At 55.2% G+C, this 60,124-nt stretch overlaps 5 protein-coding genes across 6 annotated transcripts; 3 read left to right on the forward strand and 2 right to left on the reverse strand.

The window, feature by feature from the left end:
• Positions 1–3,491: 3,491 nt before the first annotated feature.
• On the reverse strand, positions 3,492–5,689 carry LOC149272670 (pygopus homolog 2-like). The gene is made up of 3 exons (XM_089506856.1): positions 5,629–5,689; positions 5,194–5,243; positions 3,492–4,562 (listed from the first exon to the last, which is right to left on the reverse strand). The coding sequence occupies exons 1-3, from the start codon at positions 5,687–5,689 to the stop codon at positions 3,492–3,494; spliced, it is 1,182 nt and encodes a 393-aa protein (XP_089362982.1).
• A 2,714-nt stretch (positions 5,690–8,403) lies between these two features.
• Positions 8,404–12,480, reverse strand: LOC149272671 (SHC-transforming protein 1). Of its 2 annotated transcripts, none has more exons than XM_089506834.1 (12): positions 11,932–12,480; positions 11,360–11,430; positions 11,101–11,164; positions 10,507–10,626; positions 10,370–10,423; positions 10,231–10,282; positions 9,728–9,854; positions 9,393–9,573; positions 9,269–9,318; positions 9,026–9,162; positions 8,670–8,902; positions 8,404–8,532 (listed from the first exon to the last, which is right to left on the reverse strand). In XM_089506834.1, exons 1-12 carry the CDS (start codon positions 12,478–12,480, stop codon positions 8,404–8,406), a joined length of 1,767 nt encoding a protein of 588 aa, XP_089362960.1. The 2 variants fall into 2 exon arrangements, with proteins under 2 accessions (XP_089362960.1, XP_089362959.1); XM_089506833.1 differs by having other exon boundaries at positions 9,026–9,172; positions 9,252–9,318.
• Positions 12,481–17,488: 5,008 nt separating this feature from the next.
• On the forward strand, positions 17,489–19,990 carry LOC149272672 (cyclin-dependent kinases regulatory subunit 1-like). The gene is made up of 3 exons (XM_089506870.1): positions 17,489–17,553; positions 19,680–19,807; positions 19,944–19,990. The coding sequence occupies exons 1-3, from the start codon at positions 17,489–17,491 to the stop codon at positions 19,988–19,990; spliced, it is 240 nt and encodes a 79-aa protein (XP_089362996.1).
• Positions 19,991–20,678: 688 nt separating this feature from the next.
• LOC149272673 (bifunctional FAD diphosphatase/FAD synthase-like) lies at positions 20,679–23,704 on the forward strand. Its single transcript, XM_089506871.1, has 8 exons — positions 20,679–20,735; positions 21,096–21,278; positions 21,411–22,170; positions 22,279–22,426; positions 22,510–22,608; positions 22,885–23,074; positions 23,193–23,266; positions 23,569–23,704. Exons 1-8 carry the CDS (start codon positions 20,679–20,681, stop codon positions 23,702–23,704), a joined length of 1,647 nt encoding a protein of 548 aa, XP_089362997.1.
• A 3,029-nt stretch (positions 23,705–26,733) lies between these two features.
• On the forward strand, positions 26,734–36,676 carry LOC149272674 (SMAD family member 6-like). The gene is made up of 4 exons (XM_089506872.1): positions 26,734–26,792; positions 34,731–35,191; positions 35,444–35,557; positions 36,150–36,676. Exons 1-4 carry the CDS (start codon positions 26,734–26,736, stop codon positions 36,674–36,676), a joined length of 1,161 nt encoding a protein of 386 aa, XP_089362998.1.
• Positions 36,677–60,124: the final 23,448 nt, after the last annotated feature.

Genomic DNA, 60,124 nt, shown 5'->3' on the forward strand with positions numbered 1-60,124 from the left:
GAGGATCATCGAGAAACTACACGGTGATAGCGGCCCTCGCCAGAGCCAGACGGACAGCAAGCCCAGCCCACCCATAAAAATCCACGGTCTCTCCACCACACTATCCACCTTCCTCCCTCCACCACACTATCCACCCTCCACCATCTCTCCACCCCTCATCCCTCCACGGCCTCTCCACCACACTATCCACCTCTCATCCCTCCTCACTCCACGGCCTCTCCACCACTAATCCCTCCTCACTCCACGGCCTCCCCACCACACCATCCACTCTCCTCACTCCATGGCCTCTCCACCACTAATCCCTCCTCACTCCACAGCCTCTCCACCACACTATCCACGCTCATCCCTCCTCACTCCGCCATGCAGCGGTTCAATTAAACACGGCAAACGCCACCTCTCCATTACACTTATTACAGATCAATGACTTTATAAATCAGATGGAAAAGCAGGATCACCAATTATACTGCTAGAGCGCAAGCTCTTGGGACAGAGTGGCTCGCACCAGACTGTAAGCCCTCTGGCTGATATAATGCTGGGCTCTCTTGCCCTTTAATGCCCCCGCGGGTGACGCATGTACGGGCGGGGACGCCCAGCGCAGGGCTGCAGCTGTTGAATGCGTTAGAGCAGCGCGTCCATTTATAGCCGTCAGGCGGCCTGTCCAGCTGCGGGCCGCATCTGCTAAGCGGTGCTTCGGGATCAGCTAGCTTCTCGAGGACAGAAACCGGTTTGTAATGCCGGAAACGTATACAAAGCGGAGGACACGTACCTCAGAGCTTGCAATCACCCAGTTATTCTCAGAGTCCCTGGAGTCTGGAGCCTCCGCCATCTTGTTCACTGCTCAGGAAAGATAAACGGATGATCAGCGTTTGAAAAAGAGACCTGCGAGGTCTGTCATTTGCAGAAGTTGGTTGCTGGATTTGCCTAAAGCGGATTTGGTTTGTAAATGAGCAGCCGGCGCATTTAGCAGATATGCCCTCCTCTCCTGCCCCAAGTGCCCATCCCTGCCGTGCCACACGCTCTCCCATCACACCAGACTGCCTTTACCAAGGGTCGCTGCCATGACCAGCACCTGGGGGCCCACGTTAACGCTGATTAGAGCGTGCATGAAAGACCAGCTCTGCTGGTTGTCCGTGCCAGCTACCGGAAACGGGCCGTAACAATAAGAGGAACCCAGCTCTTTCACTCGGCGCCAGGACCTCCAGCGCTGGAAAATAAACAGAGCCAAAGATCCGACGGAGCGCAGGCCAACGGGGGCATGGAAGCCAAAATCAGGTAACCATGGGCAACGGCTCAACAGTCAACAAGAGAATGACAAACCCCGGGGGCGATAAACGGGCACTCTGTGTCCAAAAGACTCCAGGGTATTCTAAGCCGCAGAGGGGAGGGCCCCCCGGGGCAAGCCGCAGAGGGGAGCGCAGGACAGATGGGGACGGAGCAGCACGTTACCCGTCACGCTCCATACAAGGCTCCGCTCACAACACCCTTAAAAGGAGCTCCTCGGCAGCCAAATTCCTCCAGTCTGAGCCCAAATTCAGCCCCAGCTGGGAACGCGTTTAACCCTCTGGGTGCCAGCAATGCCAGCTGCTCTTCCAGTCCCAGCAGCTGGCTGAGAGTGATACATTAACCCTTCGCGGCACATTTGGCTATGGATTCGGGGGGTCAGGGGGCACCCGCTGGGGGGGTATTTGCCACTCGAGAAATGCCCACACTGGGCACGGAACAAGGTCACGGCGCCCCCTATCAGGCTCCTTGGCTTTTTCCGAGTAACTACCAGTAGCTGCCCCCTCAGTAGGTGTCCTTCCTCTTCACGGAACGGGTGCCCCCCTCGGCGAGTGCCCCTCCCAAGGCTCGGTGAGTGCGCACCGGCTCCCCGCTCACCTGCCCGGCTGCCCCCGGCTCTCGACTTCGCGTCCGCTCGCTTTCCACAAACTTCTCGGGTCTCGGACACGTGACGCACTCGGCCAATCAGCAAGCAGGATGGTTATAAAGCGCACCACCCCTCACGAAACGGGGGGGGGGGGGTGAGAGGAGCTGAGTGACAGCTGTCCACTTAACTCTGTGAGCGCTGGAGAATGACAGGAACAGGTGGCCACACAATACGCCACCCGGTGCCACCCAGACTCATCCCAACCGTCACAGTGCCAGACAGGACCCCGCTGCAGCCACCACCCAGGGAAACCCAACTGGCACCACACGGTCCTGGGACAGCCACCACCCAGACCTGTCCCAACCATCACCGAGGGCCACTCAGACCGATACCGGCCCAACCACCCAGCGCTACCTGGCCCGGTACCAGGCGCAGCCGGCCCCCAGGCCTGTCCCAATACAACATGCGCACAGTGTACTCACATCTGTGTACCTGCTCTACCCACACCGGTCTGGCAGTGGCCAGTATGTGAGAATTGGCCCCCAGGACAGGCAGGAGCCGGCTTGGCTGCATTCCTGGTGACATCTCTGTACTCCATGAGAAGAGGCCAGGTCAGAGTGACCCTGCCTACTAAACAGAGCCGAGCGCCTGCGGCCCCCCAACGCATCTGACAGCTTCTGATGGCTCAGAAAAAGCACAGACCAAAAGATGCCCCCCAGGGATAGAAAACTGCCAGTTCACCACTTCGCGGCTTCAGTAACAACCACTCCATCAGGATAAAACATTAAAAATCCGCTTTAACTTATAATGGAGGCTTTCGTTACAGCCGATACCTTTATGGAAAAAAAAAAACAAAGATATAAAGGTGCATGAACGTACCTCATCTGAAGAAGAGACTTCTGAGCTCCTACGATCTTATGTTACTTCACATCCTAATCAATGCTGGCCCCATAGGGCAGAGGACACACACAGTGGGTTTTAATGAACCCGTCCATGTAGTTATACAGGGTTCCTTAGCAACCTACCGATTAACGCGCATGCGATGGTTGGAGCGACCCATGAAATGGCATGAGTTTCACGCAGCGCCATTGAATGGTCACCGAGATAATCGGCCCACTTTGATGCATCAATGTGAAGAATAACCCACAGAGGACAACGTCTCGCATAAGCCTGTCGCTAGCAAAATAGGGGCCGGTCTGCTTAACACACACACACACAATTGGCAGATACACCGGGGAGGAAGACCCTCAAAGTAAAGTGAAGCAGCCACGTCGGCCCCGCAGGAACAGACATTTAATATGAATTATAGACAAAGACATACACGTTATCAAAAATACAGACAGGCAAAAAGGAAGTACGTCTTATCGGTACAAAATAAAACGGAACGTCACATTAAAATGTTTACAGCGTACAACGTGTCCGTGTAACACACCGATATCTCGAGGTGTTTATTCACTGGCAGCCGGTTTCATGCCACACGGCTTCTCCGCAGCCAGATTCCTACACTGCTAGCCCAATATCTGTAGGTAATAGTTACTCGGGTCCGTGCCGGCAGGTCCTGCTCGATGCCCCTTCCACCAGCCAGTCATGTTTAAGGAAAGCCGTTAAGCTGGAGTCATGGTGTTCATCCATCGTTGGCGGCCACGAGTTGTCCCATGGCCTCCCGGATGTACACAGACTGAATGTCCTTCGTCTTCAGGCAGTAATCGCAAGCCCACACGGCTGAGGACTCCCTCGTGAGCAGGCTGTAGGCACTTTCTGTCATCCCTGTGCATTCCCTGTGGAACCATTTCTGGCAGGAGGCCTCACACAGGATGGCGTCCTGGTCATCATTCACCTCGTTCCTGCATGCTCCACAGGGGTAAACAAGTCCTGGGGGTGGCTGGTGGCCCGAGTTCCCTGCTGGTTTGCTGGGAGGAGGGATACTGCTATTGACATCAGGAGTGCTGCTGTTGCCCCTCGTGGCACTATTGGGAGTAAAATTTGGCTGATTCCCATTGACAGCTGCCGGAGATCCCACATGCTGGTCTTGGCTGAAGGAGTTGCTGGGAGGGTTGAGATTCTTGTTATGCTCTTCCACCCCTGGAGGGAAATTCTGATCTGCCCCTGCAAACGGGCTAGTGTTGGGAGGAAGGCTAGGTCTCTGCAGTGTGGGCTGTCCAAAAGGGTGGCCAGGAGAACCAAACCTTTGAGAAAAAGGAGGGCCACCAGGAGAGTTCATCACAGGCCCAGGCCCTGGCCCCATGTCCCCTCGTGGAGGCTGCCCCATGGTCGGAGACATCATTGGCCCAAATCCACCCACCGGTCCCTGCATCATTTGCCCGGCTGGAGGACTAAAGCTCTGCCCCATGGCTTGATTGAAAGGCTGGTTAGAAAAGTTCATGTTTCCTGGCTGCACATAGTTTGGGTTCTGAGGCATGCCAAAGCCGGGGCCCATCTGATTCGGAGGGAATGGGGGAGGCTGCCTCCTTATAGGCTGAGGACCACCAGGGTAGCCAGGAGGCACCTGATGAGGCATGCCTCCCTGCATCCGGAAATTACCAAATGGCACCGAGTTATTCATGAAGGGAGAGGCTGCTGCTGCGTTAACCTTAGGAGCCCCAAAGTCATCTTCAAAAGGATTTGAAGCCACCAAGTGGTCAACCATCGGAGTGGGTGGTGGGGCAAATTCAGACAGGTGAGAATAAGCGGGACCCTAAAAACCAAGACAAAAAAAAAAAAAAAAAAAAAAGTCAGATGTGTTACCCAGCACACATTCATCACGGGACACGCAAGACATTTAAACGCCTAACAAACCGCACCGGCCTGTACAGGGTTTATGGTGCCGCTTCTAGGCGACCACTGGATCTGAAGAACACATATCCTACGCAGACAACGCACAACAAGCTACAGCTCCGGAGGGCCGGGCTCTTCCTCCAACCTACATTTCTCTTCATTTAAGGAACAAAGCAGTCAAAAGCACCCCTTGGACAAGCTCAGCCCTGACGAGAGATGGATAAAACGTAAACGAAACGGCACTTCCCTGCAGACTGAGATGCCGTTACACGGAAAGCGACGTGGAAAGAAGCGGCAAGACCCAGGTCCGATCGGGAAGACACCGTACGCTGCCCTCCGACATTCCCATCTCATTCTATTTCAATGTAAGACAACCCAGCGAGCACAGACTAAACAGCGGGGCTGCGGGGCCGATCGAGCTGTCAAAAGAACGTCTAACGGCCGAGACAGCCAAAGAGTACATAGAGGAGGATCCCAACCTGATGAAACTGGTCATTCACCGGTCCCTTTACTCTGCGCTGTGATCCTTCCCAACCCCCTGTTCTCCATACCTGAGTGTTCGACTTGCGACGTTTCTTCTCAGGGCTCTTCATTTGCATGCCTGAAAACATGTATTAAAAATAACAATCAGAATAAATATAGCAATAAGGCATAACAATAATAACAAAGCACCACTTAGTCGGCCGTAGCAACAGCGGTGCTCCTCAGCGCATCACACGCGCCCCCCTCCCAGGGCAGCTAAAAGAAACTTTATTGGCATCAAGGCGCACAGCAGACAAGCACTTATTTGTCCGCTTCCCCGAAAATACCCTCTCTCGGTGATTGATATACCCCACCCGGCTCCCTACAGCCCCACTCACATCATTACAGCACACGAGTTTAATGCCCCTCAGTATCTGCCCACCTCCTACATACAAATTGCCCCATACCAACCATCTACCCCACTCCTCCTCTCCATACCCCCTATACAAAACAGGAAACCTCACCTGCTTTGGCTCTGCGGCCCGGCAGGGTTAATCCGTCCAGCTTGTCCTGATCAGCGGCCATCAGACGACAAACGATAAAGAAAGGCGCTCACAGGCCTCGCATATCACGGGCCCGGCTCCCGTTGGCACTCAGTTGCCTCGCGACAGCGCCAGGCCTCTCATCCGCACAAAAACCGGAAACCCGGACGGCGCACCGGAAGCCGGCCAGGCACCTACCACTTGTGGGCGGAGGGACGGATGTACTCACAGCGCGCACAGGCATATGGCGTCCGCCCTGCTGTACACAAACTAACCGGGAAGAGGGTTCTTGCCTCGGTACCTACAAGGACGCTGGCGGAATAAATCACTTTCATGCACGATAATGGTTCCGCTCATAAAATGAGCTGCGCTAACGCAGAGGTGGACGGGTTCTCTGTGCCGACTGACATAAAGACACGGACGTTTATGTAATTCAAACCACGTGACATCATATTAACGTGAAATACACCAGATTAGATACTTCCGCTCTTACACCCCTCACACGCGAATAGTACACTCCAGTACTCAGTACCGGCCTTGCGGGGCATTATGGGAGGTGGAAGTGGGTAGCTTGCGGGTTTGCGCCGTTTTAGCCATATTTGTTTTGGGCAAAGGGGGGTAAGGGCTCCATATCCCCTAAACGGCATGTGGCCCTACAAAGATTGTGGCCCTACCACTTGGAGCACCCGCTCACTTTCTTCCCATTGGAGGGCGGGAAGCATGGTTTATGTCCTGGCCACAGCCAACCACATCCAGGGACCAGTGACATACCTCCCAAGTGTCCCGGGCTAGTCCCTCTGGACAAAATGCCTGTGGCCCTCGTTTCTAATAATGCTACATAACCCATGGAAGCCTCAGAGGTCTCTCTTATTCTTTTTCTCCATCTTTACGAGCGACAGTCTCCCCTAACTCCATGACAGTCACTAACGACACTATCTGATCCTCAGTACGATTAGAGTGTAAGCTCCCGCTTTTGGCTGCCGTTACCTAAATCTCGAGGCACAGCGACCCCATCCAAGCACCCAGCGCTGCCTGGGGGAAGGTGACCGGCGCATGACACGGTCTACAAAGCCCCCCCCTCTCCACACGCGTTGCCCCAGCCAACCCGCCGAGCGGGCAGAATCGATCCTCGTTCTAACTGTCCCATGGAGATCACAGCCTGGGGCCGTTTGCAAGAGACAGCAGAGTAGCCACTCGCCCCACAAAAGGGTCATATCTCACACTACGACGGGGTGACAGAACGCAACGGGGGGGGGGGGGCAGGAACACAGACACCCCCCCAGTATTAAAAGGGTTAAACCCACCAGCGACTCTCCACGGGCAGTCTAGATTTTGAGCATTTTTATTCTTTCCTTTGGTATAATCAAGGCATTTTTTTTAACATATTGTTTAAAAAAAGAAAAAATACAATAAAAACATATTCATGGCAAGGAGTGAAGTTACCGATATGTGCCGCCGGCAAGGCTTTGGTATCAGGATACAAAGTGAACCGTGCAGAACGCGGGCAGCGTCTATGTACATGATTATAGGGGGTAGTCTCTACCCCCACCTTGTACCAAGCCCTTGGGGGCCCCACGGGCCGGAGTCTACCTTTTTCGTGTAGTGTGAACCTGCCCGGGGCAGATGTGGCCGGCCCCGGACCCTGCATTGTACTCGTATACCGCTGTATGAAGGGGCCTGTCCAATGGGCTATGGTTAGGGCCGACCGGAACTATTAATTGTAGCGACACAGACAACGCAGAAATCATTAGAGGCGCAGGCCGAGTGGGGCAACTAACCGAAAGTAAAAAGCCCCCGACCCTTTGCTTATTGTTTGACCCATCCCTGGCACGGAAGATACCCCCCTTTTCACTGACCCCAACAGACCCTGTCGCCTAAACAGTGCTACAGCATGAGACAAAACCACGCAAAGCGCGTGGCACGAGAAGAGGCTTTAAAGCCTGCTGGCTCCACCCATTATGCAAATTACATTGGCAAAGGAGACTACAGTAAGTTGTCCTAAAGGGCCAGGGAACGGGGCACCAAGGTAGTCAACACGGGCAGCCGAGCCAGGGCTTGTCTGAGATAATTATCGTTTAGAGAACGCGCTCCAGAACACGGACACGCATGCCGCACGCCCCTCGGAGGATCTTTGTAACGGAGGAAACCGTTAATCAAAAAACGAGGAAAAGTAAAACAAACCCAACATCATCATAAAAACCCAAATACACGAGCAGGTAAAGGCACAGGTCAGGTTTGGTTAAGCAAGAGTCGTAGAAAGGGTCGTGTGCTTTACGGACCCCCTTGTGTACTTGTGCTTAGTGGGTCTCCTGCAACCGCTACAGGGGGTTTCTCTGTTGGAGACGCCCGATCTCCCAGGTGGAAGGAGGCGGAGGCTGTCCTTTTGACCCACGGCAGGGTCTTCAGCAGGGGCCGACTTCGCTCCGCCGGCCTCCAACTTTCTTCATGTTCGTCAAGAAGAAGGTTTGTTCTTCTCTGGGGCAGAGGGGTCACTCGGCCCGCACCATGCTGGGAGTGGGTATCGCCCCGATGGCGCTGAGGAACTAGAGAGAGGGTGGAACCAGCATGGCACCACCAGGGCTGGGGGGGGAGCAGAAGGCTGTGCCAAGGCCTGTATTCAGCACACCCCAACGCCCTGAGGCAGAAATCTCTACTTTTGAACAGCGGTGGGACGAGGGAACAAGGGGGGGGTGGAGGTGGTGTCAACGGAAGGCTCAGCGTGCAGAGCACGGGGCGGAGGGGACATGGAGCTGACGTTCACTGTCTCCGCTCCACCGGCTGCCGGAGACACAGCTCGCTACCGGCAGAGATTATGGGTAAGTGATTGTCCATGTGGTAACTGATCAGGTGACTCACGCTCTCGAAGCGGTGGTCCTTTGTCCGAACCTGCCACGAAATTCAAGGAAAACAAAGTTTAATATCTAATCACGTAGTGTGACAGAAGCCCCGATGCTTGTTTTTTTTGAGTGGTATTCGCTCGGTACGCCACCGACTCACTGTCCCCCACCAACCCTTTTACTCACCACTCCCTCGGGGTCCACCAGGAGCAGGTGTTTGGGTTGTCCATGCTGCAGGCCAGTCAGTACATACTGTCCCGGTGTTGTGGTGCTCTCTCGCACCAAGAAGTCTCCGTTCACTCTGAGCTGTCTCTCGGCTTCCTTTCTGGCCATCCTCCCGTGGTACCAGGGCTCTCTCTTCAGCTGCTCCTCCATGCTCATGAAGGCTTGGTTAGGGGGAAGGGTGTCATCAAACGGCTCTGTGCAAGAGAGACGGTGACTGAGAGCTTCCGCTTTACCCAAACATAAAAAACAACCCCTTCAAACATGGCTTCCACTAGAGGGTGCTCATGCTGCACGTGGCAGCAAATCCGCAAACTCACTCATGTCAAATGCATCTCTCTGTCCATTCGTCGACCTGAGAGGCTGCCGAGCCTTGTCCAGGTTCTGGACGTTAACGTAGGATGGGTCGTCAAAGAGGTCTGGCCGGTTCGGAGCTTTCCCACAAGGAGCCGGGAATCTGTCCCTCCCTGAGCAAGAGACACACGGTCAGGAACGAGAGCGATGGCCAGACGAGGGGACGAGGACAGCGGGACGCATGAGACGTACCTTGCACTGTGGGCTGCGGCTGGATCTTCCGAGAGTCTAGTTCTGCTCCTGACGTTTGCCCCACAGGCTGAGAGATAAAGCAGCAGAGTTAGCCGTCTATACTTTATCTACCGCTCTTTCCCCCTTCCCAAGATTTCTTACCAGAGTGGCCCCCATGTGGTTTGGGCTCTGCCTTGGTATCGCCGGGGCAACTCCATCTCTTAGCCTCATGTCCACCACTCCTCCGATGGGTGGCTCCTTGCCAGGAAAGTCATTGTAATAAGCATGGTCTGGAAGCTCCTCCTCTTCTTCATCCCACGCAGAGCCATCAAATCCAGCCATCCTGAGCGATAGGGAGAAGAGGAGCCCAGTGAGGACAAGAGGAGGGAGAGCGAGAGAACAAGACAGAAGAGACAGGGAGAGGGCAAGAAGTAGGAAAGAGGGAGATGGAAGCACAGACACGGCACCCCCATACGACACGGGCACCCGGACTGTACCTGTCATGAGGGGTGACCAGTTTCGGGGGATTTTTGAGATACTGTTTAAAGCGCAGTTCGAAGGCCTGTCCGATGGTGCTGATCACGTCCTGAGCAAGAGCGTCCGGGCACTCCAAGATGTGGCAGGCTGTGGGGGAAAAAAAGAAAGGGGTCACATACTCCGTATACAGACAGCAGGAGCACCGACTCCTAGGGCCACACGCATTCACGCTGCTACTCCGGGGTCCATGCTCACACCCCTACAAGCCAGTGTAATATTCTGCACAGGACACCTAAGGCCCGCTGCCCCGGCACCCAGGGGGCCAGACCTCTGCCCCGGCACCCAGGGGGCCAGACCGCTGCCCCGGCACCCAGGGGGCCAGACCGCTGCCCCGGCACCCAGGGGGCCAGACCGCTGCCCCGGCACCCAGGGGGCCAGACCGCTGCCCCGGCACCCAGGGGGCCAGACCGCTGCCCCGGCACCCAGGGGGCCAGATTAAAGCCTGCATGCAGGAGGGGATTACCTCTCTGATTTACCGGATCTTTGGCGACATACGCAACATATTCGGCAGTATCCTGCAAACCAAAGGGATACACATAGATTAGACGCGCAGCACTATCCGAGAGCCCCCGACCGCCCTCCACCACACCCCCGGCACTCACCGGATCTCCGCCAGAGGCAAATGAGATAGACTGCATGTGATGGTTTGCAATAATCTGCAGAGGAATGAACACAAGGTACATTAGTGCATACACAAGCAGGTGGCGTTATGCTGTAACCATGGTAACTGCCCTGTCACCTGTTTGCAGTCGGAAGCCATAAGGTTAAGGCTGCTGGTAGACACGGTGAGGGTGATCGGCATCCCGGCAAACTTCAGGTTACTCTTTCCCAGGATAGAATTCAGCGCTCGACCACCCGTCTGAGGGCAAAACAAGCAGGGGTGATTATTATGCCCGGGAATACACGTAAGGGGTATCAGGCCATCACCGTCCATCCCATCCCACCCTGTTTGGTGGTGCAGATCGGGGGCTGGGTAACACAGCAGCCGGCATGTGCAGACCACCGGGATAAGACGCACCATTTACTGACCCGGGCCATATGCAACACACACATACAAGCTGATCAATAAGTGCCCTGCCCCCTCCCAGGCGGCTCCATTATCTCTGATTAGCGGGAACATGTCAGTGACACTTAGCGTCAGCTCGCAGGCCTGGAGTATGCACCGGCGCGGGAGGGGGAGCGGGAAGCTGCAGCCCCTGTCCACGCCCGTCCATTAGCACAACACGATGGGCTTATTGATCTTCCTTATTAGAATGCCTCTAATCACTTAACCCAAGGGGTGCCTGTGCTGCCCTCGGGGGGTCAGCTGGGGCACATGGAGAAATTGACTTACCTTTCTCCTGCGCAGGGCCCCTTTTGCACTAGGAACGGCATCGCATACCAGGCTGATGGCTTCCCTGTACAGACAGACAGACGTTAAAGGATCAGGGCAGGCAACACGCGCATTAGAGAATGACTGCAGCGATCAAGGGGTTAAACCAACACGGGCAGGTGGGTTTAGACTCCGCATCCAGCACAGCGAGTCCTGAGGTTTACACGCGTGTGCACAGGGGTGACAGAGCCACGTGCAGGGCCGGGCACAGGGGTCTCACCTGGTGACCTGGGTCCGGGTGTTGAAATCCAGAGCCCTCATGGACTGCAGAACCTCCACGCAGCCCATATACTGAAAGAGACGGCAGAGAGCGGCTGAAACAAAGCGCCACGAGCCAACATCCCCCCAACCAGAGCCCCCCACCCGGATATGTCCCCTTACAGCAAGAGAGTCAGAAAGAGGGGCTGGAACATGCACATCCCTGAATGAAGCAGACCTGCGGCCCCCGGGGACCAGCAGAGAGATCAGGGTAGATGCCGTGCCGAATTGTGTGTGTTGGGACAGTGCAGGAATAGCAGAGAGGGCTGCGGGGCAGGACTGTGGGGCAGTTTGTGAGGTCAGTGCAGGAATAGGGCTGCGGGGCAGGACGGTGGGGCAGTGCAGGAATAGGGCTGCGGGGCAGGACGGTGGGGCAGTGCAGGAATAGGGCTGCGGGGCAGGACGGTGGGGCAGTGTGTGGGGGCAGTGCAGGAATAGGGCTGCGGGGCAGGATGGCAGGGTATGTGTAATCTGTACCCCAAAATCTGTCACAAGAACACAACCCCACACAGGACGAGCGGAAAGACATCTTACCCTGACCAGGTAGGAGACCCCAGAGCCCATGACGGTGTCGTCCGCATGAAGCCATCCCCGTGTAGGTTTGTTCACAAAGCTGCCGTGCCTGGTCCATTCGTCTCCCGCCAGCTGCCCCCCTTCCACGCGGGACTTCCTGCCGCAGCTCAGCTTGTTCATATCCTGGGAGAAAATAGTGAAAGTTCTCCCTAAGTCAGGGCTGGCTCCTCCTGGGGGGGTGTCCGCGCGCTCGCCCGGGCTGCCCGTCTCCTTCCCCGCCCCCGAGGAGAAGCTGCGCAAGTTCAGGAGGCTAGCTGGATTAGACAGCTTTAGGTTGGCCATTTTGGGGAAGAAGGAGCACAGAGTGGTGGGGCTGTCCTCCGACTCCGAGGACAGTTCGGCCAAGGGGAGAATCGGGGCTAAGGAGGAAGAGGAGGACGAGCTCGGCATAGACCGAGGGGCCATCATTTCCAGAGGCGGGGTGGGAAGCCCGCTGCCGGCGGCATCCTCCACGGAGCTCACAGACTCGTTGCGAAGGTGGTTGTATTTGGTTTTGGGGAGAAGATCCATGATGCCAGCTTGCAGCCTGCACTCTACAGCCAGGATGGGTCCGGGTCTCATAGTCTAAACACTAAACAGAAAGCACCCAAAAACTACATGCGCGGCATCGGTGCCCTCCGATCACACCCCAAACGCAGAAACAGCCAAACGGACGCTCTTCAGCAGCCCCGGGGGAGACGACCCATCCGACGGTCCATCAGGAGGAAGCCGGGTCGCCAGAAAGAAGCAAGGAGAGAGTCAGAGGAAGACAGGAGACAGTCAGGTTCTGCCCAGGACAACACATGGCACAGACTACCCTCTCCCCAAACGGGCACACGATCCCCGGGGTTCCTCGTCCATGCGCAGGGCACGTCGCAGAGGACTGCGGAGGGCCGGTGACAGATATCCTGCGGGGTAGATGCAGGAAGACGGCTCACTGCTGCCTCCTCCACCCAACGGGAGGAAACAGAGAGGAAAACAGACGGAGAGCGAAGGAAGGATGTGCAGAGAGCGGCCACAAGGACAGTGGGACAGATGCTCTGGGAGGAGAGGCTTTTTACACGCGCCTGCCAACCCTCGTGGGGATAACTCAGCTGGTCGTCGGATCCTCAGTGCAGAACGATAGGCTACGTGCATCAGGGGGAGGAAAAAAGAAGCCACGGTGGACACGCCTGCTCTTGTCTTAAGAATGAAGAGGAGGAAGAAACGTCAGGCTCGGTGCGGAGACCGCCGTGGCTTCCCAGCACCAAACCATCAGCTGCTCGGTCCACCCAGATCCACGCAGGGCCAGATCTCCATCGGTGCAGCCGGGACGGCAGCGAACTCCCCGGTTACATGCTCAGAGGCTCCCAGGAGCGATGCCCGGTTGCGCATGCTGTGCTGACTCACAAGCCATGCTGACAGGAAGAGAGCCTCGCAGATAGCGCGGCTCATTTCCTGCACTTGAAACCCGAGCCCTGCACCCACCACTCTCGCAAGCCTCTCTACAAATTAGAGAAGCTCACAATCTAATGCTTCCAATGCACTGCCTGGGGGGGTAGATATTTTAGTAGCCATTTGGGCTGGTGGAAAGGAGAACACATTATATTCAACATACAAAGGGGCCCCTAAGAGCCCAAGCTTTGCCCACCGTGGCCCCTGCAGCACGTGGAGCGCATGCACTTTACCACTCGCCCGTCTCCGCGGACAGGAATTAGAGGCTGAACGGGTCTGTAGCACCAAGGTGACTCCAAGGGGAGCTCATTATGGGGTTAACAGTGCAGCCTGGGGTGTTTTATCTGCCCTCAGACTCACTGCTTAGAGGACATGGCCCTGTATACAAACATAGCAGCATACTGCGCCCCCCTCGCCTTCCGCTCGCTATTAATTGACCGGCCAGTCAGTCCCTGGAGACCCCCAGCTTCCTGCAGCCCTCGCACCGCCCCCCCTCGCTATGTCTGCACAGAAGGCTGCACACGGGAAGCAGTGGAGATGGACGGAGGCAACGTGCCCATTAACTCCGCTCCTACCAGGCGCACGGTCCCCGCCAGGCGCACGGTCCCCGCCAGGCGCACGGTCCCCGCCAGGCACAGGCGCACGGTCCCCGCCAGGCACAGGCGCACGGTCCCCGCCAGGCACAGGCGCACGGTCCCCGCCAGGCACAGGCGCACGGTCCCCGCCAGGCACAGGCGCACGGTCCCCGCCAGGCACAGGCGCACGGTCCCCGCCAGGCGCACGGTCCCCGCCAGGCGCAGGCGCACGGTCCCCGCCAGGCACAGGCGCACGGTCCCCGCCAGGCACAGGCGCACGGTCCCCGCCAGGCGCACTGAAATGCACCAAGCCCCTGTTCTAACTTACAGACATGGACCCTCCATGTGAGACAATTCCCGGTGGGTAATCAATCTAACCTTTAATGCGGACACCGGCGTCACAAACCCCCCCCCCCGTAATTCTAATTATAAACCCCATAAGGCAAGATCTACGGGAGATGGTGAGCGACGGAGCACAAGCCAACCAGGAGGAGCTGGGCCGTGCGGCCCCCGGCTGCATCCACGCTCTAGAAACCGGGAGCACGTCGTAGCCTGCAGGCCCCCGGGGCCCCTCGCCTCATTTCTTCCTCCTCGCCCCCTAATCCAAGCATTTCATTTAGGGATTATTACGCTGGGGCGATTAGCCAGAGGCGAGCAGAGTAACGGGACAGTCTGTCCGTATCTCACACCCGGCACTAAGGAAGTCACGGAGAGCGGGGGCAGTCTCACTAAATGCCTCACACTCCCCGACTCTCTCACGCATAAAACAAAGAAACTGTCCCCGCCGGGCATAACAAAGCCTCAAACCTTAATCACTCATAGCTGTGTGCCTTCCCCCTCACTGTATTACCCTCTACCACTTCTGCTGGGAGGCTGTTTCACCTATCTACCACCCTTCCAGTAAAGTAACACTACATTACTACAGATATGTCACATTCGGCAATTCCTCTTCAAGAACGCTCTATTAGAGCCACCAGACGCAGCACCGCCGGCCACCAAACCCTCCACCAGACGCAGCACCGCCGGCCACCAAACCCTCCACCAGGCGCAGCACCGCCGGCCACCAAACCCTCCACCAGACGCAGCACCGCCGGCCACCAAACCCTCCACCAGGCGCAGCACCGCCGGCCACCAAACCCTCCACCAGACGCAGCACCGCCGGCCACCAAACCCTCCACCAGACGCAGCACCGCCGGCCACCAAACCCTCCACCAGACGCAGCACCGCCGGCCACCAAACCCTCCACCAGGCGCAGCACCGCCGGCCACCAAACCCTCCACCAGGCGCAGCACCGCCGGCCACCAAACCCTCCACCAGGCGCAGCACCGCCGGCCACCAAACCCTCCACCAGACGCAGCACCGCCGGCCACCAAACCCTCCACCAGGCGCAGCACCGCCGGCCACCAAACCCTCCACCAGGCGCAGCACCGCCGGCCAGGTCTTACCACATACTCCATCTCTGGGACTGACACAGACTGGAATCTTCTAGCACCTGCACGTCAGCAATAAAAAGGGGGTTATAGCAACGGGTGTGGGGGCCGCGGCCCCTGGACACATCAGCAAAATTCAACAGGAGACTCCCTTTGCGGAGACACGGATGACACACGCCTGATACATACACCCCCCCCCGATCGCGCAGGATTTAAGGACCTCACCTGCCTAGTTCACCTCTCCCAACTTCCTGATTCCCAGCACTTACCCCCCCACCAGACCTCAGGACGAGCCCTGACACATTGGAACATTTTTCACGGGTGGAGGCAGGAAACACCCCCTCCTAAGAGTGATAGCGGGACCCCCCTCCCCCGGCCCCCATCTGCAGAACCTGCAGTTTAATGTTAGAGGAATAGGGGAGAGCGCGGCGGCTGCAGTTTAATGTTAGAGGAATGGGGGAGAGCGCGGCGGCTGCGGTTTAATGTTAGTAGAATGGGGGAGAGCGTGGCGGCGGCTGCGGTTTAATGTTAGAGGAATGGGGGAGAGCGCGGCGGCTGCGGTTTAATGTTAGAGGAATGGGGGAGAGCGCGGCGGCTGCGGTTTAATGTTAGAGGAATGGGGGAGAGCGCGGCGGCTGCGGTTTAATGTTAGAGGAATGGGGGAGAGCACGGCGGCGGCTGCGGTTTAATGTTAGTAGAATGGGGGAGAGCGCGGCGGCTGCGGTTTAATGTTAGTAGAATGGGGGAGAGCGCGGCGGCTGCGGTTTAATGTTAGAGGAATGGGGGAGAGCGCGGCGGCGGCTGCAGTTTAATGTTAGAGGAATGGGGGAGAGCGCGGCGGCTGCGGTTTAATGTTAGAGGAATGGGGGAGAGCGTGGCGGCGGCTGCGGTTTAATGTTAGAGGAATGGGGGAGAGCGGGGCGGCTGCGGTTTAATGTTAGAGGAATGGGGGAGAGCGCGGCGGCTGCACTTTAATGTTAGAGGAATGGGGGAGAGCACGGCGGCGGCTGCGGTTTAATGTTAGTAGAATGGGGGAGAGCGCGGCGGCTGCGGTTTAATGTTAGTAGAATGGGGGAGAGCGCGGCGGCTGCGGTTTAATGTTAGAGGAATGGGGGAGAGCGCGGCGGCGGCTGCAGTTTAATGTTAGAGGAATGGGGGAGAGCGCGGCGGCTGCGGTTTAATGTTAGTAGAATGGGGGAGAGCGCGGCGGCTGCGGTTTAATGTTAGAGGAATGGGGGAGAGCGCGGCGGCTGCAGTTTAATGTTAGAGGAATGGGGGAGAGCGCGGCGGCTGCAGTTTAATGTTAGAGGAATGGGGGAGAGCGCGGCGGTGGCTGCTGCAGTTTAATGTTAGAGGAATGGGGGAGAGCGCGGCGGCTGCGGTTTAATGTTAGAGGGTGACAGCAATGGGGGGGTCCCCCAGTGACAGCAATGGGGGGGTCCCCCAGTGACAGCAATGGGGGGGTCCCCCAGTGACAGCAATGGGGGGGTCCCCCAGTGACAGCAATGGGGGGGTCCCCCAGTGACAGCAATGGGGGGGTCCCCCAGTGACAGCAATGGGGGGGTCCCCCAGTGACAGCAATGGGGTGAGGCCTAATGTCAGTAATAATGAGGGCTAGGATACTCCAAGAGATAGGATGCTGAATAACCGGGGGAGCGATGGGGGCGCAGCGACGACTTAGAGTTGTTCGGGGCGTGCTGCGGAAAGACAGGGAACAGAGTATAGATGGCCGCCCTCCACAAACTCACCGGGGCAGCATTAAGCGCGAGGGGTCCGTTTTCCTGATTCCCCTACTCGACTCTACAAACTTTCACCCCGGACTCTGCAAACTTTCCGCGTTACTTCCGGCACCGCCGGCCCCTCCGCCTTGATGCGACGTCACTAAACGGGGCGTGTCGGGATAAGGCGGGGTCTGGCACTGCCGTGTCGAGAAGATTGCGCGTCAAGCCTCATTCTCCTTCTTCGCTCCACCTTCTCGGACTGGTGTCTCTGCGGATTGGATGCTTGGCTGCTGGGTGCCGATTGGGTTTCGTTGGGCCAATCACAGGAGGCGGCGGGAGAGTTTGAAGTATCAGGGAGAGTCCGCATCGTCGCCGCGCCATGTCCGCCGCATCGCGTCAGATTTACTATTCAGATAAATATGATGACGACACGTTCGAGTACCGGTGAGAGCGGTAACTTGTGCGGTGCAGGTCGTACCGTGTGCGCGCGGGTAAATGGGGGGGTAGACTACGAAGTGAGGAGTGGTTGTCATGGAAACCGGCAGTGTGATATAAATGGTTAACGCTCCCAGGACAGCGGGGAAGCTGCAGCATTGGTGTTCACCGGAAGAAGCTGCCAATTAGTGGCCCCTGACATTATAAGTCGTTGTGTACCTGTGTAGTACAGGGGTATTGTTGCCCCTCAATGTGTTGGATGTACAGTGAACGTTAATGAACGGCAGAGAGGGCAGACTGACAGCTGTGACTGCAGGCAGCGAGGGTCTGGCTTTGGGGGGGGACACACGCTGGCAGCTAGGGTCTGGCTTTGGGGGGGACACACGCTGGCAGCTAGGGTCTTGCTTTGGGGGGGTGGCGTGCTGGCAGTGAGGGTCTTGCTTTGGGGGGGTGGTGTACTTGCAGCTAGGGTCTGGCTTTGGGGGGGTGGCGTGCTGGCAGTGAGGGTCTGGCTTTGGGGGGGTGGCGTGCTGGCAGCGAGGGTCTGGCTTTGGGGGGGTGGCGTGCTGGCAGTGAGGGTCTGGCTTTGGGGGGGTGGCGTGCTGGCAGTGAGGGTCTGGCTTTGGGGGGGTGGCGTGCTTGCAGCTAGGGTCTGGCTTTGGGGGGGTGGCGTGCTTGCAGCTAGGGTCTGGCTTTGGGGGGGTGGCGTGCTGGCAGTGAGGGTCTGGCTTTGGGGGGTGGCGTGCTGGCAGTGAGGGTCTGGCTTTGGGGGGGTGGCGTGCTTGCAGCTAGGGTCTGGCTTTGGGGGGGTGGCGTGCTTGCAGCTAGGGTCTGGCTTTGGGGGGGTGGCGTGCTGGCAGCGAGGGTCTGGCTTTGGGGGGGTGGCGTGCTGGCAGCGAGGGTCTGGCTTTGGGGGGGTGGCGTGCTGGCAGCGAGGGTCTGGCTTTGGGAGGGACACGCTGGCAGCGTGGGTCTGGCTTTGGGGGGGACACGCTGGCAGCTAGGGTCTGGCTTTGGGGGGGTGGCGTGCTGGCAGCTAGGGTCTGGCTTTGGGGGGGTGGCGTGCTGGCAGCGAGGGTCTGGCTTTGGGGGGTGGCGTGCTGGCAGTGAGGGTCTGGCTTTGGGGGGGTGGCGTGCTGGCAGCTAGGGTCTGGCTTTGGGGGGGTGGCGTGCTGGCAGCGAGGGTCTGGCTTTGGGGGGTGGCGTGCTGGCAGTGAGGGTCTGGCTTTGGGGGGGTGGCGTGCTGGCAGTGAGGGTCTGGCTTTGGGGGGTGGCGTGCTGGCAGTGAGGGTCTGGCTTTGGGGGGTGGCGTGCTGGCAGTGAGGGTCTGGCTTTGGGGGGGTGGCGTGCTTGCAGCTAGGGTCTGGCTTTGGGGGGGTGGCGTGCTGGCAGCTAGGGTCTGGCTTTGGGGGGTGGCGTGCTGGCAGCGAGGGTCTGGCTTTGGGGGGGTGGCGTGCTGGCAGCGTGGGTCTGGCTTTGGGGGGGACACGCTGGCAGCTAGGGTCTGGCTTTGGGGGGGTGGCGTGCTGGCAGCGAGGGTCTGGCTTTGGGGGGGTGGCGTGCTGGCAGCGAGGGTCTGGCTTTGGGGGGGTGGCGTGCTGGCAGCGAGGGTCTGGCTTTGGGGGGGTGGCGTGCTGGCAGCGTGGGTCTGGCTTTGGGGGGGACACGCTGGCAGCTAGGGTCTGGCTTTGGGGGGGTGGCGTGCTGGCAGCGAGGGTCTGGCTTTGGGGGGTGGCGTGCTGGCAGCGAGGGTCTGGCTTTGGGGGGGTGGCGTGCTGGCAGCGAGGGTCTGGCTTTGGGAGGGACACGCTGGCAGCTAGGGTTTGGCTTTGGGGGGGTGGTGGCGTGCTGGCAGCTAGGGTCTTGCTTTGGGGGGGTGGCGTGCTGGCAGCTAGGGTCTTGCTTTGGGGGGGTGGCGTGCTGGCAGCAAGGGTCTGGAAGTGAGTGACAGTATAGGACAGACAATGAAAGAAGTAAAAGAGAGCGGGTTGGAGTCCGGGACACAATGAAATTAGACAGAGGGCGGAATTGAACGGAGATAGACCGGGGGGCTGTAACGGCCCAGTCTGTATTAAGTGTGGTGTTCGGAAAGCTCCGCTCCCCTGCCGTGGTATTAACTCCTTCTTGTCTTGCAGCCATGTCATGCTTCCCAAAGACGTCGCCAAGCTGGTCCCTAAAACGCACCTCATGTCTGAGACGGAGTGGAGGAATCTCGGGGTTCAGCAGAGCCAGGGCTGGGTGCACTACATGATCCATGAACCCGGTGAGTTATATACCCCATGCGGAGACACGGGGAGGGGTATGTGGACTCTCTGTATTTGGTACGGGGTTCAATCCCCAAGAAGGGTTCCAATGTCTGCGCTGGCAATCTGTGTTAATGAATGTCTTTCTGTCTCCAGAGCCCCACATCTTATTGTTCCGAAGGCCATTGCCCCAGAAGTTGTAGGCCTCCCCGCTGCTCCCGTTGGCTGCAAGCACCTTCTCGTAAAGCTTGTCTTCTCCGGATCCGTGCTGGCTGTCCCTATAACCGTCACTTTTGGACTGAAGCGCGGGAAGGATACGATTGGCTGGAATGGATATTTATGGCGTGTGGATTGTGTGTGGGTGATATCGAGTGTGGATCGCTGCTGGTTATTGCCGGCCGGTGGCCCGTCTGTCTCTATCTATGTTACCACGACGATGCAAGTGTTTTATTGCAACTCACTTGAATAAAGTGGCTTGGTTTTACACGGGCTCCGCTTTATTGAGATTTTCTTGCTGCAGGGGGCGCCGTCCTCCATGGGAATTCTAATGCTGTCGGACCTCTATTGCTAGGCAGCAGCTGATTCCCCCCCCCCTTCAGTACCGGGCCTCCATTGTGAACGGTGTAATATAGCGCAGGTTCTATTACCCCTGATGTTTATTTTTCAGTTTGAGCCGTAACACATTTTTTTGGTTGTTGGTGTTCTGGGCATAAATGACGACATAAACCCCAATTCACTCAAATTATTCCACTGATTCTAACAGCGCTATATACATAAATCCAATGTTCTAAGCACTAGAGTCCCTGACACAGTGGTTTCTAATCTGCATAACGAGCGGCCATTTTTGGGAAGCCTTATAAACACGGAGATTGGTATTCGGACTCCAGCAAAATGGCGCGGACCAAGTTCCTGGAGCCCTCTTCAGTGTTTAGAACTGGCCGGCGTTACGTAAGCAACTGCTGGCCAACCCTCGCTCCTGTTTAGTTGAGCAACGGCTGCTGCAGCCAATGGGTTGCCAGAATGCTGATAGGTCGGGGCTGGAAACAGGAAAGTTCTTCAGTGTAACGCGCAGCATCCCGTAATCAGGTGAGGTGGATGTGGGGGTCACACATGGGGTGTCCTGTGATTACTGGGGGTCTCTCTAATACCCACACGTTTCTGTATGTAGTGATAACGCCCCCCTCCCCGGCAGTCCCCTCATGGCTGCCTAAAGACATGTGTGGCCAGCCAAGGCTTTCCGGGGACCGATGGAGAGATTTCCCTGATCACCCCCTTAGTGTTTATCTCACGGTGTTGCTTTCGCCCCAGGGGCCCCTCATGTCCGCATGCAGTGGCCTGTGGTTAAGCAGAGCGGTGTCCAGGCTGACGAGGCTGCATGCGCACCTGGCCATGTCCGCTAACCAGATGTGCACAGAGTCGCCCGCCAGCAAACCGTCCGAGGAGGGAGCCGTGACCGCTGGAATCATCATCATCGGGGACGAGATCCTGAAGGTGAGCTGCGCTGCGGCACCTGCCGTCCGTCCGTCCGTCCGTGTGTGGGAAGGGAGTCCTAATGGGTGTAATGAGACAAATGGCCCCCTCCCGTCGGGCGGCATCCCTGCTGATTATTCTGTCTCGGTTTAGGGGCACACGCAGGACACAAACTCCTTCTTTATGTGCAAGAAGCTTCGTTCTATCGGGGTTAAGGTCAGCCGGATCTCCGTTATCCCCGATGACGTGGACGCCATCGCAGGGGAGGTTGCATCCTTCTCCCCCCGGTACACCTACGTGCTAACCTCTGGGGGCATCGGCCCCACGCATGACGATGTCACCTTGGAAGCCGTGGCGAAGGCGTTTGGGGAGGACGTGTTCCCGCACCCGGAGCTGGTTTCCCTGGTGCAGAAGTTCTTTGGGAAGTCTGATGCGTGGTGTCCCGAGATGAAGTTGGCGCGGATCCCCGTGTCCTCCAAGCTGAATTACGGCACCGATAAGCGGACGGGCGACTGCTTCAAATACCCGCTCATCAGCGTGCGCAATGTGTACGTCTTTCCGGGTATTCCCACGCTGATGGAGCGTGCGCTGGAGGGCCTGGACCATCTGTTTCGGAACGAGAACACCCGCTTTTACTGCCGGGAGATCTTTGTGAACGCCGACGAGATGTCTATCGCCGCTGTACTGGACGAAGCGAACGCCTGCTTCCGCAGACACGTCAGTCTGGGCTCGTACCCCGACTGGGGGAACAACTACTATCGGGTCCAGCTGACTCTGGACTCGGACTCCGAAGCACGACTTGAAGATGCCTACAACTTCCTGATCCAGCGGCTGCCGCCGGGAGTCGTGGTTCCCTACGTGAAGGACCCGGTGTCTCATGCCGCTGCCGAGGTGTATCAGCTGGCGCAGTCAGGTACTGTCCCCCGAGAGCCAGGCTGTCACGGCTCTTTACTTCCCGTATGGCTGGACCTTTCATAAACCTATAGCTGATGCTTCATTCTGACTCTCCCCTACCGCGCAGGTTCTCCTCTGGGTGTCAAGGTTGCCGCTGCATTGCAGACCGTGGAAGAAGCTCTGAATAAGTACAGCCTGGATAGGATCTGCATGGCGTTTAACGGCGGTAAAGATTGCACTGCGCTCCTGCACCTGTACCACGCTGCAGTACAGAGGTAAGACTCCCTCCATCCTGTCGGTATAACGCGTGGGACGGGAGAGGTGTCTGCAGACGCTCACTGTCTCTTCCTCTCCCCAGGAAGTACCCCGATCGCAAGGAGAAGCTGCAAGCTCTCTACGTCCGCATTGTGTCTCCCTTCCCGGAGATGGAGCTGTTCATGCAGGATACCGCCAGACGGTAAGAAGGGGGGCGCGGTAAGATCACCCGCTGTGTATAACGGTATGGCACGTGCCATGCTGCCAGGTGGGCTCTGAGAGGCAATACATGGTTGGTCTTCCCTCTTGGCCCTGGAGCTAACAGTCCTGAAGCTTCTGAATATCTAGTTCTATATTGTTTTCCTCCAGGACCCGGTTCCGGTTCTCCTCACGTGTGCGTGGCTCTGACTTCATGTCTTCTGGGAGTAGCGCCATACTTTTAGACGTGTGCCCTGACTCTTCTCGCCTTTAATTCCAGGTACAATCTTCATATCTACACTATCCAAGGTGACATCAAACAGGCCCTCATGGATCTGAAGGCTGAACAGCCGCAGCTGGAAGCCATACTAATGGGGACCCGTCGCACAGACCCTTACTCCGCAACGCTTACGCCCATGTGTTTGACAGACCCCGACTGGCCAAAATACATGAGGGTCAACCCACTGCTTGTAAGTATGGCTTCTTGATGTCTTCTGCCAGGACTGACCCTTCTCACCACTGTGCAGCGCCCTCGGCCCCTGCAGGTGTGTGTGGCTTAAAGCTGAGGCTCGAACGTTTGTTTTTCAGGACTGGTCGTATCGGAATATCTGGGATTTCCTCAGAACCCTCTTCATTCCTTACTGCATCCTGTATGACAAAGGGTGAGGACCTCACTGTCCTTCTCATTGTCCGGATTCGTCGCCTCCTCACTCTTCTCTGTCTCGTGTTCCTCTGCTCCATCTTTCCACCTTCTTTCTTCTCTCGTTGCCCCTCATGTTTGGAACATGTCCCTTACCGGACGTATCTTGGTCTTCTCGCCTTGTGTTCTGATACGATGGCTACCTCCATGGTGGCGACCGTTACGGAGTTCTTTGTTGCTTTTCAGTAGACGGGTTCACTTAGTTCCCTTTTCCTCTGTGGGTTGTGACTGTTTGCCTGATCCTGGTCTCTTTGCCCCCTGCAGTTACACATCTTTGGGCAGTATGGAGAACACTACCAAGAACCCCTCTCTGAGGTTCACCACGCCGGCAGGGGTCGAGAGCTTCCATCCGGCGTACATGCTGGAGAACGAGGAGGATGAGCGCACCTCACGGAAGTAATGTATCATGGCTCCTGTGCCGGGTGCTCGCACACATGCCTCATCTGCAGCCCTTTTCAGTGCCGTGTGCTGCCGTGTGGGGTGCGTGTGCTGCCGTGTGGGGTGCGTGATGTCACATGTACTACAGTGAAATTCTCTCAATGCACATGGCGTCTGTGTGACGATAATTTCATGGTAGTGGAGGGGCAGACCTTGGAAAAACATATAAGAATGAACTCTCAGGGCCCATAGGCATCTGCCCATCACCCTCAGCCGGGCATAGCTCGATTTCATTAGTCTGCTTCCTGCATATCTTTCCACACAGATCCATTTGAACTACGTGTAGCGTGTCCTGACATCTCGCTGTACGCTTGCTGCACAGATGGCTTGTTTGTAAGCTCTTGCGTCTTTACTGCTTGCCCCTGCGGGTGTCTGCTCTGTTGTCACGTTGGCCTCCCCGTCCCGCTTGCCTGTTGGCCTCCCCGTCCCGCTTGCCTGTTGGCCTCCCGCTTGTTCCCTTTCCCCTCTTACATTTTGCCATATTTCTGCTAGTCTGCAGGTCACCTCGGGCTGCGATTCGGAGTAGAAGATGCCCCCCGAGATACGCACAAGACCTCATGGGGACCAGTGCCTTTGGGGGTCCATGGGAGGAGGGGGTCACTTTATTTACTGTGTGTTGAGTGCCTTTTCCAGCAGAAATCAGCTGGTTTTGTGTTTAACCCATTGTGTACACATCTGTCTTGTGGAAAGATTATAGTCGCACGCCGTCCAGGTACTCGGCACTGAGCCCCCCGGCAGGGACATCTCCGCTGTCAGCAGCTTCACGGCACCCGGTGTCAGCAAATCCCAAACACAGGCTGCCAGTCGGCTGACGCAGCGCACGCGCGGGGGGCACCTGCCTCTCCCGCTGCCCCCTGTTTAGCTGGAAATACCTCATTTACAGACTGCCTTGCTGATGTTAACTCTTTGAGTGACGGTGCATTTGTCTAGTAATTGCTGCTTCTTCAGGTTAAGGCAGAGATGTATCCGGAATGTTAGTCGTTCACCCAGATAATGTGCTGTGAAGACCACCAGACGTGGCATTGCCCCCTCCGGCTGCTCTGGGGAGGGGGCAGGGAAGGCACGTGTATCCCGTGTGATGGTCACACGATGACGGCAGCTTCCAGTTCTTTTCCAGGACAATGGCCCTGATGTTCTGCTCTGTTGTGCGGCCGGGCCCCGGCTCATATATTGTGTCCCTGGTGCAGCTGCACGGCATAATGATTCCACTGAAACGACGGAAGTTCCTGGTGCCCACAGTGTGCCACGCGCAGCCACAGAACCCCATGCTGCCCCTGTCACCCTTCTCCCTGGGACAGGCTCTGCGGAACATGACGTTACCTTTCCCCCGGTACAAGAACGTCGCCGGAATGAATTATGGCTATACGTTTCTGCAGAGCGCCAAGGAGTGTTTGTATTTTCTGCTCTGCTGCTGGTGTGTGAAGGAGCTCCTGGACTGATGGCGGCAGAGCCTTCCCGCGCTGCACGGCTGCTGATACTGGATTACCGCAGAGCGCCTCTCCTTGCAGTGCCGGGTTACTGCAGAGCCTTTCTACCAGCTGGCTGGAAGATGGATTATTGCAGAGCCCTTTTTCTTGCCGGGCTGGATTACTGCAGAGCCTTTCTTTTTGCTGGCTGGATGCTGAATTAATGCAGAGCCTGTGCCCCTTGCCGTGTTGGAGGGGCGCGGAGCCTGTGCCCCTTGCCGTGTTGGAGGGGCGTGGAGCCTGTGCCCCTTGCCGTGTTGGAGGGGCGCGGAGACTGTGCCCTTTGCCGTGTTGGAGGGGCGCCGAGCCTGTGCCCCTTGCCGTGTTGGAGGGGCGCCGAGCCTGTCCCCCTTGCCGTGTTGGAGGGGCGCCGAGCCTGTCCCCCTTGCCGTGTTGGAGGGGCGCGGAGCCTGTGCCCCTTGCCGTGTTGGAGGGGCGTGGAGCCTGTGCCCCTTGCCGTGTTGGAGGGGCGCGGAGACTGTGCCCTTTGCCGTGTTGGAGGGGCGCCGAGCCTGTCCCCCTTGCCGTGTTGGAGGGGCGCCGAGCCTGTCCCCCTTGCCGTGGTTGGAGCGGCGTGGAGTTTTTCGTGTTGTGCTGGTTGAGTGCAGAGCGTTGCTCCTCGCTGTGCTGCATGCAGGATTATTGCGGTGTCTTCTTCCTCGGTGTCCCGAGACTTCTGCGAGTTCACCTCCCTTCTCTGCAGCCGCCTTCATTATATGAAAGCATTTCTCTGCCCCGAGCCGGGGCGCTGGAGATCAGAGCAGACATCAGAACTACCCCCCGATACCCCACGGCGACAGCTCCCTTCTGGAATCAATCCCGTCGTAGGGGTGGGCCGTGCGTTTGCGAAAAATAAAATTGTGTTAACTTGGTTGCCTTGTGTGTGTGTTTTGTCTGTAAGAAGGAGGATTGACGTGCGGCAGAGAAGCAGGAACGCTGGCAGTGAAAGAGTTACTGCGCAGTGTAATAATCTGCTGGCGTTGGTTTTGTGTCTTTTACAGGGAGAAGTGGTTTATTTTGCTTCGGGTTAATTCTAGGGGACAGGGAGAGAGGAGAGGAAGGGGATGGAATAAAGAGATGGGAGAGAGAGAGAAGGGGTGGGAGAGAGAGAGAAGGGGTGGGAGAGAGAGAGAACGGGTGGGGGAGAGAGAGAGAACGGGTGGGAGAGAGATTTAACAAAGTAAACGATTGAAATTAATTTCAAGGAGGAGAAAAATTACAACAAGAGATGGAATGCAAGGAACTTTTACTTTACTGTGAGGGTAGTATATAAGTAGAACAGCCTCTCAGCAGAAGTGCTAGAGGGTAATACAGTGAGGGGATTAAATAGGCATGGGAGATAGGCATATGGCTCCTGAATCTAAGACGAGCCCAACGTCTGATAAACGGGCGACTAGATGGGCCGATCTGCTGGCAGGTTCTGGGTTTGTACGTTAGGCTCTGGAGTTGTGCTGCGTGTGCAGTACCGGAAGTGGTCACTAGATGGCAGAAGTGTAGTAAGGGGTGGTCACCAGCAGGAGGCGCAATGCAGACTTTGAGATTTATCAGTTGGGGTGCCAGTAATATTAATGCAGCACCCATCAGGTAAGGGTTAACAGAAGAGCCCCCCAAACCTCACCGGTCTCTTCACGACACAGAGCCCCCCAAACCTCACCGGTCTCTTCACGTGCACAGAGCCCCCCAAACCTCACCGGTCTCTTCACGTGCACAGAGCTCCCCAAACCTCGCAGGTCTCTTCTCGGCACGGAGCCCCCCAAACCTCACTTGTCTCTTCACGTGCACAGAGCCCCCCCAAACCTCACAGGTCTCTTCACGTGCACTGAACCCCCAAACCTCACAGGTCTCTTCACGTGCACTGAACCCCCAAACCTCGCAGGTCTCTTCACGTGCACAGAGCCCCCCAAACCTCAGCGGTCTCTTCACGTGCACAGAGCCCCCCGAACCTCACCTGTCTCTTCACGTGTACAGAGCCCCCCGAACCTCACCTGTCTCTTCACGTGCACAGAGCCCCCCCAGACCTCACCTGTCTCTTCACGTGCACAGAGAACTGCCTACCAGCAGAGGTGCAAGAAGCCTAATGAGCATCAAATAGGGGTTTCCCAGGAGGGGGAGCATCTGTTTTTGTGTAAAACATGCCTCCCAAATGTCCTGCTTTGCCAACCGGCTGCCTGCTTTTCAGGACAGACGTAGTATTTGGGGGGCCACAATGCTGTGGTCCTGATTTCCTTGGCCTCTGCCTGTTTAGGTGACATAGCCCAGGCCCCAATTGGCTGGGGTCGAAGTACGGCAAATAACTATTAATGGTGTATTCCCTGGGATTATCCCCCCCCCCCGTTTTATTGTGACCAAACTCTAAATAAAGCGCAGGCCTCATCCTGCCCCGGCTGGCAGCTCCGGGGGCCGCAGGAAGCACAGAGGGCCGGATTAGGATGTTGTGGGGGTTCCAGTGCGGACAGACTGGACAGGATCCAAATCTGGCCCCTCCTGCTCGTGGCCCAGACGGCCGGCCGGGGCAGAGAAAGCAAACGATAAGCAAGAGACGGGGAGGAAATTCCAGGCCCTGAATAGCCAGCGAGGGGCAGGACTGGCCCGACGGGGACAGGCAGGCTGGCGACACGGCTATCACTCAGCCCCTGAGAGCCGGGGGGGGCAGACTGCACCCCCTTCAGACCTCCCAGCCCATAGCAAATGTGCCAGCCTGCGCCATACTGCCTATCAACTGCCCCGATGTGCCGCAGCCCCCTAACTGTGCCAGCTCTGTGCTGTGGCCCCTGTGCCCAGCTCTGTGCTGTCGTCCCTGTGCCCGGCTCTGTGCTGTGGCCCCTGTCCCTGTGCCGCGGTCCCAGACTGTCTGGAGCTGTGATTGTGCAGAATGTCTCGTTCTCTTCCATCCGATAGACGAGGCTGTCCGACCGGCCCTCTCACCCCCTCTGTTTCAAACCTTAACCAGCCTTTACATTCAGGAGCTGTATCCCTATACCATGCATGTTTAATACCATCACCCCGCGTAACCCTCGTGCTCCCTGTTCCGGGCCCCCCCTCGGGCTCCCTGTTGCGCGCGCCCCTCGGGCTCCCTGTTGCGCGCGCCCCTCGGGCTCCCTGTTGCGCGCGCCCCTCGTGCTCCCTGTTCCGGGCCCCCCCTCGTGCACTCTGTTCCGCGCCCCCTCGGGCTCCCTGTTGCGCGCGCCCCTCGGGCTCCCTGTTGCGCGCGCCCCTCGGGCTCCCTGCGTGCCGGCCGCGGTGTGCTGAACCCTGCAGGACGCCGTTAGCGGGGAGCGGGGCCGTAGCAGGCGCCAGGCAGCTCTCCCTTATCTCCTAGGGAAGTCTCCTGCTGAGTAAACAGAGCAGGGAAGGAAGTGAGTGAATGCGGTTATATGTAACCCCTCGTGTGCTGGGTCACGGGGTGCATGGCACGGGGTCATGTTTAATTAATGTGCATTTACACGTATGTTATATGTCAGCTCTGATATCAGCGTGAAGTGGGATATAAATGGGCTTGTGGGTGGGTGACGTTGTGACGATTCCATCTGAAGAGGAGACCTTTGAGGTTCCACATATTATTCTTTATTGTTCCAATAAAAGCTATCAACTTTGGCTAAAGGTTCTATCTTCTATTGGTTGCCACGGCAACTGCTCCGCTTTTAGCACCTTGCACTAGAATTGCTTCATATATAAAACTCCTAAGCTGCTCTTACTCCACATTGCTCTGCTGTCAGTGTACTCGGCCGCACCTGCGTGTTCTGTCACCTGCGCAGATGTGATGGCGGTAGGGCCTCCTCGTCCCTGTGCGCATGCGCAGACACGTGTAACGGTGGTGCAGCTGCGTGGGTTTAGCGCCGTGTTAGCGCAGGCGCATGCTAAATGTTTTGCGGAACTGAGTTCCTGGCCCTGCGCGGGGGCCACAGCACACAGTCGGCTTCGCTGGCAGTGAAATAGTTCAATAGCAGCCCCCCAGCCCATCTTTTAACTCTCTGTGTACCAGGGAGCTGAGCGGCAGTGCTCCGGCAGGGAATGAGTTAATGGTGCCTCGCAGCCGCCACCGTCCCGCTACCCCCCCCCGCATTCCTCTCCTCAGACGGCGCTGTCTGTGTTGGTGACATCGTGTGACGCAGGCAGTCCGGAGGGGGTGACAGGGGCCGGACAGGAAGCCCGTCGAGCTTTACTGCGCGACCCAACCGAGTCCCGCACACACACTCGCAGAGTCCGCAGGGAGCTGCCGGTGGGTGACGCTCTGCGGGGGGTGACGGTCTGTAGGAAGCTTCATGGTGGATAGTCTGTGGAGGGCTGTCAGTGGGTGACGGTTTTTGGGGGCTGCCGGTTGGGTGTGAGTTTGTGGGGGCTGCAGGTGACACTGTGGCGTGGGGGGCAGGGGGTGCTGTGTGTGGGACTGCCCGGCTGTGTGGGGGGGGCAGGGGGTGCTGTGTGTGGGGCTGCCCGGCTGTGTGGAGGGGGCAGGGGGTGCTGTGTGGGGGGCTGCCCGGCTGTGTCTGTGGGGGGCAGGGGGTGCTGTGTGTGGGGCTGCCCGGCTGTGTGTGTGTGTGGGGGGGGGGGGGTGCTGTGTGTGGGGCTGCCCGGCTGTGTGGGGGGCTGCCCGGCTGTGTGTGTGGGGGGCAGGGGGTGCTGTGTGTGGGGCTGCCTGGCTGTGTGTGTGTGTGTGTGTGGGGGGGGGTGCTGTGTGTGGGGCTGCCCGGCTGTGTGTGTGGGGGGCAGGGGGTGCTGTGTGTGGGGCTGCCCGGCTGTGTGTGTGTGTGTGGAGGGGGTGCTGTGTGTGTGTGTGGGGGGTGCTGTGTGTGGGGCTGCCCGGCTGTGTCTGTGGGGGACAGGGAGTGCTGTGTGTGGGGCTGCCCGGCTGTGTGTGTGGGGGGCAGGGGGTGCTGTGTGTGTGGCTGCCCGGCTGTGTGTGTGTGTGTGTGTGTGCGTGTGTGGAGGGGGGGTACTGTGTGTGTGTGGAGGGGGTGCTGTGTGTGGGGCTGCCGGCTGTGTGTGCGTGTGTGTGTGGAGGGGGTGCTGTGTGTGGGGCTGCCCGGCTGTGTGTGCGTGGAGGGGGTGCTGTGTGTGGGGCTGCCCGGCTGTGTGTGCGTGTGTTGTGTGGGGCTGCCCGGCTGTGTCTGTGGGGGACAGGGAGTGCTGTGTGTGGGGCTGCCCGGCTGTGTCTGTGGGGGGCAGGGGGTGCTGTGTGTGGGGCTGCCCGGCTGTGTCTGTGGGGAGCAGGGGGTGCTGTGTGTGGGGCTGCCCGGCTGTGTGTGTGTGTGGGGGGGGGTGCTGTGTGTGGGGCTGCCCGACTGTGTCCGTGGGGGGGTGCTGTGTGTGGGGCTGCCCGACTGTGTCCGTGGGGGCAGGGGGTGCTGTGTGTGGGGCTGCCGGCTGTGTGTGCGTGTGTGTGTGGGGGGTGCTGTGTGTGGGGCTGCCCGGCTGTGTCTGTGGGGGACAGGGAGTGCTGTGTGTGGGGCTGCCCGGCTGTGTCTGTGGGGGGCAGGGGGTGCTGTGTGTGGGGCTGCCCGGCTGTGTCTGTGGGGAGCAGGGGGTGCTGTGTGTGGGGCTGCCCGGCTGTGTCTGTGGGGAGCAGGGGGTGCTGTGTGTGGGGCTGCCCGGCTGTGTGTGTGTGTGTGGGGGGGTGCTGTGTGTGGGGCTGCCCGACTGTGTCCGTGGGGGGCAGGGGGTGCTGTGTGTGGGGCTGCCCGGGCTGTGTCTGTGGGGAGGCAGGGGGTGCTGAGTGTGGGGCTGCCCGGCTGTGTGTGGGGGGCAGGGGGTGCTGTGTGTGGGGCTGCCCGGCTGTGTGGGGGGGGCAGGGGGTGCTGTGTGTGGGGCTGCCCGGCTGTGTCTGTGGGGGGCAGGGGGTGCTGTGTGTGGGGCTGCCCGGCTGTGTCTGTGGGGGAGCAGGGGGTGGCTGTGTGTGGGGCTGCCCGGCTGTGTGTGTGTGTGGGGGGGTGCTGTGTGTGGAGCTGCCCGATTGTGTCCGTGGGGGGGCAGGGGGTGCTGTGTGTGGGGCTGCCCGGCTGTGTCTGTGGGGAGCAGGGGGTGCTGTGTGTGGGGCTGCCCGGCTGTGTGTGGGGGGCAGGGGGTGCTGTGTGTGGGGCTGCCCGGCTGTGTGGGGGGGGCAGGGGGTGCTGTGTGTGGGGCTGCCGGCTGTGTGGGGGGGGGCAGGGGGTGCTGTGTGTGGGGGCTGCCCGGCTGTGTGGGGGGGGGCAGGGGGTGCTGTGTGTGGGGCTGCCCGGCTGTGTGGGGGGGGCAGGGGGTGCTGTGTGTGGGGCTGCCCGGCTGTGTGTGTGTGTGTGTGGGGGGGTGCTGTGTGTGGGGCTGCCCGGCTGTGTGTGTGTGTGTGGGGGGGGGGGGTGCTGTGTGTGTGGGCTGCCCGGCTGTGTGTGTGGTGTGTGGGGGGGGTGCTGTGTGTGGGGCTGCCCGGCTGTGTGGGGGGGCAGGGGGTGCTGTGTGGGGGGCTTCCCAGCTGTGGGGGGGGGGCAGGGGGTGCTGTGTGTCGGTCTTCCAGCTGTGTGGGGGGGGCAGGGGGTGCTGTGTGGGGGGCTGCCCGCCTGTGTTGTGTGTAATCGTGCCGTGTGTTGTGTACACAGGAGATGGCATCAGTTCAGTAACCCATCTGCAGGATGTTTTCTTCCTCCCGATCATCACATCCCAGAGCATCTAATCCCAACACAAGAGGTGAGATGTTTAACCCTTTAGTACAGCTTTAACCTTACTCTCTAACACAGGGGTCTTACTCTCTAACACAGGGGTCTTGCTGTAAAGTGTAGGGTTGGAGAGGGGGGCGGGTTTGGGACATGTGGTAAGAAAGGAAGAAAATAACAATGGGGGAGACCCTGGAGCCAGACACAGGATGGGGGGGGGGGGGTCACTTCTCCCGGACGGGGACTCTGTCACGTCTCAGCCTTTCAGGGGTTAATTCTTAGACATTTTGAACCCAAATCCAGTTAGTAGTACCTATTCCCCATATTGATGTTACCCCCTTTCCCCCGTATTAAAGTGACCCCGGGGTAACGTTACCCCCTTTCCCCCGTATTAAAGTGACCCCGGGGTAACGTTACCCCCTTTCTCCCGTATTAAAGTGACCCCGCGTTAACCTTACCGCCCTTTCTCCCGTATTAAATTGACCCCGCGGTAACGTTATCCCCTTTCTCCCCTATTAAAGTGACCCCGCGGTGACGTTCCCCCCTTTCCCCCGTATTAAAGTGACCCCGCGGTGACGTTACCCCCCCTTTCCCCCGTATTAAAAGTGACCCCTCGATAACGTTACCCCCTTTCCCCCGTATTAAAGTGACCCCGCTGTGACGTTTACCCCTTTCTCCCGTATTAAAGTGACCCCTCGATAACGTTACCCCCTTTCCCCCGTATTAAAGTGACCCCTCGATAACGTTACCCCCTTTCCCCCGTATTAAAGTGACCCCGCGGTAACGTTACCCCCTTTCCCCCGTATTAAAGTGACCCCGCGGTAACGTTACCCCCCTTTCCCCCGTATTAAAGTGACCCCGCGGTAACGTTACCCCCCTTTCCCCCGTATTAAAGTGACCCCGGGGTAACGTTACCCCCACCCCCTTTCCCCCGTATTAAAGTGACCCCGGGGTAACGTTACCCCCTTTCTCCCGTATTAAAGTGACCCCGGGGTAACGTTACCCCCTTTCTCCCGTATTAAAGTGACCCCGCGTTAACCTTACCCCCTTTCTCCCGTATTAAATTGACCCCGCGGTAACGTTATCCCCTTTCTCCCCTATTAAAGTGACCCCGCGGTGACGTTACCCCCCTTTCCCCCGTATTAAAGTGACCCCGCGGTGACGTTACCCCCTTTCTCCCGTATTAAAGTGACCCCTCGATAACGTTACCCCCTTTCCCCCGTATTAAAGTGACCCCTCGATAACGTTACCCCCTTTCCCCCGTATTAAAGTGACCCCGCGGTAACGTTACCCCCTTTCCCCCGTATTAAAGTGACCCCGCGGTAACGTTACCCCCTTTCCCCCGTATTAAAGTGACCCCGCGGTAACGTTACCCCCTTTCTCCCGTATTAAAGTGACCCCGCGTTAACCTTACCCCCCTTTCTCCCGTATTAAATTGACCCCGCGGTAACGTTATCCCCTTTCTCCCCTATTAAAGTTACCCCGCGGTGACGTTACCTCCTTTCCCCCGTATTAAAGTGACCCCGCGGTGACGTTACCCCCTTTCCCCCGTATTAAAGTGACCCCTCGATAACGTTACCCCCTTTCCCCCGTATTAAAGTGACCCCTCGATAACGTTACCCCCCTTTCCCCCGTATTAAAGTGACCCCGCGGTAACGTTACCCCCTTTCCCCCGTATTAAAGTGACCCCGCGGTAACGTTACCCCCTTTCCCCCCGTATTAAAGTGACCCCGCGGTAACGTTACCCCCTTTCTCCCGTATTAAAGTGACCCCTCGATAACGTTACCCCCCTTTCCCCCGTATTAAAGTGACCCCTCGATAACGTTACCCCCTTTCCCCCGTATTAAAGTGACCCCGCGGTAACGTTACTCCCTTTCCCCCGTATTAAAGTGACCCCGGGGTAACGTTACCCCCCTTTCTCCCGTATTAAAGTGACCCCGCGGTAACGTTACCCCCCTTTCCCCCGTATTAAAGTGACCCCGCGATAACGTTACCCCCCTTTCCCCCGTATTAAAGAGACCCCGCGGTAACGTTACCCCTTTCCCCCGTATTAAAATGACCCCAGGGTAACGTTACCCTCTTTCTCCCGTATTAAAGTGACCCCGCGATAACGTTACCCCCTTTCTCCCGTATTAAAGTGACCCCGCGGTAACGTTACCCCCTTTCTCCCCTATTAAAGTGACCCCGCGATAACGTTACCCCCTTTCCCCCGTATTAAAGTGACCCCGGGGTAACGTTACCCCCTTTCTCCCGTATTAAAGTGACCCCGGGGTAACGTTACCCCCTTTCCCCCGTATTAAAGTGATCCCGGGGTAACGTTACCCCCTTTCCCCCGTATTAAAGTGACCCCGGGGTAACGTTACCCCTTTCTCCCGTATTAAAGTGACCCCGGGGTAACGTTACCCCCTTTCCCCCGTATTAAAGTGACCCCGGGGTGACGTTACCCCCTTTCCCCCGTATTAAAGTGACCCCGGGGTGACGTTACCCCCTTTCCCCCGTATTAAAGTGACCCCGCGGTAACGTTACCCCCTTTCCCCCGTATTAAAGTGACCCCGGGGTAACGTTACCCCCTTTCCCCCGTATTAAAGTGACCCCGGGGTAACGTTACCCCCTTTCTCCCGTATTAAAGTGACCCCGCGGTAACGTTACCCCCTTTCTCCCGTATTAAAGTGACCCCGGGGTAACGTTACCCCCTTTCCCCCGTATTAAAGTGACCCCGGGGTAACGTTACCCCCTTTCCCCCGTATTAAAGTGACCCCGGGGTAACGTTAGCCCCTTTCTCCCGTATTAAAGTGACCCCGCGGTGACGTTACCCCCTTTCCCCCGTATGAAAGTGACCCCGCGGTGACGTTACCCCCTTTCCCCCGTATGAAAGTGACCCCGTCTCTTTGCCCCGCAGGGTCTCTCACGGCGCGCTCCGTGCCGCATCGGGGGTCCGTCTCCATCTTATGTTCCGTTCTGTCTCTGCGAGGCAGCTTTGGAGGCAGCGCTGCACAACGCCGAGCCGGGGGCCGGGGGAGGGGGCGCCCCCAAACCCCCAGGACCTCCACAATGCCCTGCGTCCGGCGGCCCACCAACTCTTTAAGAAGCTGAAGGATGAGCAGTTATGGCGGCTGGCGGAGGCGGTGGAGAGCAAGGGGCGCTGGGACTGCGGCTGCGTCCGCTTGCCGTGGGAGGCGAGGGCCGGGAAGCAGGGCTCGGCCCCCCACGTCCTCCTCTGCCGGCTCTATCGCTGGCCGGATCTGAGGCAGGCATCGGAACTGAAGCGGCTAAACCAATGTGAGAACTTCTGGAGGAAGAGCAGGGAGGGGACCTCCATCTGCTGTAACCCGTACCACTTCAGCCGGTTGGCGGCTCCAGGTCTGTGGGGCACCTTAAGGCAGGGTGAATGCATTGCCCAAAGGCTGCTGGTCTCCATCTAATCTGCAATCATTGGGGGGCATTTCACCGGGAGGGGGGGGGTCAGAAGACATTTTGCTAATAGCTGAATAATTGCCCCCTCGTAGGAATTACCCCTTTTGCCTGTCTCATTATTGTAACGATTCGCTCCTGTCTCTTTCCTGCTGCCCCGTTTGGTTCTCGGCCCACTCCTTGTCACGTCTGCATTTCCAGTTGTAGAGCCCTGGGCCCCAGGATCCTGCAGAGGGGCCCCTCGATCAGCCCTGCCTGAGGGCTTTACTACCAAAAGTGCAGGAGGCACCCAGAGCAACATCCGAGGGAGGAACGGTGAGTAGAGGGAGAAGGGAGGAGGGATTTAACAAAAGCCCAAAGAGCTTACTATCTAATGGCATGAAGGGAGACCCTGTCCCAGGAGCTTACAGTCTAGCGGTATAATGGCAGACCCTGTCCCAGGAGCTTACAGTCTAGCGGTATAATGGGAGACCCTGTCCCAGGAGCTTACAGTCTAGCGGTATAATGGCAGACCCTGTCCCAAGGAGCTTACAGTCTAGCGGTATAATGGCAGACCCTGTCCCAAGGAGCTTACAGTCTAGTGGTATAATGGCAGACCCTGTCCCAAGGAGCTTACAGTCTAGCGGTATATTGGGAGACCCTGTCCCAGGAGCTTACAGTCTAGCGGTATAATGGCAGAACCCTGTCCCAGGAGCTTACAGTCTAGCGGTATAATGGCAGACCCTGTCCCAAGGAGCTTACAGTCTAGCGGTATAATGGGAGACCCTGTCCCAAAGAGCTTACAGTCTAGCGTATAATGGCAGACCCTGTCCCAAGAGCTTACAGTCTAGTTGTGCCCATGTAATGTTTAGTACAGATTGCAGCTGTCTGTCCATCCTCACGGTCTCTTTCTTTCTAACTCTGCCAGACACCACTCTGTCCAGAAGCTCTACTAAGGAGGGCCACTGGTGCAAACTGGCTTACTGGGAACACCGGACCCGCGTGGGGCGTCTCTACAGCGTGACAGAGCCAACTGTCCACATTTTCCATGATCTGCCCAAGGGGAGCGGCTTCTGTCTGGGCTTTCTGGGCTCCGAAAGCCGCAGTGAGGTGGTCAGACGCACCCGGATGAAGATAGGGCAGGGTCTGACCTTGAGCTACGAGCAGGACGGGGTCTGGGTTTACAACCGCAGCGAGCACCCCATCTTTATCAACTCCCCCACCCTGGCCCCCGTGGCCACCCGCGGGCCGGCCGTCCACAAGCTGCTCCCTGGGTATTCGGTGAAGGTCTTTGATTCTGAGCAGGCGTTGTCCGGCTACCCAGTGGTGGGAGACGGGCCCTGTGACCCCCGAAGTGTGCGCATCAGCTTCGCCAAAGGCTGGGGCTCCTGCTACTCTCGCCAGTTCATCACCTCCTGTCCTTGCTGGCTTGAGGTTCTGCTGAGTATTCCGTGACGAGGGGCCGCGAGCCTGGAGACCCCCAGCCTCCGCGCCGTGCTTCGCATTGATCTAAACCATCCGGCGTCACCATACGTTGGCCGAGCCACCTGCCGGCGTAGCCTGGCTCCAGCACCCGTACCACCGGCGAGGGCGTACCACCGGCGAGGGCGTACCACCGGCGAGGTCCCACACCGCCACCTTCTCAGCGACCACCAGAACCATCCCCCTTCAACCACATCGCTAGCAGAGCCTAGAACTGCCTTCAGTGCTGCGTGCCATACATCGCTGATCACACGGGACTCTCAGCCATCGTCACCTCCTGCACCATCCGTGTGAGCAGATCCTCGGCCAGGGTGCGTGTCGGGCCCCGTGCTCGCCATCCCCTGAAGGATCCTGACTCGGTTCCTCTTCGCCAATCGGGTGCCGTTATGTCCCCAGGTGGGCTCAGGATCCATAATTCCCCCTGCTGGCTCTTTGTGGATGGCCGAGCTCGGGCTCCATCATCCAGGTCCGGCAGCGAGTGTTCTGTCATTAGGCTCTATCATCTGTAGCGCTCTGCCTCCCACGTCACGTGTGCCCCTGTGTTACTGCACACGCGTGTAGAGGACCACATCAGCACAGCTCTATCCTTCCACCCAGGCGTGCGTTGTGTATGTGATGTTGCGTGTCCTGTGCCCTCTCCATGTTACTTTCTGTGAAATACTCCGGCAATCCAAGAAGGTTTCTTCCCCACACACGCGCGCACCCCCCCCACACACGCGCGCACCACATTCCCCCACCCCCAAGCGCGCGCACCACATTCCCCCGCCCCCCCATGCACGCGCACCACATTCCCCCGCCCCCCATGCACGCGCACCACATTCCCCCGCCCCCCCATGCGCGCGCACCACATTCCCCTGCCCCCCATGCGCGCACACCACACTCCCCCGCCCCCCATGCGCGCGCACCACATTCCCCCACCCCCAAGCGCGCGCACCACATTCCCCCGCCCCCCCCAATGCACGCGCACCACATTCCCCGCCCCCCCCATGCACGCGCACCACATTCCCCCGCCCCCCCATGCGCACGCACCACATTCCCCTGCCCCCCATGCGCGCACACCACACTCCCCCGCCCCCCATGCGCGCGCACCACATTCCCCCACCCCCAAGCGCGCGCACCACATTCCCCCGCCCCCCCCATGCACGCGCACCACATTCCCCCGCCCCCCCCATGCGCGCGCACCACATTCCCCCGCCCCCCATGCGTGCGCACCACACTCCCCCGCCCCCCATGCGTGCGCACCACATTCCCCCGCCCCCATGCGCACGCACCACATTCCCCCGCCCGCCCCCCATGCGCGCGCACCACATTCCCCCGCCCCCCCATGCGCACGCACCACATTCCCCCTCCTCCGTGCGCGCACCACATTACTAGGTGGGTGTACAGACAACCTGTCTTCACTGTCCAGTCAGCAAGATCCTTCCAATACAGGGCACTCTGATTGGCCCAGGCTGGACTTATAAGCGACCCAAACATACTTCTGGATTGTGGGGGACGGATCAGGGCGGACGCTAACAGTTTTTGGGGAGCAGCATAAAAGGCCGCCTGCTAAATGTTTGGGTTGGGGGTGCTAACAGAGGGTCCCAGAAACACATCAATAAAAGGGTAACGGTATGTGAGGGGCAGTATGTGGCAAGGGGGAGGAAAAAAGGGCAGATCAGGAGAGAGGAGTCCGCCAGCAACGGCATAGCCCATCATCCGGCGGATACAGTACAGGCACTATGTATAAAATATAAGCAGGTGAGATGGAGGGACGGCGAGTGCTAGATGAGGAAGTGGCGGGCGGCCCCGAGACGGAATATGATGGATTCACACTGGGGGGCGCTCTCCCCGCCTGCTGCGCCCGATTACGCTTTAAAGCTTTTAATACCCAAAGTCCTCGCAGTGGGATCCCTATTTAGTGCTTTGGGTCGCTATTTATCGGGCAAGTAGGTAAGTATAGTCCGTAGTCTTGGGGCATTTCACTGCGCAGTCATTATAAAGGGGGCATGTTATACCCGCCGGGGGGCACCTGCAACTACCACATACGGCCACAAGGTGGGGATGTGAGCTGTGACAGGCTGGCAAATGCCTCCGCTGTAACCGCGCATGTGTACAGGTGGCCATAGAGGGGTGGGTTATATACAAACACTGTGAGTTAACCCTATGATGGTCAGAGGGGTCTCTGTCCTGCTCCCGACCCACAATCACACAGGGCAGTCATTATATAGCGACGGCACCGTATAGTGAAACTGAGTAAGGCCTGATGGTTGCAGCCTGCGCTGTACAGTAGTTCAGAGTATGTCTTTCTGGGACACGTTTCTGCTGAAGCTTGGCCTAGGGGCTGAATGCATTTTACCCCCCACCCCACCAACACCAACAGGCCCTCAATATAACCAAAGTATTCCTTTACTATCATATACGCTGTTTGCGAGTATATCCGGCGCAGTATGTTTTATATGACGTTTACGGAAAGGAGTTTGTATTAAACTGCAGCCAGTGACTGTATGTGTGCTCCATGTTAGATTGTAAGCTCTTTGGGGCAGTGCTAACGCGTTCGGTGCTGTGTACTCTGACATCCATTAATCCCAATAAATTATTCTATACACACGGGGAGTCTTGTCAGATATTTTATGCTAGAAAACATGTATTCTATATATTCTGTATTTTACATGAGCACAAAATGGAGTCAGAGCCATTTTATTTTATTTAATCATATAATGATTATTTCTCTGTCTTTGTTCCTCTATAATTGAGAACAAAGAAGTATTCAGTATATATGATCCAATTAATGTTATCTTCCATGAGAAAGTTAAGGAGTAGACGCTGCATATCCTTAGGAATGTAAATTGGAATGGGGGATATGTCGTAAGACCCCCAAAACCTAATTTACTACCTAGGAGGCAACGTCTGGAGATATGGGTGACTACAGAGACCTGATTTACTATATAGGAGGTAACATCTAAAGATAAGGTGACCAAGGATAAATTCCTAACACATATGTAACGGTCTTAAGTTATTTCTTAGACCAGAGCGTCTCTCACAGGTAAATTAAGAAATTACAACGATGTAAATACGAGTAGAAGTCCTAATTATAATGGGTAAAACCCACCGTTATGATTGGAGAATTCCAATCAGGAGGTGGAGGCTATGATAATGAGCTCTGTCTTTAAAAGCTTAGGTTTTTAATAATTAAGGAGGTCGGACCTTAAAAAAAGAAACGGACCTGAAACAGACAGACCCTGACGGACTCATTTAAATTTACCCCAGAGAATTGGAATCTCAAGATCCTGGCACCATAATCTTACTCTTAGAGTTACTTTGAGTCCCAACCTATATAACTTTTAGAAAGTTATATTTCTTTCCACTTAATTTCTTGCCACTGAACCTGGATTAACTTCTACAAGGACCAGTAGGACAACAGCAACAAGTGGTGGTAAATATAATGGTTTTATTATGCTGAATAGAGATAGATTTTGTCTTCTTCATATAGAATTCCCTGTTTCTGGGAAATAATATATTGCATTATTGTATATGACGGTTTGTGAGACTGCAGCTTATAACCCGTGATAATAACAATAATGAAAAGGTATTTTTACCTGTAGATGAAGTTTGACATTATTTGCATCTATTAGGAACGTCACTGAATACTCTTAGACATTATTAAATTATTTTAAATTGTCATATTAGTTAAACTAATATAATAGAGTTAGTGATCTTTTTATTACCGCCCTGATTATCATTTTGGTTGCTGAGTGGGATGGAAATTAATGCTGTGTTAGACTCATAAAGTACTAATTCATATTGATAACTATCGATAATATACTGTATTTGGATATACTGCAATTTGACATGTTTTAAGAATTTTGTGTTTTATATCATGCACTGTGTGACTCATATATATATTTTATAAATTGTATTCACAATAAATAAATATTTTTGATTGATTATTATTGTGATATATATCTGATTTGAATTATAATTTTCGGCGATCTGAAAGGATTTAGGATCGGAGATAAAATATAGGGTATCTCCTTAAATTAATATTGTGGATGTGGTTCTACAATCTTTGGTAGCGTCGTTATTTTGCGTGTGTGACGAAATATTGGTTTTGCCTATTTTGTCTCATTAATATCCCTAACAGTCTGTGTAAACCTTAAAAAGTGTGAGAATACTGACAATGCGTATCGGGGGTCCCTCTGCCTAGGGGCACATAATGGCTAGAATCTCGCCCCCATATACTGTGTCCTTGTAGCTCTGGCACACTGGGTACACCCACACCAAGTATCTCACCCCCCCAAGTGGCTCACCCTTGCGTACCACCCCAAGGGTATTCTGCCTCCTGTCTCTCCCAGCATACTACAGTATATTGCCCCTGAGCCCATTAGGAGGGGGCAACAGGCCAACAGAGCCATGGAGCATTCCCTGCATCTGAAGCCAGTGCCCCCCATCACAATATTCTCTCTCCCCCTGTACAGTATTCTCTCTCCCCCTGTGCACTATTCTCTCTCCCCACTGTACACTATTCTCTCTCCCCACTGTACACTATTCTCTCTCCCGCTGTACACTATTCTCTCTTTCCTCCCCATACACTATCCACTCTCCCTCCCTCTACCCAGTTCTCTCTCCCCTGTACACTATTCTCTCTCCCCCTGTACACTATTCTCTCTCCCCACTGTACACTATTCTCTCTCCCCACTGTACACTATTCTCTCTCCCCCTCTACACTATTCTCTCTCCCCCTGTACACTATTCTCTCTCCCCACTGTACACTATTCTCTCTCCCCACTGTACACTATTCTCTCTCCCCCTCTACACTATTCTCTCTCCCCACTCTACACTATTCTCTCTCCCCACTGTACACTATTCTCTCTCCCCACTGTACACTATTCTCTCTCCCTCTCTACACTATTCTCTCTCCCTCCATCTACACTATTCTCTCTCCCCACTGTACACTATTCTCTCCCCCTCCATCTACAATATTCCCCCCCCTCCATCTACAATATTCTCCCCCCCTCCCTCTACACTATTCTCTCTCCCTCCCTCTACACTATTCTCCCTCTCCCCCTCTACACTATTTTCTCTCCCTCCCTCTACACTACTCTCTCTCTCTCCCTCCCTCTACACTACTCTCTCTCCCTCCCTCCCTCTACACTATTCTCCCTCTCCCCCTCTACACTATTATCTCTTCTCTCCGTTTACTATTTTCTGTCCCCACCTGTACTCTATTGTCTCCCTCCGTACGTTCCTCTTTACCCCCTCCGCTTCCTTTCTCTCAATCTCAGTCTGTCTCTTTCTCTCTGTAGTGTGGGGTCTTGCGGTCTCTGCTCCTCACATCAGAAGGGTACCTATACTTAGCACGTGCCGAGCCGGAAGCGGCTGTGACGGGGGCGCCCGCTCTCCTGTCTGGTGGTCTCCGTGGTTCACACATCTGGGTTTCCACGAGGAAGTGGAGCGCCTGTGAAGTTGGCAGATGATGGCGCTGCGGTCAGAGGATCCTAAGGGGGGCGGTGGAGAGTGGGTGCTCGCTGCCAAAAGCTACGCTGGCTACTGGAGGATTCTGGGTATGGTTTCTATAAATGTCTCCATGAGACGCCTGCGTCAGCACCGGCCTCGGCGATCGCAGATAAGGAGGAAATCATTCTAAAGCACCCTGTGCTTGGAAAAGAGAAACGAGTGCAGCGCCAACCGCTCCGTACATATAGATACCAGGCTGGCACCACCCGCTCCGTACATATAGATACCAGGATGGCACCAATCGCTCTGTACATATAGATACCAGGCTGGCACCAACTGCTCCATACATATAGATACCAGGCTGGCACCAATCGCTCTGTACATATAGATACCAGGCTGGCACCAACAGCTCTCTACATATAGATACCAGGCTGGCACCAACAGCTCTCTACATATAGATACCAGGCTGGCACCAACAGCTCTCTACATATAGATACCAGGCTGGCACCAACCGCTCTGTACATATAGATACCAGGCTGGCACCACCCGCTCCGTACATATAGATACCAGGCTGGCACCAATCGCTCTGTACATATAGATACCAGGCTGGCACCAACTGCTCCGTACATATAGATACCAGGCTGGCACCAACCGCTCTGTACATATAGATACCAGGCTGGCACCACCCGCTCCGTACATATAGATACCAGGCTGGCACCAACCGCTCCGTACATATAGATACCAGGCTGGCACCAACTGCTCCGTACATATAGATACCAGGCTGGCACCAACCGCTCTGTACATATAGATACCAGGCTGGCACCACCCGCTCCGTACATATAGATACCAGGCTGGCACCAACCGCTCCGTACATATAGATACCAGGCTGGCACCAACCGCTCCGTACATATAGATACCAGGCTGGCGCCAACCGCTCCGTACATATAGATACCAGGCTGGCACCAACAGCTCTCTACATATAGATACCAGGCTGGCACCAACAGCTCTCTACATATAGATACCAGGCTGGCACCAACAGCTCTCTACATATAGATACCAGGCTGGCACCAACCGCTCTGTACATATAGATACCAGGCTGGCACCACCCGCTCCGTACATATAGATACCAGGCTGGCACCAATCGCTCTGTACATATAGATACCAGGCTGGCACCAACTGCTCCGTACATATAGATACCAGGCTGGCACCAACCGCTCTGTACATATAGATACCAGGCTGGCACCACCCGCTCCGTACATATAGATACCAGGCTGGCACCAACCGCTCCGTACATATAGATACCAGGCTGGCACCAACTGCTCCGTACATATAGATACCAGGCTGGCACCAACCGCTCTGTACATATAGATACCAGGCTGGCACCAACCGCTCTCGTGAGCTATGTTAGTCTGGAAAAGAAGTATTGTGTATTTGTGTATGATTGTGTATATTTGTGTAAGATTGTGTGTATTTGTGTATATTTGTGTATGATTGGGTGTATTTGTGTATAATTGTGTGTATGATTGTGTGTATTTGTGTGTATTATTGTGTATATTTGTATATGATTGTGTGAGATTGTGTGTATGATTGTGTGTATGATTGTGTATATTTGTATATGATTGTGTGTATGATTGTGTGTATTTGTGTGTATGATTGTGTATATTTGTATATGATTGTGTGTATGATTGTGTATATGATTGTGTGTGAGATTGTGTGTATGATTGTGTGTGATTGTGTATTTGTGTGTATAATTGTATATGATTGTGTGTATGATTGTATGTGATTGTGTGTATGATTTTGTGTGTGATTGTGTGTATGATTGTATATGATTGTATATGATTGTGTATGATTGTATATGATTGTGTGTATGATTGTATATGATTGTGTGTATGATTGTATATGATTGTATATGATTGTGTATGATTGTGTGTATGATTGTATATGATTGTGTGTATGATTGTGTATGATTGTATATGATTGTGTGTGATTGTGTGTATGATTGTATATGATTGTGTGTATGATTGTATATGATTGTGTGTATGATTGTATATGATTGTGTGTGATTGTGTGTATTGTCAGATATTTTATGATAGAAAACATGTATTCTATATATTCTGTATTTTACATGAGCACAAAATGGAGTCAGAGCCACTTTATTTTACTTAATCATATAATGATTATTTCTTTCTATCTTTGTTCCTCTATAATTGAGAACAAAGGAGTATTCATGTATACAGATGCTTCAGTATATATGATCCAATTAACGTTATCTCCCATGAGAAAGTTAAGGAGTAGACACTGCATATCCTTAGGAATGTAAATTGGAATGGGGGATATGTCGTAAGACCCCCAAAACCTAATTTACTACCTAGGAGGCAACGTCTGGAGATACGGGTGACTACAAAGACCTGATTTACTATCTAGGAGGTAACATCTAAAGATAAGGTGACCAAGGATAAATTCCTAACACATATGTAACGGTCTTAAGTTATTTCTTAGACCAGAGCGTCTCTCACAGGTAAATTAAGAAATTACAACGGTGTAAATATGAGTAGAAATCCTAATTATAATGGGTAAAACCCACCGTTATGATTGGAGAATTCCAATCAAGAGGTGGAGGCTATGATAATGAGCTCTGTTGTTAAGCTTATGTCTTGGATAATTAAAGGAGAAAAAAAAAAAGATCGCACCCTGAAACAGACAGACCCTGACGGACTTATTCACCAAATTTACCCCAGAGAATTGGAATCTCAAGATCCTGGCACCATAATCTTACTCTTAGAATTACTTTGAGTCCCAACCTATATAACTTTTAGAAAGTTATATTCTTTCCCACTTAATTTCTTGCCACTGAACCTGGATTAACTTCTACAAGGACCAGTAGGACAACAGCAACAAGTGGTGGTAAATATAATTGTTTTATTACTCTGAATAGAGTTGAATTTTGTCTTCTTCATATAGAATTCCCTGTTTCTGGGAAATAATATATTGCATTATTGTATATGGCGGCTTGTGAGACTGCAGCTTATAACCCGTGATAATAACAATAATGAAAAGGTATTTTTACCTGTAGAGGAAGTTTGACATTATTTGCATCTATTAGGAATTTCACTAATACTCTTAGACATTATTAAATTACTTTAAATTGTCATATTAGTTAAACTAATATAATAGAGTTAGTAGAGTTAGTGATCTTTTTATTACCGCCCTGATTATCATTTTTGGTTGCTGAGTGGACTGGAAATTAATGCTGTGTTAGACTCATAAAGTACTAATTCATATTGATAACTATCAATAATATACTGTATTTGGATATACTGCAATTTGACATGTTTTAAGAATTTTGTGTTTTATATCATGCACTGTGTGACTCATAGATAGATTTTATAAATTGTATTCACAATAAACAATATTTTTGATTGACTATTTTGGTGATATATATCTGATTTGAATTATAATTTTCGGCGATCTGAAAGGATTTAGGATCGGAGATAAAATATAGGGTATCTCCTTAAATTAATATTGGGTGTGGTCCTACAATATTTGGTAGCGTCGTTATTTTGCCTGTGTGACGAAATATTGGTTTTACCTATTTTGTCTCATTAATATCCCTAACAGTATGATTGTGTGTATGATTGTATGTGATGTGTGTATGATTGTATATGATTGTGTGTGATTGTGTGTATGATTGTATATGATTGTGTGTGATATTGTGTGTATGATTGTATATGATTGTGTGTGTGATTGTGTGTATGATTGTGTGTGATTGTGTGTATGATTGTATATGATTGTGTGTGATTGTGTGTATGATTGTATATGATTGTGTGTATGATTGTGTGTGATTGTGTATGATGTGTGTATGATTGTATGTGATTGTGTGTATGATTGTATATGTTGTGTGTATGATTGTGTATGATTGTGTGTGATTGCGTGTATGATTGTGTGTATGATTGTGTGTGATTGTGTGTATGATTGTATATGATTGTGTGTATGATTGTGTGTGATTGTGTATGATTGTGTGTATGATTGTATGTGATTGTGTGTATGATTGTATATGATTGTGTGTATGATTGTGTATGATTGTGTGTGATTGTATGTGATTGCGTGTATGATTGTATATGATTGTGTGTATGATTGTGTGTGTGATTGTGTGTATGATTGTATATGATTGTGTGTGATTGTGTGTATGATTGTGTGTATGATTGTATGTGATTGTGTGTGTGATTGTGTGTATGATTGTATATGATTGTGTATGATTGTGTGTATGATTGTATGTGATTGTGTGTATGATTGTGTATGATTGTGTGTATGATTGTATATGATTGTGTGTGATTGTGTGTATGATTGTGTGTGATTGTGTGTGATTGTGTGTATGATTGTATATGATTGTGTGTGATTGTATGTGATTGTGTGTATGATTGTATATGATTGTGTGTGATTGTGTGTATGATTGTATATGATTGTGTGTGATTGTGTGTATGATTGTATATGATTGTGTGTATTATTACATGAACACAGAATGTTCTCTTGCATGGTATAAAGGTTTTTCTCTGTGTTGAGAATTTCCTGATTGCTCTCCGTTCTATGGGAAGATTTAAGGAGTAGTCGCTTCTTATCTCTAGGAATGCCGATTTTAATGGGGGCTTCATGGCAAGACCCCCAGAGTGATTTATTCCCTAGGAGGTATTATCTTCTGGAGAGAGTGTAATTAAGAACAAGTTCCAGATGTTTTATGTCATTGTCTTAAAGTTATTTCTGAGACCGGCGCGAAGATAAAGGGGGTCCCGACAATCACATTTTGGGGATCACAAGATGTGGGCGCCATATTTTTACTCTCGGAATTACTTCGAGAATCTAACATTCTTCCGGCCAATTCTAATTTTATGGCGTTTATAAGAAACTTATTTTTCTTTCACGGAACCTGGATTGGTCTCTACAGGGACCCGTCGGACGACAGCGACCACGGCGCCAAATATAACCGTTTTATTATCCTGAATAATATAGAAGAATTTATTCCTTCTTCTGGGAAATAGTTTACTCGTACCCAGGAACTTCTTCCCTTCCGGGACGCAGCCAGGCGCCTCACTGTACATATAGATACCAGGCTGGCACCACCCGCTCCGTACATATAGATACCAGGCTGGCACCACCCGCTCTGTACATATAGATACCAGGCTGGCACCACCCGCGCCGTACATATAGATACCAGGCTGGCACCACCCGCGCCGTACATATAGATACCAGGCTGGCACCACCCGCTCCGTACATATAGATACCAGGCTGGCGCCACCCGCTCCGTACATATAGATACCAGGCTGGCACCACCCGCTCCGTACATATAGATACCAGGCTGGCACCAACCGCTCCGTACATATAGATACCAGGCTGGCACCACCGCTCCGTACATATAGATACCAGGCTGGCACCACCCGCTCCGTACATATAGATACCAGGCTGGCACCACCCGCTCTGTACATATAGATACCAGGCTGGCACCAACCGCTCCGTACATATAGATACCAGGCTGGCACCACCCGCTCCGTACATATAGATACCAGGCTGGCACCACCCGCTCCGTACATATAGATACCAGGCTGGCGCCACCCGCTCCGTACATATAGATACCAGGCTGGCACCACCCGCTCCGTACATATAGATACCAGGCTGGCGCCACCCGCTCTGTACATATAGATACCAGGCTGGCGCCAACCGCTCCGTACATATAGATACCAGGCTGGCGCCAACCGCTCCGTACATATAGATACCAGGCTGGCGCCACCCGCTCCGTACATATAGATACCAGGCTGGCGCCAACCGCTCCGTACATATAGATACCAGGCTGGCACCACCCGCTCCGTACATATAGATACCAGGCTGGCACCACCCGCTCCGTACATATACATACCAGGCTGGCACCACCTGCTCCGTACATATAGATACCAGGCTGGCACCACCCGCTACGTACATATAGATACCAGGCTGGCACCACCCGCGCCGTACATATAGATACCAGGCTGGCGCCACCCACTCCGTACATATAGATACCAGGCTGGCGCCACCCCGCTCTGTACATATAGATACCAGGCTGGCACCACCCGCTCCGTACATATAGATACCAGGCTGGCACCACCCGCTCGTACATATAGATACCAGGCTGGCGCCAACCGCTCCGTACATATAGATACCAGGCTGGCCACCACCCGCTCCGTACATATAGATACCAGGCTGGCACCACCCGCTCCGTACATATAATACCAGGCTGGCACCACCCGCTCCGTACATATAGATACCAGGCTGGCACCACCCGCTCTGTACATATAGATACCAGGCTGGCACCACCCGCTCCGTACATATAGATACCAGGCTGGCGCCACCCGCTCCGTACATATAGATACCAGGCTGGCGCCAACCGCTCCGTACATATAGATACCAGGCTGGCGCCAACCGCTCCGTACATATAGATACCAGGCTGGCGCCACCCGCTCCGTACATATAGATACCAGGCTGGCGCCAACCGCTCCGTACATATAGATACCAGGCTGGCGCCACCCGCTCCGTACATATAGATACCAGGCTGGCGCCAACCGCTCCGTACATATAGATACCAGGCTGGCACCAACCGCTCCGTACATATAGATACCAGGCTGGCGCCAACTGCTCCGTACATATAGATACCAGGCTGGCGCTACCCACTCTGTACATATAGATACCAGGCTGGCACCAACCGCTCCGTACATATAGATACCAGGCTGGCACCAACTGCTCCGTACATATAGATACCAGGCTGGCACTGCCCTATTTAATTTAAAATGTAAGCCAAGATATTCAGAAATGGAAGTTGCTCCTGGAAGTGACAGAGTTAAATTGTAGAAGACCCCTGGATCTCCGGGCTCTGCGGTTGGCACAGGGCTGGCATGGAGCCGTGCCTTTCAATGGGCTGCTGGGTGAAATCAGGTGAAGGCAGAAGCAGGACAGGCTGTGCCCGTCGGGTTGGGGGAGGGGGTGCTGCCGAACAGGTCTATCCTGTCATCCCTCCCTGCCGGCGTGCGGGGGGGGGGGGTATATAATGCGTGTGTCATACCCCTAAGGACAGGGCACCAAAATCCTACCCACAGCAGGAGCGCAAGCTCCTGGGACCACAAACCCAGCAATGCTGAAAACACACAACATTCCCCATTTATTCTCCCCAGCCTGCGCAGATGTGACTGACAAGCACATGCTAAGGAGTTGTAGATAAGTGGAGCCACCGTGCAGAGGAGGTTGACCCACATATTCCACAGTGCTGTATGACGCCGTGTGACATGCTTTGCGTGACTGGCGTGTTTAATAACACGGGGCGTAGAGATTAAACTAGATGAGGGAGCACAAGGAATGCAGGTGCAATAAATAATTACAGGGTGACACTCCCTGTCCCCCGACCTGTACATCAATGACATCATGACGTGACATCATCCTGCTCCACATCGCTGTCACTGGAACCCAGAAATAGAATGGGACGTGTCTTTACCCAGTAATTAGAAGCCTGGGATAAAGGAACCCGTCCTAATAAAATCTTTTCAGCGTGAAGAGTGCAAGCTCCCGGGAACAGCCACCTCCATTCAAAAGGAGATATACTCGTGAGCCCAGCTCCCCTGCGTTAATAACGGCAGCTGCTGCACCCTAACATTTCATTTCGCTTTATTTATTAAGAATAAGTGTATTCTGGAGGCAATTTTAGCGGGCTTCCCAAATGATCATGTGACCATAGAAGGGCATGACTGAGTGACAACGTGTGGTTTCCTGCTGTTTCTATACACATTGTCAGGGCTTTTAGGGCTGTAGAACCCCCGTGATAACCTCATCAGGGGAGGAGAGAGGGGCATCAGGGGTTTTTAACCCCGTGAGGGACTGACCAACCTAAAGAGGACACTGGGCAGCCATTTACTGTACCGGGACTGTCGGCTGGGCCCATGTCTGCGCTTCTGATATCTCATTTTCAATGATGAGTTGTGGGTAATCTTCTGCCACCTCTACTTGGAGCCTAATCCATGCATCCACGACTACTGCAGAAAGGGTACCTGTGGAGGGGCCTTATTACCCCTGCCAGACTTGGCCCCTTGTCTGATGGTACGTCAACTTCTGCCCACCAAACATGCCAGGCCTTTTAACCTTTAAGCCGTGGGCCCCACTCGTCTTAAGGCCGGACTAGTTGCCCTTTTAAGAGCGCGCGGCAGACACCGCGTCATCTTCCCGTTGGCCCCGCTCCTTTTAACTGATAAGCAGAGGATTCGGCCAATCGGAGCGCGCAGATCCTGCGGCCCCTGCCTTCCCAACGGCCAATCCACGAGCAGGAGGTCGCAGACCACTTCCTGGTTGTCAGTTAAGGTGGCCCCATGAGGATGGAGCTGGGCAGAGTTTAAAGGTGGCAGGGAGGAGCGAGTGACAAGGTGGGGGAGGGAGAGAGGTAACCTGTGGCAGGTGGGGAGGGGGGAGGGGTTGTGCGGGGTGGGGGGCTTCAGCCATTGGCTGTGCAGGGGCAGTTCCAGGCAGGGAGGGGGATCCAGGAAGTGGCTGGCTGGCTGGGTGTAGCTGTATCTAGGGGGCTGGTTGTCAGGGACAGGTGAGGGTGGGAGGGGACAGAACAGGTGTGACAGGCTGGGGAAGGGTGGAGAGAGCAGTGAGGGGGGGGGAGAGCAGGCAGCTTCCTGGAGGCAGAGCCCACCCAGACAGCAGGGAGACAGCACAGGGGACACAGCCTGCTGACCCCCAGTCACCCCACAGCCGCTGCCCAGGGGCACTCGGCGACCCCCGCAGGGTGAGTGGCAAGCCTTTACCTACCGCAGCCTTTAACTGTCCCCCCTTCTGCCCCAGGCCTCCAGCTGTCACCCCCCTCCTACCCACCTCTGTGCCCCCAGCTGCCACCCCCCTGTCTCTCCAACCGCCTCTCCGGTCACTGCTGCCCCACTTCCTGTCAGCCCGCGTCGTGCTCGCTGCCCTTTCCTCCTTCACTCTTGCCCACTAACTAGCCCCTTCACCCTTTCTTGCTCTACTGTCTCTCAGGATTCTGCCCTCGCCTCCTACTTTTTTCTGCTCTCGCCTTCTGCTTTTCTGCCCCCATCATGTTTCTGTACTCTGTGCCACATTTGCAGCCCCACAGCCTGCTGCTCCTTGGTCGTCTCAATAACCCCCGTCCACTGGGGCCGTCTGCCCCCTACGCCTCGTGTGGTGGTGAGGTGGCATCTGTCACTCGTAGGCACCAGTTGTCACTCACTAGACTTTTAAGAGTTAAACATTTGCCCCCTGGGTTATTCCCCACCCTGTGCTAGTTGCCCCCAGGATATTCCCGTTACCCTGGTGACAGTCTGTACGTGGCCCCGTGCGGGGCTTTCTACCTGAACAGGTTCATCGAGTAGCTGTTGTTTATATTTTGGGGCATTTTTCCTGATTCCTCAAGCTCTCCGCCCCCCCCTCTCTTTTATTGCCCCCTCATGGCGGTGTCAGACTTTACCCTCACCTGTGCTTATCTTCCCAATATCAGCCTTACGAGTCCCTCCGCGCCCTCACCCACTGGAAACTTGTTATTCCCCGAGAAAGGACTGTCATTCCCAGTATCCGAGCAGCCGCAGAGCTGGCCCTCTGCAGACAGGTTAGGGTTAAAGCAGGCGTTGCATGGCCAAGTTCTTTCGTCCCACTGCCTTGCACATTGGTGGGAATCTTCTTAATGCTCAAGAGCTTGCACTCTAGCACTCCCACTAATCATAGGCAGCCACTTGTGTCTCCTGCTGTGGGAATGGAGCAGCCATTTTTTTTATTTAAAAGAGTAAATGTGTAATCGTTTGCTTGGCCCCCCGTCGTCCCCCTGTCCCCCAGCGGCCCTCCAGTGGCCGGTGTATAGCGCTAAGCAGCTGTTACTCCCTGGGCGCTGCTGGAAGGGTTAATGAGACGTTGCTGTCACCTCTCCCTGCCCCCCTGCGGTTTAACCTGCTTGCGCTAATCCCAGCTTTCCCTGCTGCCAGCGGACTCTCGGGGTCTGTAATTATGGAGGTCGCCGTGGATTTGTAGGGAGGACAGAAGATTGCCATCTCCCCCTGTAACCCTTTCCCTGCTCAGACACTTTTGAGATTTGTTGCCTGATGAGTCCTGGACAAGGAAGGGTTACACATAGATCCCTTACCATGGGGCACCATGACAGGTCATGCTCTGTACTGTCATATAAGGAGGCAGGACTGTCGCTACCCTGCCCCCCCCCCCCCGGCAGGTATCTGCTGCCCACCCCAGCTTTAATCCTTTGTCTGCCAGTTTGGCGATGAGCCCCTAAGGTAGCGGCATGCAGAGGGTTAAGCATTTGTTGCCTGGTGGCCAGATGTCTGCCGAGGGCTCGGACTTGTTTCTGCGATGTTCTCGCTTGAGGCTGACGGGGAGAGGACCTGAGCGTTACGTCTGTGGTGCTTTCATGGAATGGCTCCCTGGCTTAGGTGGTAGAGATCAGCTGGGTTTGGGCCATGCCAGTGTCTGAGGCAGGAGGGGGCACTGATGGCCATGCGTCTGCTGGTCGGCCCCTGTTGGCAGGCGTTTTCACTGCTGAGAGGTCTCAACAGCCTCCAGCTCACAGATAAGGAAGTGATCGGCTCTGTGATCTGCAGAAGCCCCAATCCAGCTGAGTAATGCAGCGAGTGAGAGCGCTCAGCACTGCGACCGCTCGCTGAAGTCTGCGCAGAGACCCTTTTAACCGCTCCGCTGCCCCCAAGCTGTTAAACGCGCCCAGGTTTGTTACCGCTGCAGAGCAAGATCTGAGGACAGGATCTGGGGCCACGCCGGCCCGCTGGTCATCAGTCCCCTGTTAGGGGGCAGGTAGTGGGAGACGCTCGAGTTTAGGAGGGCAGATACTCGTTGCTTATCTCTTCTGGACTCCTGTGAATGTCTCGTCTCTGCCCCACGCAGGGTTAACATTACCCACAAACACCAAACAATTAACCCTTTGAAACCCCCAGAGTGTGGCGACTAATTTCATTCAGGCTCCAGGTTTATAATGAAAAGCTGGGGACCTCTGTTAGAGTGCAAGCTCCATGGGCCAGATCGCCTCCTCTTCAAAGCTACTGCTGTCTGTGTCCAGATTGCCAGGGATGGTCCCAGGAGCTTACGTTCTAAAGTCCCGATGCATTGAGAACGGGCGATAACCGTCTTGACCGTCCTGCAGCCGCGCCGAGCAGTGCTGGCACCTTATTTGTTGCAATAAAGAAGAATCGTGCTTTTGGTGAGGGACGTAGGAACGCTGCTTTGTGATTGGCCGAGTGAAGCTGGAGGTGGCGTCTTCTTCTTGATCGGGTTGCCGCTTTTTCTGGTGTATTGCCGACCGCCTGCTCCCGCGTGTTGGAAGAGGAGGCAGGAAGTGTTGCGCAACATCCTCTTACTGGTAACTAGAGTGTTAGCTCTGTTAGCGAGGTTATTGCCCTGCGGTGGTGCATGATCTCCCTGCCAAGTCCAAGGAGGGATTTAAATAGAAGGTTGGACATTTGGGGTGGAATTGCCAGCTCCGTGGCCCTTGGCATCTCCCGTTGCGAGTCCGTGGCCCTTGGCATCTCCCGTTGCGAGTCCGTGGCCCTTGGCATCTCCCGTTGCGAGTCCGTGGCCCTTGGCATCTCCCGTTGCGAGTCCGTGGCCCTTGGCATCTCCCGTTGCGAGTCCGTGGCCCTTGGCATCTCCCGTTGCGAGTCCGTGGCCCTTGGCATCTCCCGTTGCGAGACAGAGGCTGCCCCTCTCCGTGGCCCTTGGCTTCTCCTGTTGCCTGGCCGGGCCGTCGTGTTCGGTAACGCACCCGTGTTTACGTTTAGAGGTCTTAACACCGCCCTCAACTGCCCCAGAGCAAAGCGTTCAGTATCTTATCTGCCCCCAACACAAACTGCAACCTTCCAAAGCCGTGTCACACAGCTTCTCGGGAATTCTGCCCGGGGGTAACTGTCATCGGGCTCTGAGGGGTAACAGAGGGTGGCCGTGATTATAATCGGCTGGCATTGAGCTGTATGAGCTGCTGGCTACTCCGCCTTGTTGAGTCCCGTGTCTGTGGGCAGTGACACGCTGGGTGGGGGTGCAGGGGCCACGACTGGGGCATGTTTTGGTCACTCGGGTTGGTCGTGATGGCGCCTGCAGTGGTCAGACTGGCATGTGGACGCACCTGCTGGCAGGCATTGCCGGCTCCTGGGGAGGGACTCCTCGGCATTTGGTTAAGGCGGCCGCTGTTAGAAGCTCAGCACCTCTTGCGCCAGTCCCTGCTTGATGGGGAGACCTCCGTGGCTTCCCCTGTGTTGCTCAGAAGGCTGCAGATGATGAACTGCAGAGAAATCCTGTGGCTGCTCTCATCATGCAGGGACCTGGGGACCATCCACCAGCTGCCTCCCCCACTCCGGCCTCCCACGTGCAATCTGTACCAGAGTTGCACGAGGTCCCTGTTACCCCCAAGGGGGGCCACGTGTACCTACTCTGCTCCTTGGCATGGAGATGGAGGAAGAACAGCTTTGTGGCCGCGGTATAGCTCTTGAGGGCCGGCGTGGCTGCAGGAAGGTCACCCCCCTGGCCCATCACTGTGAATGTTTTATTTCTGCTTTAGATTTGTTTTTTGGTTCTAATTCTCAAACTTTATTTAGTTTGAGACGAAGTTGACAGAACGGTGTATGGGTTCCAAGAATATAGGTGGGGGTATGGAGCAGATATGGAGAGTGGGTACGTGTTGCCCACTCTGGTGGAGAGTGGGTACGTGTGCCCACTCTGGTGGAGAGTGGACCTGTAATGTGCACCAATTGCCTGTGTCCTCCTTGGCATTAGAATTGGTAACACTGGCCGGATCAATAAGCCATTGGTTATACCCGTCAAAGTGATCTGTGTGTGGGGGCACATCTTAGACCCCAGGCTGTATGCTGTGGGGTTAATAAAGGCCTCCTTGTTACCCATTGTGTTTGGCCACTGGATGCCTCCATAACACTCAGCCTATGAGGGGCTACCAGGCTGCTTGACTCTTATGACCCTTGGCCAGCTGAGAGTCTTGGGAGTTGTAACATCAGAAGAGCATCGTAGCGGCTTGGCTGCATCTTGTTTTTTGCCTGTTTTCGGGAAATCTGGTGAGGAATACCTGTTACTTGTGCTTTTTTTTGGTATCACCTGAAGCGGAAACGGCTTTTCCGTCTCCGAGCCGCGCAGGTAACCTTGTCATTTGGAAGCCGTTCTTCCGCGTGGACTCGTTAATCCTAATCCCCCCCGATCCTACATGGTGCTGGACAGGTCGGCTGATTCTCTGTCCTGGGAGGGGTGGTGTGCGAGTGAATGGAGGTCAGGGTGGGGGGCAGATATCCGGGAAGGGAGGGGCGAGTGCCCACCTGTCCTATTTCTCGCCCGGCCCTGCAGGGATTTCTCCGAGAACCTGTCGGTTTGGTGGGTGCGGCCAGAGATCATGCTAACAGAGGGTGGAGCGCAGCTTACTCTGATCCTACCACCCTGTCTCACCTGCTTAACCCTTTGCGCGCTGAACGCCAAGGCACTGTGGGGGGTGTTGAGTAAAATGAGTACTCGGTGTGGTGCAGCGATTCCCTGCATGCAAGTCCAGCACTAAGGACAATGGTGGCAGGGGATGGCTGGGGTCTCTCTGCGTGATACGGTTACCAGGGACGACTGGGAGTCAGGGGTCTCTGTGCGTGATATGGTAACCAGGGACGACTGGGAGTCAGGGGGTCTCTGTGCGTGATACGGTTACCAGGGACGGACTGGGAGGTCAGGGGGTCCCCCCTGTGTGATACGGTTACCAGGAACGACTGGGAGTCGGGGGGGTCCCCCCTGTGTGATACGGTTACGGGGGACGACTGGGAGTCGGGGGGTCCCCCCTGTGTGATACGGTTACCAGGAACGACTGGGAGTCGGGGGGTCCCCCCTGTGTGATACGGTTACGGGGGACGACTGGGAGTCGGGGGGGGGGGTCTCTATGCGTGATATGGTTATCTGGTATGGTTGAGATGGGGGGGTCTCTATGCGTGATACGGTTATCTGGGAAGGCTGCGAGTCGGGGGTCCCTGTGCGTGATACGGTTATCTGGGAAGGCTGGGAGTCGGGGGTCCCTGTGCGTGATACGGTTATCTGGGAAGGCTGTGAGTTGGGGGTCCCTGTGCGTGATACGGTTATCTGGGAAGGCTGGGAGTCGGGGGTCCCTGTGCGTGATACGGTTATCTGGGAAGGCTGGGAGTCGGGGGTCCCTGTGCGTGATAGGTTATCTGTGAACGCTGGGAGTCGGGGGTCCCTGTGCGTGATACGGTTATCTGTGAACGCTGGGAGTCGGGGGTCCCTGTGCGTGATACAGTTATCTGGGAAGGCTGGGGGATTTGGGGGGGGGGTCTCTGTGTGTGGTACGGTTTTCTGGAATGGGAGTCCAGGGGGTCCTTTTGTTGTCCACGTCCACCCTTATTAGTCTGTGCTGCTCCTGCATCCCAGGTTGGTTGCCTGTTGCCCCTGACTTTCTTGTAATGCCCCCGAACCCCCCCTGCTTTCTGCCTTCGCCCAGGGGCTTTGGCGGGGCTGCGAAGGCTGTATTGGGAGAGCGCTCTTTGGTACAGTCTGCAGCTTGTGGTCTCGCTCCGAGCGTCTCTTCAACTTCTCACTTTTTCTGAAAACCCATCTTGCGACACCCACCCAAGCGAGCCGGGGCCGGTGGGGGAGGGGAGGGGCGCTCGCTGCTAAGAGTCCCTTTTCTGCATTTGGTTGGGGCGGGCATGGTGATTTCAGGGTCTGACTCAGCTGATATGTCTCCTCCACACCCACCCGCACCCATAATCCCTCTGCCCCCAGCACCTCCCTGTGCTCTGCCTTATCGGCCTCCTGCAGGGGTACTGGTGTGGTGGTGGTGGGGGGGTGATTTGCCACCTTCCTGTGCCACGGTAGTCATGGTATTTGCCCGGTCCTGGCTGGCAGAGAGTCGGTACCCAGGGTCTCATGTTGGCACGGAGGGTATCAGATGGGTGTATCTGCCACCCTGGGGTAACTCGTGACTGCCCCGCTGAGCGTCTGTCTCGAGGACCCTTGTCACATGCTGTCTCAGGAGGACGTGCGGAGAGGACTTCCTTATTAATGAAATGAGGCAAAAGGGGGAAACCTGTCGCCAGATCTGCCCCGCTCTGTGCTGTCCAGGACTCACTGCGTATCTCTCTCTCCTTCTCTCTCTCTCTCCTTCTCTTCTCTCTCTCTCTCCTTCTCTCTCTCTCTCTCTTCTCTCTCTCTCTCCTTCTCTCTCTCTCTCTCCTTCTTTCTCTCGCTCTCTCTCCTTCTTTCTCTCTCTCTCACTCCTGCTCTCTCACTCCTGCTCTCTCACTCCTGCTCTCCTTCTCTCTCCTTCTCTCTCCTTCTCTCTCTCTCTCTCTCTCTCTCCTTCTCTCTCTCTCCTTCTCTCTCTCTCTCTCTCCTTCTCTCTCTCTCTCTCTCCTTCTCTCCCTCTCTCTCTCTCCTTCTCTCTCTCTCTCTCTCTCTCTCTCCTTCTCTCTCTCTCTCCTCTCTCTCTCCTTCTCTCTCTCTCTCTCTCTCCTTCTCTCTCTCTCTCTCCTTCTCTCTCTCTCTCTCTCTCTCCTTCTCTCTCTCTCTCTCTCTCTCTCTCTCCTTCTCTTCTCTCTCTCTCTCTCCTCTCTCTCCTTCTCTCTCCTTCTCTCTCTCTCTCCTTCTCTCTCCTTCTCTCTCTCTCTCCTTCTCTCTCTCTCTCTCTCCCTTCTCTCTTCTCTCTCTCTCTCTCTCTCTCCTCTCTCTCTCTCTCTCTCTCTCTCTTCTCTCTCTCTCTCTCTCTCTCTCTCCTTCTCTCTCTCTCTCTCTCTCTCCTTCTCTCTCTCTCTCTCTCTCTCTCTCCTTCTCTCTCTCTCTCTCTCCTTCTCTCTCTCTCTCTCTCCTTCTCTCTCTCTCTCTCTCCTTCTCTCTCTCTCTCTCTCCTTCTCTCTCTCTCTCTCCTCTCCTCCTTCTCTCTCTCTCTCTCTCTCCTTCTCTCTCTCTCTCTCTCTCCTTCTCTCTCTCTCTCTCTCTCCTTCTCTCTCTCTCTCTCTCTCCTTCTCTCTCTCTCCTTCTCTCTCTCTCCTTCTCTCTCTCTCCTTCTCTCTCTCTCCTTCTCTCTCTCTCCTTCTCTCTCTCTCCTTCTCTCTCTCTCCTTTGTCTCCCTGGGTAAACACAAGCTTTTTTCTTGTGGGTCTCTGCCAGGTTGGGGGGAGGGGGTGGCATTGCCGGTATCCTGGTGCATTTTGCCAACAGGCGTTGTTTGTTCAGTCTACCTGTACCCCTCACCTTCTCCTGGGGGTGGGGTGGGGAGAGCCGCGCGGTGTCCTCCATAGAGGGGTCTGTCCTCTTTCTTGGAAGTTAAATAACGCCATTCGCGAGGCTTACTCTGATTCCAAAAGTGCAAGCTCTTGGGGTCAGTGTTTGCATGGGTGTAGAGTGTGACTAATATTTTATAAATGCCATCTAAAGAAGAGACCCCCGAGGCTTTAATTCTTATGTTGCCATCTTTCCTGCCTATGAAAAGCCTTCCTCGGGCCTCCGTGACGCTTATCTCGGGAGATGTCATGTGATTCCTGCGGGGCTTTTTAAAAATGGCTGCCGGCTTCCCAGACATAACCTCGTTAGACTTTATTCACATAGCGCTGTTAGTGAAAACTCACAATCACATTGGGGAGAAGGTGGCCCTATCCTTGGGAGCTTACAATCTATTTCAGCCTCTTGTAAGGAAGCCCGGCCTAGCGGTTCCTGGGGGGGCCCCTTCTCCAGCACAGGAACAGGCGGCAGGGGCAGGTTGCGTGACTTGCCCGGGGGGGTGGGAGCGGCAGGGCGACGGGACCAAAGTCCTTCCAACTCCAGCCATAAAAGCCGCCCCGCCTGCCTCCTTTGTCCTGTGAGGTGGGTGCGGGGGGAGGGGGTCCGCGGCACCTGGGGCCACGGCTTACACCTTCCTCTTTATCTTCTAATTGTCCTTGGTGCCGGGCTTTGCGCCCTGCAGTGGTGGCTCTTGGGACCTGCACGTCCTCTTAACCCCTTAACTGCCAGGGAGGAGAGCTCTAGCTGACAGCCAGCAGACCCTTCGCAGGCGAGTCTCTGGGAGGTGGAGTGCCTACATGGAATCGCACCCTGCAGAAGCCGTAGGGGCAAATAAAACGAACCGGCTCAGGATTGCAAATTTGGATTGTTTTTACTGTTGAGAGTCTGCGGCGATATAACGTGTGGCTGGCATCCTATGGCACACAGAATACCCTGTCCCAGAGCTTACAGTCTAGCGGTATAATGGCAGTACCTGTGCCAGGGAGCTTACGGTCTAGCGGTATAATGGAGAGCCTTGTCCCAGGAGCTTATAGTCTAGTGCAGTGTAGTTGTGAGACTACGGGTGTGTTGGTGCCGCAGCTGTGCCAGGGCTCTTGCAATCTCTGTACTCGGCAGCGGCAGGGAAAGGGTTAAGTCCTGTTTTGGTGTCTCAGCTGAACCAAACGCTGCCAAGTGGCCGGCATCCAGAACCATTTAATGCCTCTCTCTCTGCCCGGCGCGTTCCGCAGCTCTGAATGGAAGGTGTGCCCGTAATCCGTTGGACCCGTTCTTGGTCAGACCAGGTGGGACCAGAACACCCCGCTCTTTGTCTGCGCCGCCCTGCGCCGCCGGAGAGAATTGCTGGCTCTGGCATCCAGCGTGTCTAACGTGTCACTCGTTACCGCTGTGGTGTCACTTGTGTCATGTGACCATAGGCCGCGGTTATTTGAGACCGTGACGGAAATGTGGGTTAAGGGAGCCCCACGAGAGACACGTAAAGAGCAGTGTCAGACTTACAGGGTTGCAGTTCCCTGTAACCACTAACTTTTCTCTCTCATTCGCACATGTGTAGAGGTTTGTGCAGCGCGGACCCCCAGCTGATGTCCGAGCGTTACTTAGCGGGGGGTAATGCAGAGATCCTATTACCCCCCTCTCTTTCAGGTAGCTCGGAATTGCCCCGCTTACCTGGTTCGGGTTCTGAGGGCCGCG

The sequence above is a fragment of the Sceloporus occidentalis genome, unplaced genomic scaffold, assembly GCF_023333645.1.
Source record: "Sceloporus occidentalis isolate IW3139 unplaced genomic scaffold, rSceOcc1.0.p SCAF_427, whole genome shotgun sequence".
Taxonomy (NCBI): domain Eukaryota; kingdom Metazoa; phylum Chordata; class Lepidosauria; order Squamata; family Phrynosomatidae; genus Sceloporus; species Sceloporus occidentalis.

Excerpts from the sequence above, each read along its gene's own strand:
- LOC149272670 (XM_089506856.1), bottom strand. The coding sequence starts at position 5,689 with ATGGCCGCTGATCAGGACAAGCTGGACGGATTAACCCTGCCGGGCCGC. Across the intron at positions 5,244-5,628 it reads GGGCCGCAGAGCCAAAGCAG|GCATGCAAATGAAGAGCCCT; the intron begins GTGAGGTTTCCT and ends ACATGTTTTCAG. Across the intron at positions 4,563-5,193 it reads GTCGCAAGTCGAACACTCAG|GGTCCCGCTTATTCTCACCT; the intron begins GTATGGAGAACA and ends CTTGGTTTTTAG.
- LOC149272671 (XM_089506833.1), bottom strand. The coding sequence starts at position 12,480 with ATGGATCTTCTCCCCAAAACCAAATACAACCACCTTCGCAACGAGTCT. Across the intron at positions 11,431-11,931 it reads GGGTCTCCTACCTGGTCAGG|TATATGGGCTGCGTGGAGGT; the intron begins GTAAGATGTCTT and ends CGTCTCTTTCAG. Across the intron at positions 8,533-8,669 it reads TGGTGGACCCCGAGGGAGTG|GTTCGGACAAAGGACCACCG; the intron begins GTGAGTAAAAGG and ends ATTTCGTGGCAG.
- LOC149272672 (XM_089506870.1), top strand. The coding sequence starts at position 17,489 with ATGTCCGCCGCATCGCGTCAGATTTACTATTCAGATAAATATGATGAC. Across the intron at positions 17,554-19,679 it reads GACGACACGTTCGAGTACCG|CCATGTCATGCTTCCCAAAG; the intron begins GTGAGAGCGGTA and ends CTTGTCTTGCAG. Across the intron at positions 19,808-19,943 it reads CTACATGATCCATGAACCCG|AGCCCCACATCTTATTGTTC; the intron begins GTGAGTTATATA and ends TTCTGTCTCCAG.
- LOC149272673 (XM_089506871.1), top strand. The coding sequence starts at position 20,679 with ATGGCGCGGACCAAGTTCCTGGAGCCCTCTTCAGTGTTTAGAACTGGC. Across the intron at positions 20,736-21,095 it reads TTAGAACTGGCCGGCGTTAC|GGGCCCCTCATGTCCGCATG; the intron begins GTAAGCAACTGC and ends CTTTCGCCCCAG. Across the intron at positions 22,609-22,884 it reads ATGCAGGATACCGCCAGACG|GTACAATCTTCATATCTACA; the intron begins GTAAGAAGGGGG and ends CTTTAATTCCAG.
- LOC149272674 (XM_089506872.1), top strand. The coding sequence starts at position 26,734 with ATGCAGACTTTGAGATTTATCAGTTGGGGTGCCAGTAATATTAATGCA. Across the intron at positions 35,192-35,443 it reads CAGCCGGTTGGCGGCTCCAG|TTGTAGAGCCCTGGGCCCCA; the intron begins GTCTGTGGGGCA and ends CTGCATTTCCAG. Across the intron at positions 35,558-36,149 it reads CAACATCCGAGGGAGGAACG|ACACCACTCTGTCCAGAAGC; the intron begins GTGAGTAGAGGG and ends TAACTCTGCCAG.